The 72,089-nt window shown below is 38.5% G+C and overlaps 1 pseudogene; it reads right to left on the reverse strand.

Annotated features, from left to right (window-relative positions):
* LOC100350020 (glyceraldehyde-3-phosphate dehydrogenase pseudogene) lies at nt 30,185-31,429 on the reverse strand (annotated as a pseudogene).

Genomic DNA, 72,089 nt, shown 5'->3' on the forward strand with positions numbered 1-72,089 from the left:
TGATTTTTTAAAAATTCTGAGCATGGGCCACACAATAACATCTGAAACATGTCGAGTTAGCAAGCCACCTCCAGCCATCCTGCGTCTGGTGTTTTAGTCCCTACTGTAAGTAGATCTGTCAACTACCTGTTCTAGTTTATGTTATTATGCATCCTACTGGGGCTTCCATGTGAAAATTGATTAGACGTGATATATTTGAAATAAAATTTAGTCATGGGAAAAATGTCTATTTTAGTTAAAAAATTCAGAGCAAATAAATAGTTGCTAGGTGACTAGTGTGATTCATATTCTGCAAATGATATGGCTGTAAAAAATTATGGTTTAGATTATTTAAAATGTTCTCTCATTTTCTCCAGGAATGTTAAATTAGGAACTTCCAAAAATGTAGCATTGATTTAAATAAAAACACATTGATTGTTACATTCTGTAGTAGGGAGCTACTGATTTTGAATTTCCAAACATTGATGCCATTGTAGGATTTGATGCGCTGAGGCTTGAAGTTGGTATTTCCATCACTTCTATTGTTTAACTTGTACCAAGAAGTAATAAAAGTGATATACAATAAAATCACAGAGTTGCAAGCGCTGTATGGTTTCTCATTTTTTAAAAAGATTTATTTATTTATTTGAAAGTGTCGCTCCCCCTCTTCGTGGGGGAACGACACAGGACCCTGCGCTGTTCTTTCGTCTGCTCGGCCCTCCCCGGGTTTGCTGCTGGTTCTTCCCGGGTTGGCTACTATCCCTTCCACCTCCGTGGAAGGGCAGTTCCCCCTGGCCACATTCCCCACTTCCGCAGGGGAGCGGCACACCGCCGGCCGGCTTTCTCGGGGGCTGCACAGGCGTTCCCTCAGATGTTCCCCTTAGATGTTCCCGGTGCATGCCGTCTCTCTCCTCCTTTATAGTCCTCCTCCGCCAATCCTAACTCGGCTGCCCACACGCCGAGTACGCTGCTCTCCAATCAGGAGCCAGTCCTACAGTTTATTGGTTGAACTGGAGGCAGCTGTGCGGAAGCTGTTTACTTCTCTCCCAGCGCCATATTGTGGGAGAGCAGATGCATAGAATAAGTCTTAATTCCAGTAACTCAGTCCAGTCCGGATTGCTCCCCACAGAAAGAGTTGCAGAGAGGCAGAGGCAGAGAGATTGAGAGAGGTCTTCTATTCGCTGGCTCACTCGCCCGATGGCTGCAATGGTCAGAGCTGAGCCGATCTGAAGCCAGGAGCCGGGAGCTTCCTTTGGGCCTCCCATGTGGGTGCAGAGGCCGAAGGACTTGGGCCATCTTCCATTGCTTTTCCAGGCCACAGCAGAGAGCTGGATCAGAAGTGGAGCAGCCGGGACTCCAGCTGGTGCACACATGGGATGCCTGTAGTGCAGGTAGCAGCTTTACCTGGCCTCAGGAGCTGTATGGTTTCAAAGAGAGCAAGAGAAAAATAAACGTAATAAGAACATCTGCCAATTAAACTTACTTTCCCTCTTCTAATCAGATGGTGGGCCCCTACTTTTGGAGATTGTCATGCCTCTTTGTGCTGGTAACACTCAATTCACTATTTTGTACTTGGTAGAAAATATGAGTAACTATTATAATATTAGTAAATATTTGGCAATGGCTGTAAGAATAGTTAGAATGAAATTAATTTTAAGTCAACGTAAGGTCTGGGAGGATTTCATAATAAATGATTCTTCCCTGTTCTGTTCTTTGTTCTTTAGGACATTTCATAGGCATGCTTGCCTATTTAGGATGACAAAACACATTGTTCTCAAGAGGCATGAATTTTATAAGAGGCATGAATTTTTTAAACCTCCTAAGTCAATATGATCGAAATAAACATGTCCTTAAAATTCTAATTTAATGTTCTCTGAAAATCTTTCCATTATGGTAGTCACTTTCTTATGTTCCTGTGAGAGTCGGGGGAGAGATTTGAATTTCTACTTGATTTCTTGCTTCTATTCAATTTCCTACCAAAGATGTCAAATTCATCTGTTACTTTTGACTTTCATAGGAAGATATGTTGGCTCCATTGACAGAAGGGGAAGCATTGTATTTATAATTGTCAGTATATTTATAGCAAACAGCTGCTGGATCAACAAAAGATAATATATACTGAGCCTTTTGTATTTTTTCAGTTATAATTCAATTTTTTAGGAACAGTATATAATCGCTTTTATGCATATTTAGCTATCTATGACTTGCTGCTCTTTTGCTGCTTTTGAGTCGTGAGTTATCACAATACTGTGTTTTATTTTTATTCTGTGAAGGCAGAAAAATTTTATTTTACAAAAGCGCAATGTCAGAGCTAGCACTGTGGGGTAACCAGTTAAGCTGCTGCCTGCAGCACCAGCATCCCATATAGGTGCCTGTTCGAATTCTGGCTGCTCCACTTCTGATCTACCTCCCTGCTAATGTGTCTGGGAAAATAGTGGAAGATGGTCCAAGTGCTTGGCCCCTGAACCCACATGGTAGATCTCAAGAAACTCCTGGTTCCTGGCTTTCATCTGGCCCAGCACTGGTCATTGTGGCCACCTGGGGAGTGAACCTGTAGATGGAAGACTTCTCTCTCTTCCTTTGCTTCCCTCCCTAGCTGTAACTCTGCCTTTCCAATAAATATATAATTTCTTTTAAAAAGTACATTGTTTATAAGAGGCAGTGACACTGTATATAAGAGGCAGTGACACTGTATGAAAGATGTGTTCAGAAGATGTGTTACATGTCAAGCTTCTTAAAGCTGAGGAGAAAATTTACATTCATTTCTAATCATGCTTTAGCAGCAAATTAGACTACAGACAGTCTAAAATTAGTGTAAGTCTGCAAGTGAATCAAAATAGCTCTTAAAATGCATTCTCTTTGACAGATGATCAAAATACTTAATTTTTCTTTTGTATGAAGATGTCACCTATTCTGTGTAGCCTTCCTGATTGTCTGAAAATAACTGGAAAACTCCTCTCTGCTATATATTTTCTCATTCTATACATTTCATGTTTTGCAGTTGTAATATTCTCTCTTTTAACAATAAGTTCCAGGGCCGGTGCTGTGACGGTACTTGGTAAAGCCGCTGCCTTCAGTGCTGGCATCCCATATGGACGCTGGTTCAAGCCCCGGCTGCTCCACTTCTGATCCGACTCTCTTCTATGGCCTGGGAGAGCAGTGGACGACTGCGGCATCAACATTCCTTATGGGCACCGGTTCTAGTCCCAGTTGCTCCTCTTCCAAACTAGCTCTCTGCTGTGGCCTGGGAAAACAGTGGAAGATGGCCCAAGTCCTTGGGCCCCTGCACCCACGTGGGAGACCCAGAGGAAGCTACTGGCTCCTGGCTTCGAATCAGGCAGCTCCGGCCGTTGCGGCCATCTGGGGAGTGAACCAGCGGATGGAAGACCTCTCTCTCTCTCTTCCTCTCCTCTCTCTGTGTAACTCTGCCTTCCAAAGGAATAAATAAAGCTTTACAGAACCAATCAGTTCCTTATCAGTCTGGGTACCCTTCTGGCAGTCTTTGAAAAGTATATTTGTATTGTTGTATTAAATAAAAAATATTGTTATTGATCAGAAATCATCTAGTAACTCATTAATAGAAGATTAGTACAGAGAAATCTATAGTAATTTTTATTCATTACTATTTCAGAGCAAGTTTTGTACTAAGTGGATAGGCATATGAATGATAAAATCTGTATTATTTGATCTTACAAATAACCCCTGTGGAGCAGTGAGGATTTGGCCCAGGAGCTAAGACGCTACTTGACATGCCTGCTTCCATATTGGAGTAAGTGGGTTCAAGTCCTGGCTCTGCTCCTGATTTCAGTTTCTGGCCTTTGAGCACCCTGGGATGAAACAGATGCTGGATCAAGTGCTTGAGACCCTGCCAGCTACATGGGAGACACAGATGGAGTTCCTGGCCCATGCTTCAGGTTGGCCCAGCAATGACTGTTGAGAGCACTTGGGAAGTGAACCAAAAGGTGGAAGTTACTTATCTCTCTCTCTCCTTCTCTCTGATTTTCACACAAACAAACAAAAAATTCCCTGTGGAATTTAAATGGAAGACAATGGACGATAAATTAAATATTGAGCCCCATTCCTGGCTTTGTGTGGGAATGAGTGTAGGTCAATGCTCAGATATTGTCAGGTGGAATAAGAGAAAACAATAAGTCTTTAGAGATTCCTTAAGCTCAAAAGTAGCACTAGGATTTTATTAATGTTAAAACAATATAACATTGATACACAAGGTTGGCTATAATGTCTTATTGCAGGACACTGCATAGTTAGTGACGTTATTTAATTAACACTATGTTTAATTAGATTTTGATAGCTGTCATGAAGACAGACATCAGTTTCTTCATGTGAGACTACAGTCTCTCAGCCTCACTTAGCAGTTATCACAGGACAATAAAGAACAAAGAGCTTTCCTGTCTGTAGAATTATCAGGCAGAAAGGTCAATCAACACAGCAAAAAGCAGTGCGAAAAGTACCTTTGTATTGTCAGCATAACATAAAATGTTAAATGTTACAGGAACTGTAATGGTCATTATGTTCTCAAATTAAGCCACACAATGCCAGCTATGTCATTTCAGTTGCATGGTGTAGGAGTGAGGCTTTACATATGCTAGGTAATATGAAGTCATGTTCTTATATTGAAGCTAAAGTCATGGAAGAAACAAACATAAAACTTTTAAAACTCCAGCAATTTGTCTTTTTTATATTCTCTCATACTTCTCCATGTCTTTGAATAGTTTATATTGTAATGTGTGTTTCATGATTACTCATTTTGTAATGCCTGTCACTTTGAGATTTTACTGTATGTAATGCATTCTGCCCTCCCACTCACCCTGTCACTTTTCCTGGTATAGTATGCACATTACATTAGCAGGGACGATTTTTCTTTCTTTGCATAAACTCATCTTTACAAATGTGGATTTATTTTCTAAAGATGGGATAAACATAAGACAAGTCATTAGCTAAAATACAGATACAAATAATCTATTCATAGGTTAATTATATCAGCTTAAAGAAAAATAATATCCCTTTATATTTGGACTTCTTCAGTTCATCGGCAAATAAATGTAAGAGGCTGGCCCAAATATTGATTAGTTTCTTTCAGACTGGGGCTGGTATTGTGGCATAACAGGTAAAACCACGTCCCAAGATGCTGGCATCTTGCATGGGTACGGGTTCACATCTTGGGTGCTCTAATTCCAGTCCAGCTCCCTACTAAGAGTTGGGAAAAGCTGAGGATGATGGCCGAAGTACTTGTGCCCCTGCAACCATGTGGCAGGGCTGGAAGAAGCTCCTGGCTTCTGGCATTGGAATGGAGAATCCCTGGCCATTGTGATCATCTGAAGAGTGAACTAGCAGATGGAAGATATCTCTCTGTGTCTCCCTGTCTCTCTGTAATTCTGCCTTTCAAATAATAAATGAATCTTTAAAAAATTTCTTTGATAGTGCTATTTAAGGAAACAACCTAGAAGTGCACAAGGGTACACCATTAAAAAAATTACCCTGTTTCCAATAGCAATAAAATTGTGTCCGTGCTCAACTTCTCCTCTTTGATTAGAGATTAAACATATAGGCAGCATATGGTTTTCATATAAATTTGCCAATATTTAAACGATTTTACAAGAGACAATTTTTACTAATACTATTTACAAAATTTCAACTTGGTAAAATGCAGGTTACATAACAAAAAGTCAAAATTTACAGGGAAAACCAAAGATCAAAAAAGTCTTGGACTCTGACAAAATGGCTTATATCATACAAAACTTTCCCATCAAAAACTACTATAAAATCTTTGCTGCAAATTTTACCTTATTTAGGGATTGGAGAGTAATCAAGGTAGCCAGAGCTCATATAGGAGGGAAACAGACTCAAGTATGTTGTACTTTCTTAGCATCTTCTTCCCATTGAATATTTGTCATTTTTAGCCATGTTGTCACATGGGGCACAGAGTAGAAACTCAAAGTGGCTTTCCAGAATTTTGGTCAAGTCTTTGGCACAAGGCAATGAAAATATAATGGCTACCACAGCCCACTAGACTGAAGGGATGAAATTTCAGAGAAAATGGATAAACAGATAAAAGAAAAATGTGTTAATTTAGGCATTGTGTAGCATTGCATTTCCACAGTATAAGGAAACTAAGATAGGCAACATGAAAAGTTTCTAGGAGTCTCATAATATAGATGAAATGCAAACTTGAAATTAGAGACTGACTAGAAAGAGAGGCTGTGGTGACATGCTACATTTTCATGCACTAGGATAACATGAAAATATAGCCCCTACAATGCCTGAAACCTGTTCTCATCTGCTATCAATCCCCAGTAGGTCATGTGGATTAGGGGTCCTTCCTCTAACTCCCAGATAGAATAATTAAGTCTTCTTTGAGGAAGATAGTATCACTCAAAGCTTCTCATCATGGTAGTTTATTTACATACAGTGTTCAACATTCAATATAATACCTCATGGCTCTACAGGAGAATAGTATCAATTGACCAAAAAAACAAGAGAAATATGTAATAGAAACAGTCTCACAGATCATCAAAGTATTGGGATTGCACACTAGACTTCAAAATAATTACAGTTAAATGTACTCAATTAAGTAGATGACAAGATAGAGAATTTTAGAAAAGCAAAGCAAATATATACACAATAACTTAAATTCTAGGGCTGAAGAATAAAATAACTGAACTTCAGTACTCAGTGGATGAATGAAGCATTAGGTTGGATACAAGGAAGCAGAAGTGTAGAGAACTGGAAGTTCCATCTTTAGATAACAGCACATTGAAATACTTAAAGTAAAAAAGGATGGAAAATTAAAAAAAACAGATTAGAGACAAGAAATTTTGTAAAAATTACAACAATGTGTAGAAGAGATGAAAAGAAAGAGGAGAATAAAGCTGAAGTAATAGTTAAAGAGACATTGGCAAACCTTTTTCAAAGTTGAAAGATACTACATTTTTAAAAGACTATACAAAATTATAAATATATAAAAACCTTCTCTAGGCATATTGTATTAAAGCTAATGAAATAATTTTAAAACATGAGAAAAATCTTAGTATGCTGAGTTTGAAAAAGGACACATTATTTGAATTTTCAGGGCAGTATAGAACTTTTATTCTCTCATTTACTTACATCCTTATAGTGATATATTTCTGTAATTTAACTTAATTATTCCTCTCATCCCATCCTTCATCCTAGAAACTTATAAAAAATAACAACAAAAAATGCCTGGATCTGTGCAGTTTAAAAGACAGAGAATCATGACTCTTGAAATTAGCTTGAAGATACCTTCATTTCTCTTTTACCAAATGAACTCTTCTCCTTTAATTTATTTTCAAGAAATTAGGGTATTTATCCCTCATTAGAAATTTTAACACTTGGGCCACCTGTCGGCTCTGACTGAAGCTCTTCATGCCCTCTTGCACAGGAAATATTTTTGAGATTTTATTATGGCTTTGCCTCTGGAATGTGATCTAAAAAAATAGAAAAGGTTCCACTTTCAAGAATCATATATTTCAGTGGTGGTGTAGCAATTGAAAGTAGGTTTCCTTACATTTTAAAACAATTAAAGACAATTTTTTATAGCATTAAATAAAATCAGCTCAGTGCTGGTATAGTAATTCCTCAATCAACACATTCATTTTCCATCTACATTTTTTAAACTTTTATTTAATAAATATAAATTTACAAAGTACAGCATTTGGATTACAGTGGCTTTTTCACCCCCATAACTTCCTTCCCACCCACAACACTCCTATCTCCCGCTCCCTCTCCCATCCCATTCACATCAAGATTCATTTTCAATTATCTTTATATACAGAAGACCAATTTAGCATATATTAAGGAAAGATTTCAGCAGTTTGCACCCACATAGAAACACAAAGTATAAAGTACTGTTTGAGTACTAGTTATAGCATTAATTCACATTGGACAACACATTAAGGACAGAGATCCTACATGGGGAGTCAGTGCACAGTGACTCCTGTTGTTGATTTAACAATTGACCCTCTTGTTTATGGCGTCAGTAATCACCCGAGGCTCTTGTCATGAGTTGTCAAGGCTATGGAAGCCTTTTGTGCTCCCCAACTCTGATTTTATTTAGACAAGGTCATAGTCAAAGTGGAAGTTCTCTCCTCCCTTCAGAGAAAGGTACCTCCTTCTTTGATGGCTGTTCTTTCTACTGGGATCTTACTCACAGAGATCTTTCATTTAGGTGATTTTTTTTTGCCAGAGTGTTTAGGCTTTCCATGCCTGAAATACTCCCATGGGCTTTTTAGCCAGATCTGAATGCCTTAAGGGCTGATTCTGAGGCAAGAATGCTGTTTAGGACATCTGCCATTCTATGAGTTTGCTGTGTATCCCCATTCCCATGTTGGATCGTTCTCTCCTCTTTAATTCTATCAGTTAGTTTTAGCAGACACTAGTCTTGTTTATCTGATCCCTTTGACTTTTAATCCTATCATTTTGATCAGTTATGAACCAAAACCGATCACTATGTCTAGTGAGATGGCATTGGTACATACCACCTTGATCCCCTCTACTTTTTTCTTTACTGCCATATAGAAAATAACTCACATGCTTAAAGTAATTCACTTTTTTTAAAGATTTATTTATTTATTTGAAAGTCAGAGTTACACAGAGAGAGGAGAGGCATAGAGAGAGGTCTTATGTCTGATGGTTCACTCCCTAGATGGCCACAATGGCTGGAGCTGCGCTGATCTGAAGCCAGGAGCCAGGAGCTTCTTCCGGGTCTCCCACGTGGGTGCAGGGGCCCAAGGACTTGGGCCATCTTCTACTGCTTTCCCAGGCCATAGCAGAGAGCTGGATTGGAAGAGGAGCAGCCGGGACTAGAACCGGCGTCCATATAGGATACCAGCGTTTCAGGCCAGGGCGTTAACCCACTACACCACAGCACCCGCCCCAGCAATTCACTTTTTTTATTTTTTTGACATGCGGAGTGGACAGTGAGAGAGAGAAACAGAGAGAAAGGTCTTTCTTTTTCGTTGGTTCACCCCCTAGTGGCTGCTGCAGTTGGCATGCTGTGGCCAGCGCACTGTGCTGATCCGAAGCCAGGAGCCCGGTGCTTATCCTGGTCTCCCATGCGGGTGCAGGACCCAAGGACCTGGGCCATCCTCCACTGCACTCCCGGGCCACAGCAGAGAGCTGGACTGGAAGAGGAGCAACTGGGACAGAATCCGGCACCCCACCCGGGACTAGAACCCATGAGTGCTAGCACTACAGGCGGAGGATTAGCCTATTGAGCCATGGCGCTGTCCCCCAGCAATTCACTTTTAAAAACAGCTGCTTAGGGACCCATATGCACATCCCTTGTCAGATAACTAGTAGGGAAAGGAACAAAAAAGAATCAGGTTTTTGTCCCTTATGCAGCTTTTATGATAGTTCCTTCTTAAAATTTCTACTTACAACTTGTTTAAATAAAACATATATGGGATTATTGATTTGAATTTAGCACAACACTAGACCCAACAAACAATATCAAAATGGAGTTACTCGTGCTAAAATCTTGTATTACCACACTGAAACAAAGATGTTTATTGGAACTTTCAGTGACTCAGAAGAGTCCAAGAGATAATAGCCAAGTCTCCAAATTAACCAGTTTTAGTTGGCATAAATAAGGAAGTTCCTTCTCCTTTAACCTTTACAAGGAAAGTAACTTTGAAACAACTGCTCTGAATTTTGTTCCCTGTTTCTGATCTTCTCTGGCCCCTTCGCCCTATAAAGCAAAAAACACTTTCTGCTCAGCTCATTGGAACACTCATTCTATTTTGTTAAGAATAGAATGCCTAGGGCCAGCATGACAATAGCAGATTTTAAAGCTTAGAAAAAAAAAAAAGATTTGTAGATGAATGGAGCAGAATAGAAACTCTAGAAATAAATCCAAGCATCTACAACCAACTTATCTACGACAAAGGAGCTAAAATGAATCACTGGAGCAAGGACAGTCTTTTCAACAAACGGTGCTGAAAGAACTGGATCTGTGCATGTAGAGGTATGAAACAAGACCCCTTGTTTCATGAACAAGACCTGCACCTTACACAAAAAAGCACTCAAAATGGATCAAAGACCAAAATCTGTTAACCGACATCATCAAATTATTAGGGAACATTTGGAAAACTCTACAAGACATTGGCATAGACAAAGCCTTCTTGAAAAAAAAAAATACCCCAGAAGTACAGGATATCAAAGCCAAAATTGTCAAATGGGATTACATGAAGCTGATAAGCTTCTTCTCTGCAAAGGAAACACTCAGGGAAGTGAAGAGGTGATTGACAGAACGGGAGAAAATATTGCAAACTATGCAACTGATAAAGGATTAATATCTAGAATCTATAAAGCACTCAAGAAACTCAGCTACACCAAAACAAGTGATCCAGGTAAGAAGTGCACAAAGGACTTAAACGGGCATTTTTTTTAAGATAGAAAATTCAAATGGACAGCAGACAGGAAAAAATGCTCAGGATCCCTAGCCATCTTGGAAATGCAAATCAAAACCACAATGAGATTTCATCTCACCCCAGTTAGAATGGCTCTCATACAGAAATCAACAAACAACAAATGCTCGTGAGGATGTGGGGAAAAAGACACTCTAATCTGATTAAACATGACAATAGGTCTGATCTGATTTCATCATCATTTAAAAAATCATCTATTATTTTTCACTTTATGTTTGTGTGGGAGCAAACTGTTGAAATCTTTACTTAATGTATGCTAAACTGATCTTCTGTATATAAAGAGAATTGAAAATGAATCTTGATGTGATTGGAAGGGGAGAGGGAGTGGGAAAGGGGAGGGTTGCGGGTGAGAGGCACATTATGGGGGGGAAGCCATTATAATCCATAAGCCATACTTTGGAAAAGTTAAAAAAAAAAGATACCCTAATCTACTATTGGTGGGAACATAAGCTGATGCAGCCATTGCGGAATATAGAATGGAGATACATCAGAAAGCTGAAAACAGATATACCACATGACCCGGCAATCTCACTCCTGGGAATTTATCCAAGGGAAATGAAATCAGCATACTAAAGAGTTATCTGTACCCCATATTCAGTATAGCCAAATTCACAATAGTTAAGATATGAAATAAACCCAGATGTCCATCAACTGATGACTGGATAAAGAAAGTATGACACATACACACTATGGAATACTACTCAATGGTTAAAAAAATTGAAATCCTGTCTTTTGCAACAAAATGGATGCAACTGGAAACCATTATACTTGGTGAAATAAGCCAGTCTCAAAAGTACAAATACCATGTGCTTTCCCTGATCTGTGGTAGCTAAGAGAGTATCCAAAATGTGATGTATAGGAGTAAAATTGACATTTTGAGGTTCAATGATTGTTTACAGCCCTTGTCTCTACTGTTGAGGAGTATTTTTTCCCTCATAATATTTTTTGAACTCTTTACTTACTGTAGGGTTAATCTTATGAGTATGAAGTTAACTGGAAATAGATCTTTTTGAAAATTAAGAATGGGAATATGAGAGAAGAGGAGGAAGTAGGGTGGGAGTGCATGCATTATGGAAGGCAGGATGGGAAGAATCACTATGTTCCTAAAGTTGCATTTATGAAATGCATAAAATTTTTATACCTTAAATAAAATTTAAAAAGGCAGCAACTAAGTGACAAAAAAGTAATATCATTTTAAACCCTAATTTTTACTTTCTTGCATATCTATTTGAAGATGTTGCCTTTGAAAATGTAAGAATATGGCTGGTGCCGCGGCTCACTAGGCTAATCCTCCGCCTTGCGGCGCCGGCACACCAGGTTCTATTCCCGGTCGGGGCACTGGATTCTGTCCCGGTTGCCGTCCCGGTTGCCCCTCTTCCAGGCCAGCTCTCTGCTGTGGCCAGGGAGTGCAGTGGAGGATGGCCCAAGTGCTTGGGCCCTGCACCCCATGGGAGACCAGGATAAGTACCTGGCTTCTGCCTTAGGATCAGCGCAGTGCGCTGGCTGCAGCGTGCTACCCACGGCGGCCATCGGAGGGTGAACCAACGGCAAAGGAAGACCTTCCTCTCTCTTTCTCTCTGTCTCTCTCTCTCACTGTCCACTCTGCCTGTCAAAAAAAAAAAAAAAAAAAAAAAAAAAGAAAATGTAAGAATAATGAGAGCTGCACAATAATCTTATAAGATTATCTACCAATAAAAACATTACATTAATTTTCATGATACTATAAGATCCATAGAGTTAGAATAAGGATTTAGAAGTTCAAGCCGGTGCCGCGGCTCACTAGGCTAATCCTCCACCTTGTGGCGCCAGCACACCACGTTCTATTCCCGGTCAGGGCGCCAGATTCTGTCCTGGTTGCCCCTCTTCCAGGCCAGCTCTCTGCTGTGGCCAGGGAGTGCGGTGGAGGATGGCCCAGGTCCTTGGGCCCTGCACCCCATGGGAGACCAGGATAAGTACCTGGCTCCTGCCATCGGATCAGTGCAGTGCGCCAGCCCGCAGCGCGCTGGCTGCGGTGGCCATTGGAGGGTGAACGAACGGCAAAGAAGACCTTTCTCTCTGTCTCTCTGTCTCTCTCTCTCTCTTACTCTCTACTCTGCCTGTCAAAAAAATAAATAAATAAAAAAAATTTAAAAAAGGATTTAGAAGTTCAAATCTTTATTGTTTTAAAATTATATAGGCATTTTACAATACCATATTTTGTTATTTAAATGACCTCTGAGTTATTCATGTATAATAAATTTTTTTTTCTGAAATGCAAAAATATAAATATTGAGTTTCTTAAAGTTTTATACCCTATTATCGTTCTTGGGGTTAATTACTGCAAGTTGAAGGATGAGTTTCTTTTTTTACATACTTCTTTCCTTCTTTTTTCCACACCATTTGTTAATAAATTAATGGTTAATTCTTTCTCTGAATTAAGCATTCAATTTCCTGGTATCAACACTGTACAGTTTGCTACATGCTCCTCCTTGTAGTGTCTCACTTAATTCTCAAACTCATTCTACAGTGTAGACAATTTGCAATTGTTATTGACATTTGATAAGTAACTGAGACTCTGAGGAATGAAGTAAATCGCCTAAGGCACTTGACCGGCAAATAACAAAATTTGGACTATGACTAATTTTAAAAAGCGTTTTCACTATAAACTCCCATCATGCTGTTAGCAATATAAAGAACAAAGGAAATTCTGCAGTGCTTCAGATTTGCTCTCTTTTATTTATATCCTTACAGTCTCATATCCTACTTTTTTTCTTTTTTTTTCTTCTCTAGGGCAATTTGTATGGTAGCTATCCCTTAATTAATGCCTAGTCTTCATCCATTGGTATAAAGAACCAGAGTGAAATGTCCAAACTTGTTTTGTAATTATACATTCGCTCCTGCTGTGAGATTCAATGACAGGAATAAAATTTCAATTAAGCAATTATCTAAGAGGTCCCTGAAAGCCTTGAGTGCAACTATTCCTCTCTACAACTTTTTGCAGCCGTCATTGGCCATATGTTTAATTTCCATTTTTTATGGTTTTCTCTCAGATGGAAATCTCCATGTACTGACATGTGTGTAATGGAAGAGCACCACATGAAGCCGAGCTTTGCATTTATCCAAGCCCACTTGATTCAACATCTGTGACAAGGGTAGAATGGGGAACAGCAAGAGGCTCCACATTTTCAATGCCTCATCCAAGTCTGGCTATTCTTGGTTCTGTGATAATATGGAAATAACCCCTTTCAAGCCAAGCTCACATGTGGATTAGCCCTTTGAACATCAAGTCCATTTCTTTGCTCTTATTGTTAATGCTTTCAAACCAGTCCTTGCATAGAGCAGACACTCCTGTTTCCAGCGGAGAAGACTGACTGGAGAGCCTAAGAGGGAACAGACATCAAAGCTTGTGAAATTGAGTTCTCCTTCGTGATGCCAATCAAGCTGAGCTTGATCATGTGTTCCTGCTTTTTCACCAATGGACTCCAGTTTCCTGCAAGCTGCTGAGCACAAATTATCACTAAATTGACACTCAAGGTGCTTGGAATCAGTCACCACAGGTCTACCTACTGCAATTTATTTGGAGTAGCAAAATGTTCTCCAGACACTTCTCATATTTCTGTAGTTATTTTTCCCCAAGATTACAAAGTACATATTTTAAAACTTTAACAGTTTAAGTGTTAACTATAATGCTATAATCCTGATATAATTAACAATAATGTTACATTTGCATTGTGATTTACATATTACATATTACAACTATGGATCTAAATCCTAAGTAGATGACTTTTGATATTTTAGTAAAGATATTAAAAGATTTAGCAATTAGCTTTAATGTTTTCATATTTTTCTTCTATATTAATGACCTTGATGCTTAAAGAATAGAAACATGTGGAAGCAGTACTGCTCTTTTGTATCATTCTTTTATAAAAGAGGATCTGGAACTCCGAAGTGAAATACTCAGTAGTTTATTTTTAAATATTAGCACAAAAGTTAAAAGAATTTCAGAAAGGCCTTAATTTTAAAGAAATAGGACAAATGGAAAAATAAGTACTATTAATTGAATCTTTTTGAAGCTGTGTCTCCAATACCCAATGTGTGAGTCTTCAAAGTAAATATAGACCACACTATCCCTTGAAAACAGAGGATTTTAATAGCTTTCTTTATTGCCAATCACACATTTATTACTGCTGTCTTTTAAACTTGATGGTCTGACCCATGTCTTACTAAACCACTCTTTCACTTGAAATTTTAGTCAAGCCATTTTACGGATGTTTCCTGCGTAGTTTTAAGCATTTGCAACCCTTTTCATGAATTCTGTCATCCTACTCTATGGCAGGTTGTCTTGTTTTTCCCCAAACAGATATGTTGAAGTCATAACTCCTAGAACTTCAAAATATGACCTTATTTGAAAATAGGATTACTGAAGATATAATCAGTTAAGATCTGGTCATACTGGAACAGATTGGATCCTCAATCTAGTTGGACTGATGGGTTTATAAAAAGACCGATACATTGGAGAAGGCCGTTTGGAGATTGAGAGAGACTGGAGGGAGGCAGCAATAAGGATTGTCAACCATCACCAAAAACTGGAGAACGGATTTTCGATGTTTTCACCATAAATAAATGATAAATGTTTGAAGAAAATGGTGTATTTACCCTGATTAAAACATTGTACAATTCATACACATATTGAAACAAAACACAGTATTCCACAAGTGAATACACTTTTCATGTGTCAGTTAATAAAGAAGGAGCTTGGAGGGCAATCTAAGGGAAATTCTATGTCAGACACCTCAGAAGACAGTCACCCTGCCCATCCCTTGATTTTGGACCACTTGCATATAGAATGGTGAGAGGTGAATGTCTGCTGTTGGAAACCACCCAACTTGTGCTACATTGTTATGCAGCCCTTGGAAGTGAATATATCTTCTATTTCCTACTGTTGACAGCCACTTACTCTCTGGAGCAGAGTTTGGCTGTATTTGTTGTTTGCTCTCTTCCTGGAGAAAGCATTGCCTCTTCCATCAGGTACTGTTATATCCACTTCACATCTTCTCTGCCTGCCTTTTCACTCCCATCATTGCTGTGGCAGCCAGCTGCCCACAGAAGTAAACTGAGAGAGACTCCCATCAACTAAAATGCTTGTCTGTTGCTTTTTTTCCTTTTTCCTTCTCTGTCTCCACCAAATGGGACTTCTGAAAATTGCTAAATGTTTACAACCAGAATGAGTAAAAGAGTTAAAAAATAGTGTTAAGGTGTGAGTTAGTGGATAGTTTTCTTATGTTTCTTATATGGACAACTTAGAGACAAGTTCTACACAGTAAGGAGTGGGTATCCAGCCAGCAGACCAGCTCACCAAGACACCTTTAGATTGCCTTTCCCTCCTTCCCTGTTTTGTTTCTTTCTACTTCTCTACTTTCCAGGATTGTTTTCTAAAATCTGTTTTTGGAGGGAGGTGATAAGGAAGCTAAGACATTTTCCCACCTTATTCTTTCTTTGCACTATATTTAAATAGCCACCTGACAAACTCTGTTTTATACTGTGGTTGTTAAAGTATGCGTCAGACTTCTTAAAGTTTAAGATCTTGTCAAAGAAGCACTGTTGAGATCATTGTCATGGTTGCCCTAACTAGTTGTTCCTTAGTGCCCTAGCCTTACATATTTGTAGGGTCCAGGGGCAACAAAACAAAGAACAAACCCACTCAAAACAAATAACCAGGCAAATAAAAACAAAACTCAACCACCTATAGTTGGTGCTTTCAATCTGATAAGATGTTGAACAGAAACTCTCTAACTAGATAAATTCATTGCTATAATGACTTGGAAGCCTAAGTTGAACTTAGAGTTTTCCAATTTTTGGAGTTCCACACCAGAATATGGTGGCATGGGGAGATAGACCTGGTGTCTTGAAGCCTGTCTCCCTTTTCTCTGTATCACAGCATGAATTTTATCCCATTTTTGTCTTGTATTGTGCACACATGGGTAATTTCCAACTTTTGTTTTATCTTCTTAGCTCTAGAAATATACACATAATGATTCAGTCTGTCCTTGAGAGGAAGTTGAGCATGGTCCAAAAGTGGGTATGTGATCTCTAGGTGGGACTGTCACAATGAGAGTGGTCAAGGAGTTGCTTATTAGGGAAGATTTGTTTCACAAACAATCCACCTTGCCAAGCATAGAGGGACAATGACAAAAGGCCTGAGATTGTGGTGCATACGAGTGAAAACCCAGGGGCAAAACTTCATCCTTGTCAACATAAAATGATTGGAGAACTGGGAGCATGGTTTATTCTTAGTTATGTTGGGAAAAAATTATATAGGCTTTGGCAAAACTCAAAATGTCAGTCACTTCCAAGTGCCGTAATTCTACTGAGTCCGTTATTATCTCTGACCAGTCTAGATCAAGGAATTGAGAGTAAGGCAACACAAGAATCCCCGTAGAATAGAGATGGACCCAGCAAGAAGCCTAGAGGCTGGCCTCTTTCTCTGCCATCTCCTTGCCCACTCTGAACTTCAGTTATGTCACCCACTATAGTAAGATCATCTAGATCCTATTTTCTGAGTAATTTTGATGAACCTTTGGTTCCACCCACTTTTGGTTCCACCATTAGGAAAATATCATTATAATATTTTTGATATATATAAATTTAATTTATTCTCTTTAATAGTTCTATCAGGTAATTAGAAAATGGCACTGTGGAGACATTATTAACCAACCCATTCATTTGATCTATTGGTAAATGACTTGTAAAAATACAAAATTAAGAATAGTCTATTGTTTTGATTTCCAAATATATGCATTATAAAACTATAAGTGTAAAACTATATTATCATTATTCTGTAGCACTGAGAACATTTTTAAAAAACAGTAAATTGTTTTGTTCATGCTCTTTTCCATCAACTCTAGGCATAATATTTATTATTTATTGTATCAAATAGTGTTTGTTAAGTGTCTCAAGAGAGCAGGTTTACTATATTATTTTTTACTTATGCTATTTAAGGTGTTTACTCTTGGCCTGTTATAATGAGTGGAGAAATCAAGGGCTGTCTCAAGGTATGTTTAGCTCCATTTATCCCAATCCATCTCACCCCTGCCTGGGTGTCTTTATGGATAGTCTCTAAATATTATAGAGGTGTGAAAAAACTATTATAACTTCTATTTCTATTAATGCATAGTATATATCCTAAAGGAGAAAATGCAATCTGTGTGCTATGAAGTCAAGGGAACATCTATTCCCAGCTAGAATGTACTCATAAGCCTTTCTCATGCAGAGGCTCTTGAATTACTTGGCTTCAAAATTGAACAGACCTTCTACTCAAATAAAAATGTTAGACCGAAATTACATTTTCTCAACACATGGTGTTAATATACTGCCAAACTATGACCACACCCACTCACCAAATCTTAAACATATAGTTTGATACACATGGAAGACAGTGAGATTTTTGAATCCAATGTCTTGGCCTATATGTATGACCATAATGTGGTGAAGGGTTCTCATTTTCAGTACATTCTGAGAAGCAATTGTTACTTTTTAAAAAATCCTTAAATTAATAGAGCAGCTACTTGACTGTAATAGGATTTCATGAGTTAAATGCAGTTACCATCTTGTCTTTTTTCTTCTAGCCTAATTAATTTAAAAACATCAAAATCCAATGGGAAAAATATACAGAAGAAACAAAACAAAGAAAACATTTCCTGTAATTCATCAGAGTCATTTATAATGCAATCATGCACAAATGCAGTTTTTAAAAAGTGAAGCTAAAAAATGTTACTTCTGGAAAATTTGCTGAGAATGATGTCAAATACCCTATGAATGTAAACCTTGTGATGTGAGTTCTTGCATCATTTTTGTTTAGACAGTTTCATTCTATCTATAGCACCTCACATTTTCCCTAAGGAAAAACTAATTAAAAACTATTTAAGGAACTACTTGGGATAGCAATGTTTAATAGTGCTAGTGTTTTTCAGCTTAGAAGTCCTAAGTGGTACAAGCAAAGAATTAAAAAAAATTGACACACAATTTTTCTAATTTCAAATCCTGATGAAGGTAATTTTCACATAAATGTTCATATTTCATTTTTTTCAGTTATGAAGGTAAGGAAGTTAGAAATCAAATGTTATAGAAATGAATCCTATAGGAAGTAAAAGTCCTACATGATCCCAACCTTTTAGTTGCTGGCTATGTAATTCTATGTTTTTGTTCAACACATATGCTACCATTGTTACTGCACAACTTTTATAGAAAGGGTAATGCAATACATATTGTTCTGAAATTTGATTTCTTTCATTTAGCAATATATCTTGACCATTTCTTTCCATTCTAGTACATTTAGCTCTATCTCTTTATGCTTAATGGCTTCATGTTACTCATTGTTTTCCCTTATGAGAAAAATTGGATTTTTTATCTCTCAAATCAAAGCAGAAGTGACTATTTTTGTATATATATAAATCGTCATAGTTTGAAATTTAATTCTGGAGGATAAATAACTAGAATGTGCTCTTTCAAAAGATATGGCCAGGGTGGAGTTCAGTCTTGTGGTTAACACTTCTGCATTCCTATCTCAGAGTACCTGGGTTTGATATCTGCTTCCAGTGTCTGATTCCAGCTTCCTGCCAATGCAGGCAGGAAGGCAACAATGATTGCTCAAGTGATGGGATTCCTGCCACTTATATGGGAGACCCAAATTGAGTTCCCAGCTCCAAGCTGTTTCTCTACACCTAGGGCCATTGAGGGCATTTGGGGGAGTGAACCAGTGTATGGAAGAGTTCTCTGTCTCCATCTTTCTCTCCCCTGTATCTGCTTCTCAAAAAAGAAAACAATGATAATTTTATGTTTCTGATTCTGAGGCAAGAATGCTGTTTAGGACATCTGCCATTCTATGAGTCTGCTGTGTATCCCCATTCCCGTGTTGGCTCCTTCTCTCCTCTTTAATTCTATCAGTTAGTATTAGCAGACACTAGTCTTGTTTATGTGATCCCTTTGACTCTTAATCCTATCATGATCAGTTATGAACTGAAACTGATCACTATGTCTAGTGAGATGGCATTGGTACATGCCACTTTGATAGGATTGAATTGGAATCCCCTGGCACATTTCTAACTCTACCATTTGGGGCAAGTCTAATTAAGCATGTCCCAAACTGTACATCTCCTCCCTCTCTTATTCCCACTCTTATATTTAACAGGGATCACTTTTCAGTTAAATTTAAACACCTAAGAGTGATTGTGTGTTAATTAGAGTTCAACTAATATTATTTTTTTATTTTTTAAACTTTTATTTAATGAATATAAATTTCCAAAGTACAGAATATGGATTACAATGGCTTCCCCCCCATAATGTCCCTCCAACCCGCAACCCTCCCCTTTCCTACTCCCTCTCCCCTTCCGTTCACATCAAGATTCATTTTCTATTCTCTTTATATACAGAAGATCAGTTTAGCATACATTAAGTAAAGATTTCAACAGTTTGCTCCCACACAGAAACATAAAGTGAAAAAAACTGTCTGAGTACTAGTTATAGCATTAAATCTCAATGTACAGCACACTAAGGACAAAGATCCTACATGAGGAGTAAGTGCACAGTGACTCCTGTTGTTGACTTAACAAATTGACACTCTTGTTTATGGCATCAGTAATCACCCTAGGCTCTTGTCATGAGCTGCCAAGGCTACGGAAGCCCCCTGAGTTCACTGACTCTGATAATTTTTAGACAAGGCCATGGTCAAAGTCCTAAATGTGTTGTACTATGAGAATTAACAGTAAAACTAGTACTCAAACAGTACTTTATACTTTGTGTTTCTGTGTGGGTGCAAACTGCTGAAATCTTTCCTTAATATATATTAAATTGATCTTCTGTATATAAAGATAATTGAAAATGTATCTCGAATCTTGATGTGAATGGGATGGGAGAGGGAGCAGGAGATGGGAGTGTTGTGGGTGGGAGGGAAGTTATGGGGGGGAAAAACCACTGTAATCCAAAAGCTGTACTTTGTAAATTTATATTTATTAATTCAGGTTTTCTTTCAAGTGCTTTTGGCATATTTTATCCATAGATATCTTGCATATACATTTCCATATTATTATGCATTATAATTCACAGAATTTTTTTAACTTTTATTTAATGAATATAAATTTCCAAAGTACAGAATATGGATTACAATGGCTTCCCCCCTATAATGTCCCTCCAACCCGCAACCCTCCCCTTTCCCTCTCCCTCTCCCCTTCCATTCACATCAAGATTCATTTTCTATTCTCTTTATATACAGAAGATCAGTTTAGCATATATTAAGTAAAGATTTCAACAGTTTGCTCCCACATAGAAACACAAAGTGAAAAATATTGTTTGAGTACTAGTTATAGCATTAAATCACAATGTACAGCACATTAAGGACAGAGATCCTACATGAGGTGTAAGTGCACAGTGACTCCTGTTGTTGACTTAACAAATTGACACTCTTGTTTATGGCATCAGTAATCACCCTAGGCTCTTGTCATGAGTCACCAAGGCTATGGAAGCCTTTTGATTTCACCAACTCTGATCATATTTAGACAAGGTCGTAGTCAAAGTGGAAGTTCTCTCCTCCCTTCAGAGAAAGGTACCTCCTTCTTAATTCACAGAATATTGACACTAGTAGCTAAATTTTCTTGTTTTGATTTATATTTGAGTCTCAGAATTTGTTTCCACTATATTTTGCTTATCAAATGTATTCATTTTATGAATATCAATATATTAATATTGATGTAAATTCTCTGAGCACAATTGAGTCTTATGTGGTTTTCCATTTTAAACAATGTATTTGTAAGGCAGAGAGTTGATAATGAGAGAGAGAGAGAGAGAAAAAGAGAGACAGAGGGAGAAAGGGAGAGAGAGATTTTCCATCCCCTGATTCACTCCCCACATGGCCACAGCAGCCAGGGATAGGATAGGCTGAAACTAGGAGCCAGGAATCCATCTGGGTCCACGTAGGTGGTAGGAACTTGGCTACCTGAAGCATCATCTCCTGCCTCCCAGGGTGCGCATTATCAGGAAGCTGGAATAGGAAGCAGAGCTACGACTCAGACTCAGGGACGCTGATATATGATGTGGGTATGCCAAGTGAAGAGCTAACCACGGTACTATATGCCTGCACAAACATGACTTTAAGCACATGTCAAGTCCTCAGTAAGTCTGCATTGAATAAAGATTATTTATACTTATTTATGCATAAAGAAAGCAAGGAGACATTACATATCTTAAATACCAGGTAAATCCAGATCCCCCCTACTCTGTCACAATTACTCCCGTTTTCATCACACTGCACTTACTTCTGTGATAAACATCTCCAGGCAATCTGTTGGTAATGGATAGAGCAGCCTCCATTCAAGAGCTGTATCTTTGATGCCACCTTTCTCTTTTCCTCCTTAATCCCCTCTTTCACCTTAGGTATACAAACACCACTAAATAAACCAAATACGTGAAATTGTACAAATCTTTGTTCAAAAAGCAAAACATTTTGATGAAAGAGTTTCCTGAAATGAGAAACCAAGCACAATTTTCATGAACTATCACTACAGATCAGATTATACCCTTCATGCTGCAATTTTGAAGTGAAGTAGGAGGAAAATCAGATGACTCTGCCTCTGTATAAATCATCCCCTGGGAGTGAGGGAAGCACTCCGTGCACCGGAAATGAGAAATTCGTGACTCTTCTGGCTAACAGTTCAGTGTAGAGTGAACTGCAGTCATGATTTTACAATAACAACCTGTCATGAAACCAAGGCAATTTCATTTCAGAAATAATGCTTTTATAGTATTCAAGAAGTTTGTTTTGTGTAAGACCCAGTTAGTAAAACTGATGAAATTTATCATTGAAAACAGCATTTTTGTGTAGATAGTTAAGATTTGGTGAGTTGGATTTCAATGGAACTAGCATGGAACTATAATGTAGAGCCCATAACTGATTCTAATGGCAGAAAGAAAGTATTGTTAAGTCATCTGGCAATAAAATAGTACTTTTTAAATAAAGAGACAAGTACAAGGATGTTCTCAGAGGCTTCTCAGACCCTCCACCATTTCCTTTCCTGCACATGTATTTAAGTGTGGAAAAGGCTGGAAACATAAACTAAGGATCAATCAGCTTGGGCAATATCAATGACAGGGCTGCCCAGAATCGAGATGGCAGCTGCTGCTATACGTACACTGGGGAGCCCTGATGTTCTGCAAGAATAGTCTCCACCGAGAATGGTTCTCCCACTCCCAATAGACTCCTCATCTCAGTATATTTGGCAACATCTGGACAAATTTTTGTTTGTCACATCTGGTAATGGAATAGGGTTGGGGTGGTGATATTGGCATCCAGCAGGCTGTTAAACATCTAAGAATCACAGGACAGCCCCAATGCAACAGGTAATCAGCAAGTCCCAAATGCCAGCAGTGTGCTCTAGCAAAACCCTGTGGATGAATAAACAAGACACAAGTTTTCTTTGTAATTTGATTTATGATTCAGGATGAGATGATTAAAGGAACACTTAAAATAATTTGAAATAAATGTTAAATTGCACTTACAATTATTTCTTTAAGTTTCTTCAAATAACAAATTGAAATGATACAAATAAGGCCTTAAAACTTTTCATTTCCCTTGATATTCCCCTTCTGAGACACCTCTAAGATTGCCAATGGAAAGTTCTTCCTTGCTGTAGTAGGGTTAATAAACTTAACTTCATTACATAGTTTTTCTGTTAGTCTTTGGAAAGTGAGTAATGGCACAGTCAACATATCATAAAAATGGTCAAGAAGGAAGACTCAAAATAATAAAGAAATCTCATAAGTTGCTTGACTTTCTTAAAAAAAAAACACACCAAAATTGATCTCTTAGGAGAGAGAAGTTGTGAACAACCAATTATAAGTTATGACCACTTTAAAGTTGGAATAAAAGTCTATCAAAACTGTTCTAAAGCTCTGAGAAAGGTGAAAAGTTTCTAAATGCTTTCTTCAAACTGACATTTCGCAGATATAACAATCTCACAAAGGTAATATATCTAACTGGACACTGAAGAAGCACTCAGAGGATGCAATTCTAAAATCAAGTGTGTTTTTTATTTTAATTTTTTTATTGTTTCAACCAATTTTTTACAGGATATACATCTCCTCAAAAAAGCATTCATTCATTAACCAATGGTAAAAAGCCTTATTAAACAGAAACAAAGCCTAAACGTCATCACTTATATTTAAATAGAAGTACAGATCACTAAAAGTGTATGAATATAGAACACAAAATGTAGCTTTTACTTAAGCAGTTACCTAAATGAGGCTTTTTAAAGTTTCTTCACTGACAATCCCATTTTAACCATTGAACAAATTGAACTTAAATTGCAGTAGTAAAAATGGAAAAATTCAAATTTAAACATGAAAATATGAAACAACAAAAAAGAACAAGAAGTATCTTCCTTACCAGACAGATTGACAAATTCCCAGATACTCAGATACCTTCTGAGGCATAACAAAACACCTACATCAAAAATTGCATTCATTTGAGAGGTATCAATACATATTCAGTGCTGAGACTATTTGTCGTACTTATGGGATACACAAAGCAGTGTTAGACTACTATGGTTCACATCTGAGAAACACAGATTTTTTTTTTAATTTTATTTTTTGACAGGCAAGTTAGACAGTGAGAGAGACAGAGAGAAAGGTCTTCCTTTTCCGTTGGTTCACCCCCCAAGTGGCCGCTGCGGCCAGTGCATTGAGGCCGGCGCGCTGCGCTGATCCGAAGCCAGGAGCCAGGTGCTTCTCCTGGTCTCCCATGTGGGTGCAGGAGGCCAAGCACTTGGACCATCCTCCACTGCACTCCCTGGCCACAGCAGAGAGCTGGACTGGAAGAGGAGCAACCAGGACAGAATCCAGGGCCCTGACCGGGACTAGAACCCGGTGTGCCGGTGCTGCAGGCGGAGGATTAGCCTAGTGAACCGCAAGAAACACAGATTTAAGCTCTACGCTGCAACTTGTCAATTTAACATTATAGCTAAAACTCATTTCATATTTTTTTCATCTGAAACTTAATCAGCAGGTTATAATTTAAGCACATGGAATGATACCATGTCTTCTTCATTTTAATAGTAAATTTTAAAATCCAAATACTTTGTATCATAGAAACTTTACCTAGCTGTACAAAGGCTCCCAAATACAGTAGGGCATAAACTTTCTTCTTTGTAGATTCTACTAATTTATAGTTATTTCAGCATAGATAAATGCAGGACATTATTCCTGATTATTGGGCAACAAAAATGTCAGTGTGTCACTACCTGTATTAAATACGAGCACAGCAGAATCACAACCATGGCAAGTGAATGCCTTCACATGTCCTCCCACTGCTTCTGGGATTCCTTTCCACGTCACAGGAGCTAGTTTAATGGATACCATTGGGTCGCAATCTATTCTTAAGGTTCCTTTATTAAAAATTCTGAAATTTAACTAATGGAACATCTACAGTTTCAGTAAACAAGCTTTTTTCTTACTGTTCACTAACTAATTCAAAAACAATATGTAAAGTTTTAAATTTTAATAGATTATTAATATAATAAATTATACATATAAATATAATTTATAACATATCATATTGATATATTAATTATATAACCATCAATTAAATTAATGCAATTTATATTAAATTATAAATATTAATATAATAATGTTTAATAGATTATTAAAATGATTAACATTAGTGGGTAAATATTAACCAAAATAAATGCCACAAAGGTCATTTTTGAGACTTTTTTTTGCTAACTAGAAAAGCTATGGGATTCATAAGGAACATAGATATAATGACATTTTAACCATGCTGTTTTACAAAGTCAATAATATGAGTAAATGAAAGTAATGCAAACGCAAGTATTTTATTTTGTGGCAATAGTATGCTTATAGACTGAACTTCAAATACAGGGAAAAATTCATTTAAAATAAGTGATACACTCTTCTGTCCAAAGACATAAGAACTAAGACTTAACACTGTAATTACCCAAACAGTATGTAATAAAAGAAGGAGAAAAAAAAAAAGATGGTCCAATATAATCAATGTCTATGTGGTTAGATTTCCAGCAACAGGATATTCTGAAATCTAAGGAACTACAGAAGAAAAACCAGAGTAAGTTCAATTTCCCCGCAGTTTTTCCATAAATGTTCCTATTGTTTTCTTTGGATTTCCTTTGTACTTTTACTGGGAGATTATTTTGCCTTCACCATCTTTGATAGTGATGACTATGTTTCTGTGTAGCACATCTTTAAGCATCTTTTATAAGACTGGATGAGTGGCGACAGATTCTTTTTAATCAGAATGGAAGATTAATCTTCTCAGTTGGTGTAGTTTCACACTCACCTACTCTTCTCCAAGGAGACCAATGCTTGCTTTCTAGCCCCAGTGAGTATAATATTCTTTCGCACTGCCACAAGAACCACACAAAGGATCCGTGCAGTCCTCAATGTGAGAGCATGGATCCCACAGCAATGACCCTCCCAGGATATCTGGGGGCCCTGAGCATGTGGAGCTGTCCAGTGACTGCCCAAAGATTCACACACCCTGAGCCCTCACACACAGCCACAGTGTTTTCACAGTCCCAGCACGCAAGGCACACACAGTCATGAGCACCCAGCCTTCTGCCAATTCTCACAGCCAGACTCAGGCATCACCCCTCAGCTGGTTGCTGGGCTCATGGACATGAGCTGGCACAGCTGTTACATGTGTCCAAAATGGCACCCACCCTCTCTTGGCTAGTTACAGGACGCTGGTGCCAGGTGGTTGCGGAGAGAGAAATGTGCCCCCCCCCTTTTTTTTGACAGGCAGAGTGGACAGTGAGAGAGAGAGACAGAGAGAAAGGTCTTCCTTTGCTGTTGGTTCACCCTCCAATGGCCGCCGCAGCCGGCGCGCTGCGGCCGGTGCACCGCGCTGATCTGATGGCAGGAGCCAGGATCCAGGTGCTTTTCCTGGTCTCCCATGGGGTGCAGGGCCCAAGCACCTGGGCCATCCTCCACTGCACTCCCTGGCCACAGCAGAGAGCTGGACTGGAAGAGGGGCAACCAGGACAGAATCCGGCGTCCCAACCGGGACTAGAACCCGGTGTGCTGGCGCTGCTAGGCGGAGGATTAGCCTAGTGAGCCACGGCGCCGGCCACCCCCCCTTTTTTTTTTTTATTTCCTCTAGGTTGGTGGGTAAGCTGTCCCTCATAGAGCCCTAAGCTGTACTCATGACAGACTCTTCCCACAGCTTTATTGCCAGTGGCTTGGACTCCTGCAGTCTGGTCTCACCACACTCTCCAAAGCTGGTGCTGAGGCTCTCGGCTGCTGGGGTCTTGAGTTGTGTGTGTCCACACCCTCCACATAGATCCACAGTGTCCCTCTAATTTGCATGGAGTTTCCTTTGCTGTTTTCACCTTAACTCTTCCCTGAGCTTGGACTCTGCATTTTTTTAAACTATCTTTCTCTAGGCTAGAGCAGTAAGCTCCCTTCTTCTCCCACCATCTTGGTGCCCAGGCAAGTGTGTTTTTGATTCTCATGATTCCCTTTAACCTAAGTGGGACAAGCATCATCAATTTCCAGCTATTATTTTAAGTTGCATGTGCCCTTTGTAATGACCAATACTTTGACATTGGCTTAGTTAAATTCTCTTTTCCCTGCTAGCCAGAGTTTCCTTTGAGTTGACTGCTTGTAGTAAAGGATGCCTGAATTCTCCTTTTCTCTTTCACAGTCACTTCTTGTTTCACTTGATGTCTCTCAGTTTAACACCATCACAGTTGATGCTGGGGGAAGGTTGGGATGGGGTAAGAGTTAAAGATGATATAACAGGTAGAACAGCTCATGATTGACAGATATTTCATCATTTCTGGGCATTAAAAATATTTAACGCCAACTTTTTAGCTTTGGGGTACTTTGTGTGTTTTTTGAAATGTTTTCTGTGCAGTGCCTCTTTCTAAAACTTTTGAGGCAAGGACAGCATTTTTCCTGTGCCAAGCCCACTTAATATAATGCCACTGATATTTCTACTTGGAATCCATGGCCATGAATAACACACATTGGATGCCTTTTCAGAAAGAGAGGAAACGATTTCCCTGTTCCAGCCCCGTATTCTGATGCTAAAGATCACTTACACATTTTTAGGCATTACTACCAACTTTAGGTGACACAACAAAGCTAAGTAGGACCTTCAAAACCACTCTCATTGAGCTTGAGGTGAGAAACAGACACTACCTAAATCTCTCCTGTGGGATTTGAGATTCTTAGAATCCTAACTATGCTTTCAAAATGTCCTTTCACAAAACCTCTATAGTGGCAACTTTCAAACATTTAAAATTTTAAGACATTGTAAGGCTTTAAGAGTTATGTAGCCAGTTTAGGGATATTTTCCTTGAAAGCCGTATATGAGATATAGCATCTACTTCGGAATGAAGGGCTATTGAGCACATTACCTTAAAACTTTGTCAAACACCTTAATTGTAACATTGTCTTAGATATTGAAAAAAAGTTTTAATTAATTCTACTTGCATACAATAATGCAAATGTGAAAGAAATTAGTACCTGTGAAACAGCATACTGAGTTATACAGCACAGCCAATTGTATTTGACTCAGGAATACAAAAATAGTAATTTTCTCATTACACCTTATCAAAAATTGTAGCCAAAAAGGTACTTGATAGAATTCAACTTTCTTCATGGTTATCAAACAACACGAGTATTTTCTTAACATAGGAAACACTTATTTCCAACAAACTAGAATCATGTACTTAATTGTAAAATATACTAGAAACATGAATATTACCAATACATTTAATATTGCTCTGATTGAGTGTTAAATTAATTTGAAAAGAAGAATGGTATGAATATGGAAAGGAGATAATATATTTATTTATTTGTGGATAATAGAAATTTAAGAGCGATACCTAAGGAACTGTAAAATACAATAACACAGTTTAGAAAACTAGTTGATCTCCGGGGCTGGTGCTGTGGTGTAGTGGGTAAAGCCTCTGCGTGTAGTGCTGGCATCCCATATGGGTGCTAGTTTGAGTCTTGGCTGCTCCATTCCAATCTAGCTCTCTGCTATGGCCTGGGAAAGCAGTAGAAGATGGCCCAAGTCCTTGAGCTCTTGCATCCATGTGGGAGACCCAAAATAAATTCCTGGCTCCTGGCTTCAGATTGGTATAGCTCCAGCTGTCATAGCAGCTATCTGGGGAATGAACCAGTGGATGGAAGATTTTTCTCTCTCTCTGCCTCTCTGTAATTCTGCCTTTCAAATAAATGAATAAATCTTTTTTTAAAAAAAGAAAAAATAGCTGACCTCAAAATTCATTACTAGAAAGAAGTAGATTTTATATGTATATGAATAGGAAATAAGATTATATGGGATTTTCAGAAAGATTGTAGAAAATGTAGAAAATTATGATTATTCATAGATTTCAAAATTTGTTGCATCAAATTAAACTATCTTTTAAAATATTTTTTTGTTTAAAAGGCAGAAGAGAGAGAGAGAGAGATCCCTTCTGCTGGTTTACTCCCCAAATGCCTCCAACAACCCAGATTGTGCTAAGCTAAGCCAGGTACTGGAAATTCAAAGTCTCCCACATTGGTAGCATGAACTCAAGTAATTCAGCCTTACCTTGTATCTCACAGAGTAGGCATTAGCAGGACAATGGAGTCAGGAAGGGAGCCAGGACTTGACTCCAGGCTCTCTGATGTGGGATGTGGGTCTCCCAAGCAGTGTTCAGCCACTGTGCCAAATGCCTTGCTCTAAACTTCTTTTTAATTCCATTTTCCATGAACTTTTTGGAACTATTTCCAAATTATAGAAGAACCCTCTGTTTATAATAATAGCAAAAAATACTAAATACTTTCTATCAGGAACGTTAACTGAATACATAAAGAAAATATATAGATTTTATGAAGTATAAATGACAAAACCAAAATGAAAAATAATGCATACTTTCTTCCTGGATAGGGCATCAAATTATTTTTATGATGTTAATTGCCCCTATATTACAATATATTGCAATGGTATCCCTTAAAAAATCTCTTTGAAAGATTGACAATGTGATTCTAAAATTTATAAAAATATTAACATGAAAGAATTAGTGAAAACAAGAGTGATGAGGTAGGAAATATCCTTATCAAATGTTGTGAGTCCTATAAACATGGCAGATGCAGTAACTGGGTTTTTCCACATCCACTCTAGCTATGGATTCTTAATTTAAGACAATAATAGTATCTCCTTCACATTTTTCTGTGATTGCTGCAGGTAAAGACAAGCACGAGCTGATTAGGACCAATAACATGTGTGTAGATCCCTGCTTGTGGCTTTTTGGCATTAGGCTTCCTGCCTAATGAAGTAAACCACACATGCTTGAGAAGTAGAAAGAACTGAGTCCCCGATGACATCATTGAGATGCTATAGAAATCCAACTCAAGCTTCCTAATACTCTAGAATAACCATTATATGATGTGGTTGATTTCCTTTTTATTTCTATTTAAGCTAACTTGATTCTGGCTTTTGTTATTTTTGCAGCCAGAACATCCCTGTAAAATAAGTCTACCACTTAAATAATATGGAAATGGCACATGAGCTGCAGAAACAGGATAGCAAATACAGAAATATTACCAGATATATTAATGGCATTGAGACAAAGTGCCTAGATTTTTGAAATCATGTAATGCTAGATCTCTTTGTTTTATTTGTATCAATATAAATTCTATGTGTGTCAAATGCCTAAATGGAAAATAATATTTTGGGGGGTGCAGCGGACTTTATTGGTGGTAACATGACAAGGTAGTTCTCCCTAAGCCCCTCCCCTTCTCCAGGGGCTCTAGGATGGACACTGTGAAGAGGGGAGATTCTCAGTGTGTTGGGCACTGAGTAGGGGCAGGGACTCCCCAGCAGCTGAGGACAGCCTCTCTCCTCCTCTAGTGCCCTCCCTGGGGTCAGTGGTTCAACAGCTTTTACTTCTTGGAGGCCATGTGGACCATGAGGTCCACCACTCTGTTGCTGTAGCAAAATTTGTTGACAAAGTGGTCATTGAGGGCAATGCCAGCCCCAGCATCAAAGGTGGAGGAGTGGGTATGACTGTTGAAGTCGCAGGAGATGACCTGGTCCTCTGTGTAGCCAAGATGCCCTTCAAGGGGCCCTCCAATGCCTGCATTACCACCCTCCTGATGTCATCATACTTAGCAGCTTTCTCCAGGCAGCAGTTCAGGTCGACAACTGACACATTGGGGCTGGGCACACAGAAGGCCATGCCAGTGAGTTTCCCATTCAGCTTGGAGATGACCTTGCTCATGGCCTTGGCAGCGCCAGTGGAGGTGAGGATGATGTTCTGAGTGGCCCTATGGTCATCATGCCACAGCTTTCCCGGAAGGGCTGTTCAGAGTCTTCTGGGTGGCAGTGATGGCGTGCACTGTGGTCATGAGTCCCTCCATGATGCCAAAGTGGTTGTGGATGACCTTGGCCAGGGGGGCTAAGTAGGTGGTGGTGCAGGAAGCATTGCTGATGATCTTGAGGGAGTTGGCATACTTCTCATGGTTCACACCCCTCACAAACATGGAGGCATTGGCAGAGGGGGCAGAGATGATGATCCTATTGGCTCCACCCTTCAAATAAGCCCCAGCCTCTTCCTGGTGGTGAAGACACCAGTGGACTCCACAACATACTTGGCACCAGCATCACCTCGTTTGAAGTTGGCGGGAACGTGCTCCTGGAAGATGGTGACGGCTTTCCAGTTGATGAGCAGTTTCCCATTCTCAGCCTTGCCTGTGCTGTGGAACTTGCCAAGGGTGGAAGCATGGTGGAACATGTCGACTATGTCATTGAGATTGATGAATGGATCATTGATGGCCACAACATCCACTTTGCGGAGTTCAAAGCAGCCCCGGTGACCAGGCACTCAATGTGGCCCAATCCGTTCAGTCCGACCTTCACCATTGTGTGTTCTGGAGCTGCGCTGGCACTGCATGAGAATCGGCTATCTGTCAAACAGGATGGAGCAGAGAGCTGAAAATAATATTTTAGTATAAAAAGTCCTAGTAAAATTTTCATGCACAGCTGGTTGAAGTGTAAAATGGTACAATTAGTTTGGAGAAACTTAGAAGTCTATTAAAATTTTTTTTGTACTTTCTTTATATATTTTTTATTTAAAAATGTGAATTTACAAAGTACAACTTTTGTATTGTTGTGGCTCCCCCCCCAACCTCCCTCCCTCCCACGGCCCTCCCCTCTCCCACTCCCTCTCCCATCCTGCCCTTCATCGAGTTTCATTTTCAATTACCTTCATATACAGAAGATGAACTTAGTATATACTAAGCAAGGATTTCAACAGGCTGCACTCATACAACTGCACAAGGTATAGGGTATTGTTCGACTAGTAGTGTTGTTTTTGAGTTTCATAGTAAAACACATTAAGGACAGAGATCCTACGTGGGGAGCATGTACCCAGTGACTCCTGTTGTTGATTTAACAATTGGCACTCTTATTTATGATGTCAGCAATCACCCAAGGCTCTTGCCATGAGCTGCCTAGGCTATGGAAGCCCCTTGAGTTCACCAACTCTGAACTTGTTTAGTCAAGGCCATATCACAGTGGAGGTTCCTCCTTCCCTTCAGAGAAAGGCGCCTCCCTCCTTGATGGCCTGATCCTTCTGCTGGGGTCTTGTTCACCAGGATCTTTCATTTAGGTTGTTTTTGCCACCTTGTCATGGCTTTCCATGCCTATGAGACTCTCATGGACCTTTTAGCCAGACCCGAATGCCCCAAGGGTTGATTCTGAGGCTGGAGTGCTGTTTGGGGAGTTTGCCATTCTATGAGCCTGCTGTGTGTCCTGCTTCCCCTGCAGGATCATTCTCTCCCTTTTATTTCTATCCTTCATTATTTGCTTACACTGGTCTTATTTGTGAAATCTCTTCAACACTTACCCTATCTTTTTGATCAGTTATGTACTTATACTTATCACTTTACCAAGTGTGCTGGCATTGATACCTGCCTCCTTGATAAGATTGAGTTGAAATCCCCTGGTACATTTCTAGCTCTACCATTGGAGGTAAGTCCAAGTGAGCATGTGCCGTCCTATATATCTCTTCCCTCTCTTATTCCCACTCCTATATTTAACAGAGATCACTTTTCTGTTAATTTTAAATGCCTAAGAATGATTGTGTATTGATTACAGAGTTCAACCAGTGGTATTAAGTAGAACAAACAGAGCAACAACAACAACAACAACAAAAATACTAAAAGGAATAAAATAGTAAGTTGTTCCTCAACAGTCTAGACAAGAGCTGATCATGTCATTGTCTCTCATAGTGTCCATTTCAAGAAGTCTATTAAAAATTTAACTTACCAGTTTTCGATCTATTTCTCTCATAGACATTTACCCAAGAGAAATGAAAGCATATATCTACACAAAGACTTGCACATGCAGGCTTAGAGCAGCTTTACTCAAAATAACTCTAATGTGGAACCAACCCAAACATCAATCAGTAGGTGAATGGATAAACAAATATGGTTACATACAGCAATTTGGATGAATCTTAAGATCAGTTTGCTGATGGAAAGAAGTCCAAGGAAAAAGAACTTGCATTTTATGATTACATTTATCTGAATTTATACAAAGCACAAACCAAGCTGCAGAGAAATGCAAAGAAAATGCAGAGAAGTAGTTTCCTGGTATGGGGTCAGAAGAAGGAATTGACTAAAAAGGGCACAAAGAAGCTTTAGAGAGTGGTGTTAATGCATTGTATCTTGATTTTGGTAGTGTTTTCATGGGTGTTCAAAACTTGTAAAGTTACATGAATAATGGGTTTAGTTTTTTTGTATGCAAAATATACCTCAATAGAGTTAATAAAAATATCATCGGAGGATCTCTAAAGCATATTAGAAGAGTTTACAAAAAGTATTTTAATAATCTTTAGGTGAGGACAGTCCAGAATCCATGATGGAAAAAAGTTAACAATTATAGTACATGCATAAAAATTTTTACAACAAAAACTTAAATAAAGGGAATACTCAATAGTAACAGTGGCAAACATTGACAACACTCTAAACACATAAAGAGCCAATTTCTTTAATATATGAATCACTTTAAGCATAAGAAAAATGTCGCCAAAGGACAGAAGAACAGTTAAAAGCAACAAAATCACAAATCACTCACAAACATGAAGTTACACATTTGTTTTCCATCTCTCAGAACTAAATAAAAACTAAAATAATAATAGTGGCTTGTTTTCATCTTTCATAAAGATGAACAATTTTCAAAGAACTTAGAGTTGACAAACACTTGAGGTATCAGATTCTTGGTTCCAGTTTAATGTGGCACAAGTACTTTGGAGAGCAATTGGCAATATACTTAAAAACACACTCATTCTTTGCCACTACAATTATACTTCTTGGAATTATTCTTAAACTTAAAATTGAATACACACAAAAAGTATACATTTCATTATATATACTTTTTTTTGTAATAGAAAGCAAATGAATCTAGACAAAACAAAAATCAAGACTGAACTATTTATAAAAATTGTGGAATATACAGTATTGCATTCCATTCTAAAATAGAATCCTCTGAACATTTAAAAAGAAAATTAGCAGGAGCTGGGAAATAATAAGAATCAGAGCAGAAATAAATTGAAACTAAAAATAAAAAAGATTGACAAAATAAAAGCTGGTTTTCTTTGAGAACATAAACAAAATAGATCTTTAATCAGACTAACAAAAATTCAATAAAATTAAAGAGGAAAATGAACACATTACGATTGATAGTGATACAAAGGAGCATAATAAACTACATTGGACAACTATATGCTGATAAATTAGAAAACCTCAAAGAGATGGAAAAATTCCTGGATACATGTAACCTACCAAAAGATTAAATCAAGAAGATAAAGAACATTTAAAAGACCCATAATGAATAATAAGATTGAAGCAGTAATTAAAAGTCTGCCATAAAAGAAAAGTCCAGGATCTGATGGTTTTACTATTGAAAAGCAAAAAAAAAAAAAAAAAAGCTGATATAAACTCTCCATGATTAAGCATAAAAGTGATATAAAACCATAGATTATATAAAAAACACATATATTTGTAAATTCATACATTCATGGATTGTTTCTGAAAGGAGATAAGAGAACTAGATCGGAAGCCAGGCCCTTAGTTCTATTTCGAATCTTACCAGATGATGGATCAACAAAAATCCACAGGTAGAGAAGGTTCTTGCTACTGTCACAAAACCAGTGGGCAGTGACAAGAATGGTGCTCCAAGGTGGGTAAGTTTTGCAAAATGCCTGGATATTACTCCACTGAAGATGTGCCTCGAAAGGCATTGAGCCGAGGCACAAAGCCCTTCCGTCAGCATGGGAGAAAACTGCCGGCCGCAGGGACCATTCTGAGCACCCTCACTGGGCATAACGGAGGGAAAGGTTGGTGTTCCTGATGCAGCTGAGCAGTGGCTCGCTGCCTGCCCCTGGGCTGCTTTCCCTCGAAAGAGCTCCCGTGCAGAGATCACACCAGAATCATCACCACCTTCATGAAAACTGATACCAGCAGTATGAAAATCCCAAATCATTTACTAATGCTTAGTTCAAGAAGAAGAAATTACAGAAGACAAGACACCAGGAAGCTGAGCTCTTCCATATGGGGAAAGAGAAATACAGGATTACAGAGCAACAGTAGATGGATCAGAACGCTCCAGACTTGCAAACTGTACCAAAACTCACAGCTACTCCTCAGCTCCAGGGCTCTCAGAGATCTATTTTGCTCCACCAAATGGAATTTATTCTCACAAATTGGTGTTTTAAGTATCATACCCAGAACCTAATTACATACCAGATAACAAGAACTTGGGTTACTTGGAGTTGGAATGAAACTTGCTTTCTTGTCTGTGTTTTGGTATTACTTCAACATTTTAGCACATATACAAGCTTTCCAATAAGCAAACTGAAATTGAATATCTGCAAGGGAGCTTCAAAAAGCTAGTGAAGAAATAAAATTAAAAGACATTGCACATTTTCCATAAACTTTTTGTGTACTCTGTATCTACGTATTTTCATGTCATATATCTAAATATTGAATATATTTAATGCAGCTGAGTAGAACTGGGTTTTCTATAAATGCCACTTTTTAAATAATCTGTTTAATAATCTAATGTTGTAAACAGTGGAACCTTTAGACACAAAAAACATTGATTAATTCCATAGTCAAGAGCAATGCTGCAAAGAAAATGAGATTTTCCTGTGCTAGATGCCCCTTTGCTATTAAAAATTGCAATTTCTTTCATGTTTAAATAATTCTTTAGTTAGTTGTTCTTTCAGAGGTGCATTTTTTTTCTACTGATCTCTTCTTGAGTACCTTGCCCTCTTGCCTATTAGGTCTATCTCCATGCTGAAAAAAATGGTTACATTATATTCAGCTCCTTTTACTTTTGCCTTTTTGGCGCTTTACCTGTGTTATGCGGTGTAATGATATTCTTGGAAATAAGAATTATGTGCTTTTCCATCTGTTGCAGTGAAAACAGATCTTTTAGGAAAAATAATTTGAAGAGTATTATATCATAGCCTCTTAGTGAATTACAAGGACAAAATAAACACATTTGTATTAATTTGTCACAAGATATTCATTGTGCTCCTTTTAAAATATAATTTTAGAAATATTTAGATATACCATTTTAAAAAAAAGTTTTTAAGGATTTTATGCAGTGAGAGAAATCTGCAGGAGAGCAAGGGCCTTATTTAAACGAGAAGGAGAAGTCTAGAAGCTAAGTTGGATCCATACCAAGCAGAGAGCAGGCCAGGAGATGCGTGGAGCAAGCGTGCAGGCAGGAAAGCAGGGAGCTGTTGGCCCGAAGGCCACGCGGCCCGGAGGCGTGGGGCAACAAGGGCAACAAGTGAAGCAAGGGCCGTAAGGGAGGGGTCCACCATGTCCCAGGCCTTTTATCCACTTCCAAAGGGGGGTGGTTACATTACCTGATTGGCAGGTGGGGTACAGGTGGGATCAGATAGGGGCCTGAGATCACACAGGGGCGTGGTGAAGGTGTGGTCTTCCAGCTCACAAACCTAATCAATGTTATCTGCCTGCCTGTGTCATTCCCCTCTCAGAGACATTCCAGCCCTTAATCCTAAGGGCTGTTTAAGAGCATAGAGCCATCATATCTTCTATAGCTGCTTCCTATTTATCAGGGGCATAGCGCAGGCCCTGCCTGGCCTAGGTCTGGAAGTCTCTGCCTATCTCACCTAATGAATTAGTTTTGTGAGCTGGAGCATTTTCAGTCACTGCCAATGTCTGTGTCCCCTGCATGGTCATTATTATTCTCAGATGTTGTTGAGTTCTGAAACATATAAGCTTGTCAATCAGCATGAGCAAAACTAGAATAAAACCAACTGTGAATGTTGTGCCCCTTAATATGGAAAGAGTATGTCTCACCATCTCCAAGCCAGTGGGTGGTGATAGGCTACCCTCATGTAGATTCTAAACCCATTTAGCTTGAGCATAGAGAATTGTAATAGAAGAGCCCATTAGAAGTTTTATTGTTAGTAACAGCTCTCAGAGAGAATCAAAAGAGGAGGCAGCACAGCATGTCTGCCTTAAGGTGTAGCAGTCTTGAAGTGATGAAAGCAGAAGCTTTGCTTACCTTTTTGCCTTTTGAAGAGATAATTAAGGTCTCTGGTTGGCTTACAGGAATAATCATATTTGTTTTTCGTGTTCACCTGTGAAGATTTACAATGTCGAATTTAATCCTAATTTCACTGAGGTAGTCAGTAGCACCTGGTATAGTCCCTTCCATTTAAGCTGCAACTGATCTGAAAAGGATCTTTCTATGAATGCCTCGCTCCCCCAAAATTCCATACAAAAGAAAACCCTGCTTCTTGCTATCCAAGCGAAATGGATTAAAAGTTAAGTGGTACATGAATTCATGTGGTCAGGTGTTCTCTGGTCTTATTCTCAGTTCAATACTAACAAGACAAATCTGGGAATCCAACTACTTGCCCAAAGCCAGGACCTAGTAGCTTTGCATCGTACCATAGGAAATATTTCTAGTCTCATTTATTGGAAGGGGAGATAGTTTGTCTCCCAGATAACATAGAAATATAAAATTCCATTAGAAAAGCAAAGATTAAAAAGCTCAGCTGTTAAAAATTATCCACTTTCCCTCAATTTAAACTGTTTCTCCAGTAATTCCTTTCTGCCCTCACACTTTGCTCTTTCAATCAATCTCTCTACTTAGGGCTGTATGATTTTTATACCAATATTTCTAAAAGACCTCTCTTTTTATTTAATTTATTTTATTTATCTTTTAAAGATTTATTTAATTATTTCATAGGCAGCTTGACAGAGATGAAAGGAAGAAGGCAGGGGGAAGAGAGGAAGAGGGAGAGGAAGAGCAAGAGGGAGAGAAGAGAAACCTTCTATCCACTGGTTCACTCCCCAGATGCCTCCAACAGCTAGGCTGAAGGCAGGGGCTGGAAACTCTATCTGGGTTTCCCGTGGGTAGCAGGAACCCAAGTACTTGGTACCTGCTGCCTTCCAGGTACATGAGCAGGAAGACGAATGGGAAGGATGGTGCAACCAGTACTCAGGTCAGCCACTTGGATGTGGCATAAAGGCATCCCAAGCAGCAGCTTACGCCATTGTGCCACAATGCCCACTCCCCAAGGGTCATTTTAGAAATCAGACACAAAGATGAAAAAGTTGTAGACTAAATGGATTTCTTTAAAGGAAGAGCTTTCTTGTGTCCCACCTCAAAGAAGGAAGGAAAGAGTTTGGTGTCTAAAAGGACCTACAAATCCAGGAGCTATGGAGTAGCAAGCAGAGTGGGAGAGGGCCTGGTGGAGAGTCTGCAGGGAAACAGGGTAAGAATTTTACATTGTAACTTGGGATCAACAGGATGTCATGGATTGGCTGCAAGTTTGAGGAAAATGATTAGAATCACTTTAAACAATCAGTTTGAAATTGGTATAAAAATTGCATTAGATTGAGTAGAAGGAGAACTGGAGAATCCAAATTAGAGGTTTGTTCTGACAGTATGGATGAGTCCAAATTGATAGTATTTTTAAATGGGCAGGACTCTGTAATCCCTGTGCCTGTCACATAGCAGATGTTCAATAAAAGACATTGAAATCATTAATGATTCAATAAAGGGATGCTTTACTGGCCTGAAATTCTATTGAGCCATTTCCATGAATTCAATATGAATACCAAAGTCTCAAAAAATGCAATTTTAGTATAGATTTAGCAGACTAATCCACCAGCATATTAGCCTGTGGAATTTGTCTGGATCTCTATAGAAACTCCTTACCATAAATTGTAACCAGTGAGCTCAACAAATTGTTCTTTGTTATAATGCTTTTATGGTGTGAAAACCTTTCCCCCTGTTTTTCTTTATTTTATAGCATCTAATTCAGCACTAAGTTATATCTTGGGTTAAAAGTAACAAGAGTAGAGCAGGTTAAACTGACATCTGAAGCGCTCTGATGCGCTGGCATCCCATACTGATGTTAGTTCGAGTCCTGAATGTTCCACTCCTTTGGGGAGTGAGCCAGTAGGTGGATAATCTCTATCTGTCTCTCACTCTCTCTCTGTAATTCTGACTTTCAAATAAGGAAATAAATCAATAAAAAGTAACAATAAAAATAATCATCTAATACTCAGAGAAGTCATTTTAAAAACTTCCTGTTTTATTCTCTATTCATTATTTGGTCAAATATGCTAAACTGTATTTTAAAAGACACATTTATAAATAATTAATAGAGTTGCAACATTTTATTATCTTGATTATTTGTGATAAATTAAAAGGTATATAAATTAATTTTTTGATGATAGAATAATTTTATTGCTCTATCTTTAAAGCACTAATTAATGTAATTCCTTTAGCATTTTAAAATAGTATTAGAGAAAAAGTCCATTACTAGCACCCTGACCAAGGAATCAATCCTTAAAGCATTCCGGTCTGGCTGAAAAGTGCATGAGAGCATTTCAGAAATGGAAAGCCAAGACACTGTGGCAAAAAAAATTGTCCTCCATGAAGGATCTCTGTGAGATCCCAATGGAAAGAAGTGGCCATCAAAGAAGGAAGTACCTTTCTCTGAAGAGAGGAGAGAACTTCCACTTTGCTTAATGGCCCTGTATAAATACTGATGGAGTTTGTGGATTCAAAAGGTTTCCATAGCCTGGGCAGCTCATGTCAAAAGCCTCAGGTGAACACTGACCTCATACATAAGAGTGTTAATTGTTGGCTGTCTCCACAGCTCACTAGGCTAATCCTCCGCCTGCAGCACCGGCACACTGAGTTCTAGTCCTGGTCGGGGTGCCAGATTCTGTCCTGGTCGCTCCTCTTCCTTTCCAGCTCTCTGCTGTGGCCCAGGAGTGCAGTGGAGGATGGCCCAAGTGCTTGGGCCCTGCACCCCATGGGAGACCAGGAGAAGCACCTGGCTCCTGCCATCGGATCAGCATGGTGTGCTGGCTGCAGTGCGCTGGCTGCAGCAGCCATTGGGGGGTGAACCAATGGAAAAGGAAGACCTTTCTCCCTGTCTCTCTCTCTCACTGTCCACTCTGCCTGTCCAAAAAAAAAAAAAAAAAAAAAAGAGTGTTAATTGTTAAATTAACAACAGGAGTCATTGTGCACTAACTTCCCATGCAGGACCTCTGTCCTTAGTGAGTTGTATTATCAGAATTAACTGTAAAACGTGTTCTCAGTTTGTGTGTGTGTGTGTGTGTGTGTATGTGCGCGCACGCCCCTGCAAATTATTAAAATCTTTACTTAGTATGGAGCTGGTCGTTTGTGTATAAAGTTGATTGAAAATGAATCTTAATGAAGAATGGGACTGGGAATGGGAGACAGAGGAATAGGTGCGGTGGGAGGGCAGGTATGGCGGAAGAATCACTATATTCTTAAAGTCGTACTTAGGGAATTTGTACTCATTAAACAAAAGGTTACTTTGGGGGCTGGCTCCATGGCGCAGTAGGTTAATCCTCCACCTGCAGCACCGGCATCCCATATGGGCAACGTTCTAGTCCCGGCTGCAACTTTTCCAATCCAGCTCTCTGCTATGGCCTGAGAAAGCAGTAGAAGATGGTACAAGTCCTTGGGCTCCTGCACCCACATGGGAAACCGGGAAGAAGCACCTGGCTCCTGGCTTCAGACTGGAGCAGCTCCAGCCCTTGAGGCCATCTGGGGAGTGAACCAATGGAAGGAAGACCTTTCTCTCTGTCTTTCCCTCTCACTGTCTGTAACTCTACCTTTCAAATAAATAAATAAAATCTTTAAAAACAAACAAACAAAAAAGGTTTATTTGGGGAAAAATGTAAAAAAAAGAAAGTACATTATTGTTTATTATTATTACCATCATTATTGTATATTTATTATTGTTGGAGAATAGCTGTATTACTTGCTAAAGTAATAATAGCTTGCTGCTTTTAAAGGTATAGATTTTTCTGAAAATTATTTTTATATCATTGCACTTTATAGATTATATGAGAGAGAAGAAGCACAAGTTGTTAGCCCTTGGTAAGTAGAGTCATCAGGGAGGATACAGAAGAACCGCAAACTTGTGGGGTTAAAAAACATGTTGTGGGGCCAGCACTGTGGCAAAGCAGGTAAAACCACCACCTGCAGTGCCAGTATCCCTTATGGGTGCAGGTTTGAGTCCCAGCTGCTCCACTTCTGATCCAGCTCTCTGCTATGACCTGGGAAAGCAGTAGAAGATGGCCCAAGTCCTTGGGGCACTGCTCCCACGTGGGAGACCCAAGGAAACTCCTGGTTCCTGGCTTCAGATCGCAGCAGCTCCGGCCATTGCGGCCAACTGGGGAATGAACCAGCGGATGGAAGACCTCTCTCTTTCTCTGCCTCTCTTTCTCTCTCTGCATAACTCTGACTTTCAAATAAATAAATGAATAAATAATTTTTTTAAAAAATGTTGTTTTAAAAATACAGCTTTTAAACCCCTGGAAGGTAAAAGTCAGCTACAAACAGTTGTTAAGACAGTCAGGCAGATGGCTTGAGGAGTGAGGGACAATGGTTTTAGGGAAATGAGCTGTGATTCTCCCACAGGTCATCTAAATCCCGTGGTGGAAGACCAGAGCCCTGTAATAGTACGTGCTCATGGTCACCCTTTGCTTTGGCATTGCTTCTGTATGACCCAGGAGCTAAATGTTTTGAAGCAAGCAGCAGACACGATTTCCCTTGCAGTTAGGCAATGCACACCAATAAATTATTAGGTGCAGTTTTGAATTATTTGTTCCTTTGGGATGTCATTAATTGTCCCTTCTATTATGTTTATATGAGAACAAATGGAATAAGGTTCATTATAATGTTTTGAGCAATAATAAATGTTTGTTGAGACCAGTTCCTCTTCTATTTGTTATTCCAACATGAAGTACTAAATTTTCTGGCAAAAGGATACTGAGCCATTGATAATAAAACAAAGTAAATACTATAAAGAAAGCAAATAGAGAACCAGTGTTCATTGTGAAATAGACATCACTGAGTTTCAAAATACTAGTTTTGAAAAAAATAGAGTATTTGGCACAAGTCATTTTACTTTTTATCACTTAAAGTAAAAATGATTAAGGTTGATATATTTTGGGAATAGGATACAGAATTTTTACTTAGCCAGCTTTCATTTCAGCTTGTCTTTGGTAAGTCATGACACAGGATATATATTGCTTATTTCTATAGATAAGTATCATGATGATGGAGTACACATAGGAAGTAAATAGAATTCCCCTAAAATTAGAGCTCAGTGGCCATGCAATCAAGGAATGGAATAAATAAAAACAAATCAATGAAAATTTATGTTCATAATGAAAAGAGTATCAGCATTAGTGTAGTCATTTAATTATCAATGGCTTAATGAATATGAACCAAGACACCCCAAACTGACCTTTTGGATATTAATTTTGAGCTCAACTTGTTGTCTTTGGTGGGATCAAGACAAGAATTCAGGTCTGCTGCTGGTAGTGGGGTGACTCTATGAAGGTCTCTAGGTTCCTGAGTAACTTTATCTTTAAGATAGAGATGGCAGTAATATTTTTGCTGTGGTAATTCATATCCTGGTGTTTTTTATTAATAAACTGTAGGATAGTATTTGTTTAAGTAAGAGTCAACATCATAAAAAAATATTGCCCTGAAAAATAAAACAATAGTCTACTGTCATACTTGGCTATCCACAAATAAATATAAACAAAAAAGGAAAAAAAATGTTGTGTTAAACTTAAAAAAATCATGATGGCAGCAATATATTCAACATTTTCTGGTTTCACAAAATGGGCTGATATGAGATCCTATTCGAGTACAAGAACTGGCTCAATAACACAACATTGTACTATAACCCAACTGATAGGTCCCAGTCTGTTATTTCGAAGTTCCTTCACACTTCTAGTAGTTCCTAGCTTAGAGCACGGGCTCAATACATGTTGATTGAAATAAGTAACAAAACATAACACCTTCTGCAGAGTTTATTGACACTTGTGTCTTCTCCAAAGGTGGCAAAGTATAGTTTTTAAAATGTTATGAAATGTAATAAACTACATTGGGATTTTTAACATATTACGTAAAAAGCAAAATGATATGTGAAGTCTTTCTTAGAACTGATAAAGGGAGAGCACATAATATCAGGATGAGAGGATGGGAGAGATAGAGCAGAAAGTGAAGGCCTCGGGTGTCCATGGTAAGATAAATATGATACCCAAATTTTCCTTGAAAATAAGTTTATTTTAAAAAATGAAAAGCTCAATTAAACATAGATTGAATAACTCTCATATATGTGTATAAATCCAGATAGTATGACTTGTCATCAGGGCCCTGGCCAATGAAAACACATGCCGGAATATACTGCTGAATTATTAAATCATGTATCTGGGATGATCCTTGATAGCATCTTGATCAATAGATTATTCATATGAAATGCTTTTCAGTCTTCTACTAGCTGTTTCTGAAAAGGTCATCTTGTTCCCTAGAGCACTTTAGCTTGCCAGATTAATAAGAAATACATGCCATGAATAATCAAGAATGAAAACATTTAGGAAAATATCTATATATCATTATTCACTCATTCATTATGTATGAACTAAAAATACATTTTCAAATAATACAGTTGAAAATAATAGAGCCCAACAATGAGGAATTTGAATAAGAAATTGAAGTGTTGTTTACCAAATGTTTCTTGGCAAAATCAATATAATGGAATAATATATTTTGGTAGCTAATTGTAACAGCCTGAAAAGATGCATTTTTCTCTTCTTTAAATCAAGATTTAAAAATTCTCTGGCTCTGATCAACTAACTTGACTTTTGTAGGACAAACATGAAGATGTCATTCTCTCTTCTCTGAAGCATTGTCTACTTGGTGAACTAAATAAATAACAAAACATTCCACTTCCCTAAAGCTTGTTGACCTGAAGATCTTTGACACTGACTCACTCAGAAATTTGATTTTCACAGTTCTGGAGTCTGGGAAATTCACTATCAAGGTGCCTGTGTGTTCGGTGTCTAATGAGAGCCTGACATTGGTTCATTCATGCTGTTTGTTGTGGTGTCCTCATATGTTAGTAGGGGCAAATGAACTCTTTTAGAAGGGAACTAATCCCACTTATGAAGGTGGATCCACTTATCTCCAAAAGGGCTCCATTTAACAGCACCACCACCTGAGGCTAAAACTTCAACACATGTCGTTTAAAAGGGAATTTGTGAAGTCCCATTGGACTATCCTTAGAATCAAAGAGATTGATTGTTCAGGCAGGCACTGCCAAACCCAAGTAGGCTGTAAGACAAGTGCTTCCACAGCAAGTCCAAATCCCCTGCGCATTTCTGATCAAATCCCACAGAGCATTTAATGCCAATTTTTAACGAGAAGGACGGGGAAGAAAGCAATGAAATGAGGAAAACAAGACATCATCACACATTGGGCTTTGTTCTGTTGAATTCTCTGGCCACTTACTGTAGTTTTGTTCATAGTAATTAGTTTGCTTAATTAGGAATGATTTTCTTGCCAACATTATGCTGTATTCTCTAAAGGCTTGCTTTTAAGCTTGCTCCTAAATACTTGGGTTGGAAGCCCAAGTGGAGAACAAACACTTTAGTCTTGGCTTGGTATTTGACTTACTGCTTTATATGGGCAATCTGATACCCACATTTAAGCCTTAGCAAACCCTCCCTTTAACTCATTAATCTTTGCTTTTAACTCAAATGTAGAGCTGTAGGCACAGCTAATGATATTACCACTGTTGGCAGTTGTGTTTGTGTGAGTGTTTGTGTGTTTGAGAATGTTTGTCTTAGACTGGCTTTTATAGGCATTATAAATCATGACTGCAGTTGTAAATTAACAAAAATAATTTAGTAGAGGAGAGGATCTGTACACTTTGTACCATGTTTATGCAGAATTTTTTTTAAAAAAACACAGAGTTCATGTAGTTGACCTTTTTGAGCACCATTTGAAATTACATCCCTCTTTGATTTATGTGGTTTGATTTGTAATGCTAGTTACCAACCTGAATTAACCTTTCCTTTCTCTCTTACCCCATAATCATTTTCTGGTACTGTTAGCATTTGAAATCTGAAATTTGTTTATATGTCATTCTCAGTCCTACAGCGTAAACTACTAGGTAGCTTTGATATTCTGATAGTGCCATAGGCCACATAGAGAATTCCATCATTAAGCTGAACAATTTTGTATAACATAATACTGGAAGTATATTTCACACTATTTAATGATTTATATAACAAAAAGGAGCTCATTTAAAAACCCATGGTTAGGGCTGGCCTTAAGGCCCAGCAGGTTGAGCTGCTGCTTAGGATGCCTGCATCCTATGTCCAGATGTCGAGGGTCAAGTTCCAGCTACTCTACTTCTGATCCAGCCTCCAGCTAATGGGAATGGGCAGATAAAGTCCCAAGTGTTAAGGTCACTCCTACCCATGTTAGGGCCAAGATGGAGTTTTGGGTTCCTGGTTTCTTCCTGGTCCAGTCCTGGTTGTTGCAGGAATTTGGAGAGTGAACTAGCAGATGGAAGATCTCTGTCTCCGTCTCTGTCTCTTTTAGTTGTTCTGTCTTTCAGGTATATGAAAATAAATACACATTTTAAAAATCTATGGTTGATAAAAATACTCAATTTTATTCACAAATATTCATATAATGTTTCTCTGTATCAGACCTGTGTGAGGTTATAAAACAGAAGAGAAACTTAAAATCCTTTAGATTGCCCAGATGATAGCACACAAGACAATCTGAGAAGTGATTAAAGTATTAACTAGAATGAGGTGAGCTGGGTAGGATTAACTCCCCCTGCCAATGTGAAGTGTCAAGACAGGCTTCTCAGAGTAGATACTATTTGAATGAGTTGAGGTAATTCCAGAGATTAACAAAGATTTTGCTAAATGAACAAACTAATAAAACTGTTTCAGAAGTAGAAATTGACCCATACAAAAACCCATGGCATTAAATAATACTGTTCATGAACTTGAACAAGGGATGCCTATGGCTATTGATGGGATTCTCAAGAAGGGCAAGACATCAAGCAGAGCCATTTGTATAGATATTAAACAATGACATGGTGTAATTTGCTGGTACAGTTTAGATGAAAATTGGAAAACAAATGATGTGGCTGAAGAGACAACTCAAGGGGTTACTGTAAGAGAGGAAGACAATGGCAGTGGAATTGGAAAGTTGGAGCCATGAGGCAAGTCATTGTTAAAACTGGCAGTCTGGGGGCCGGCGCCGCGGCTCAACAGGCTAATCCTCCGCCTAGCGGCGCCGGCACACCAGTTTCTAGTCCTGGTCGGGGCGCCGGTTCTGTCCCGGTTGCCCCTCTTCTAGGCCAGCTCTCTGCTGTGGCCAGGGAGTGCAGTGGAGGATGGCCCAAGTGCTTGGGCCCTGCACCCCATGAGAGACCAGGAGAAGCAACTGGCTCCTGCCATCGGATCAGTGCGGTGCGCCAGCCGCGGCGGCCATTGGAGGGTGAACCAACGGCAAAGGAAGACCTTTCTCTCTGTCTCTGTCTCTCTCTCTCTCTCACTGTCCACTCTGCCTGTCAAAAAAAAAAAAAAACAAAAAAAACAAAAAAAAAAACTGGCAGTCTGGAAGATGTTTAGATGTTGATGGTTAACTTGGAGTCAAGGACAATAATTTCTTGGAGTCTAAGTCAGTAAGTTCCACCCAGAGAACCTCAACAGGGCTATCACTTTGCAGAAGGGATCTGTATTTCTTTCTCTTCTCTTTTTCAGGAGGTGAGGTTGGTGGACAGCAACAACTTTAGCACATTAGTTTCATGTGCTTATTGGACATGGTAATGGTAACCTATTATTTAATATAGCCAAGTAACCTATTCTCTTTATCTCTTCTTGTTCTTTTTAAAATTTGAATTTTTTACTAATATAAACGAGAACAGGGTCGGCGCTGCAGCTCACTTCGTTAATCCTCTGCATGTGGTGCCGGCACCCTGGATTCTAGTCCCAGTCGGGGCGCCGGGTTCTGTCCCGGTTGTTCCTCTTTCAGTCCAGCTCTCCGCTGTGGCCCAGGAAGGCAGTAGAGGATGGCCCAAGTGCTTGGGCCCTGCACCCGCATGGGAGACCAGGAGAAGCACCTGGCTCATGGCTTCGGATTGGCGCAATGCACCAGCTGTAGCGGCCACTTGGGGGGTGAACCAATGGAAAAGGAAGACCTTTCTCCCTGTCTCTCTCTCTCACTGTGTAACTCTGCCTGTCAAAAAATAAACATAAAAAAAGAGAACAGATTTCATATATTTAAAAGATACAGTTCTAAGATTATTGACTTCCCTCTTTCCCTCCCTTCATCTCTCCTATCTCCTGCCTTCCTTCCTTTTTTTTCTTTAATTATTGCAATAACATAGCTTTAATTTACTTTATAATAACAGATTTGGTGCACCACCAGACATAAGTTCAACAAATAAAAAGTAGAAAAGCCACTTCTCCTCAGGAATATAGACTAGGGCTATAAACAATATCAAATAATAAGATGTCAGTATTATTCTTATACATTCCATATAAACTACCACATATCAGAGAAAATATATATTTTTCTTTTGGGGACTAGCTTATTTCACTAAGTATAATGATCTCTACTGGCTTCTGTTTTGTTCTGAAAGACAGGGTTTCATTTTTTTTTATGGCTGAATACTATTACATTTTGTGTATATACCACATTTTCTTTATCCAGTCATCAGTTAATGGACAGCTGGGTTAATTCCATATCTTAGTTACTGTGAGTTGAGTTGCTATAAACATGGGGGCACAAATAACTCTTTCATATCCCGATTTTATTTCATTCAGCTAAATTCCCAGGAGTGGATGACTGGGTCATATGGTAGATCTATTTTCAGATTTCTGAGGAACCTCCACATTGTCTTCTGTAATTGTTGCACTAGTTTGCATTCATACCAACAGTGTATTAGGCTAGCTTTTTCTTCACATCATCACCAGCATTTATTATTTTTTAGTTTTTGAGTGAAAGCCATTCTACTCATATGAGGTGACACCGCATTGTGGTTTTTATTTGCATTTTCCTGGTGGTTATTCATTCTGAGCATATTTTCATGTATATGTTGGCCATTTGAATTTTCTCTTTTGAAAAATGCCTGTCCATGTCCTTTGCCCATTTCTTGACTGGATTGTTTTGTTTTATTGTTGTTGAGTTTCTTGACCTCTTTATAGATTCTTATTATTAATCCTTTATCAGTTACATAGTTTGCAAATATTTTCTCCAGTCTGTCAGTTGACTCTTCACTTTGTGGAGTGTTTCCTTTGTGATGCAGAAGCTTCTTAACTTGATATGATCTCCTTTGTCTAATTTGACTTTGATTGCCTGTGCCTCTGGGTTTTTCTCCCAAGAAATCTTTGCTATGCCAATGCCTTGCAGAGTTTCTCTGATGTTCTCCTCTAGTAATTTGAAAGTATCAGGTCATATAGTTAAACCATTGGTCCATTGTGAATTGACATTTTGTATAAGGTGTAAGTTAGGGATCTTGTTTCATACTTCTGCACAGGTAGATCTGATTTTCTCAGTACAATTTGTTGAAGAGACTGTTCTTTCCCCAGGGATTGATTTTACCTTTTTTGTCAAAGATTACTTGGTTGTTGATGTGTGGATTAATTTCAGGGATGTTTATTCTTTTCCATTGATCTACATCTATATTTGGTGCCATTACTGGGTTGTTTTTATTTTAACTGCCCCATAGTATGTCTTGAAATCTGATATTGTGATGTGATGCCTCCAGCTTTGTTTTTTTTTGTTTAGGATTGCTTTAGCTATTTTGGTTCTCTTGTGTTTCCATATGAATTTTAAGATTTTTTTTTTTTTTTAGATCTAAGAAGAATGTCCTTGGTATTTTGATTGGGATGGCATTGAATGTGTAAATTGTTTGGGGGTAGTATGGGCATTTTGATGATAAGAATTCTCCAATCTATCAATATGGAAGATTTTTTCATTTTTTTCCATTTTCTATTTCTTTCTCTAATTTTTTTAAACTTTCATTGTAGAGATCTTCTACATTCTTGGTTAAATTTATTCCAAGGTTTTTAAATATTTTGTAGCTATTGTGAATGGGAATGATTTTAGAAGTGGTTTTTTTTTTTTTTTTCAACTATGGCATTGTTTGGGTATACAAATGCTATTGATTTTTGCGTGTTGATTTTATAATTTGCAGCTTTACCATACTCTCTTATGAATTCCAGTAATCTTGGGCCATCCTCCACTACCTTCCTGGGCCACAGCAGAGAGCTTGACTGGAAGAGAAGCAACTGGGACTAGAACCCGTTGCCCATATGGGATGCCAGCACTGCAGGTGGAGGATTAGCCAAATGAGCCATGGTGCTGGCCCCATATTTCCATTTTTACTTATGGTTTTTATAATGAAAAAATATTATATTTTATTAAAAGCTTTCTTTTTGTATATTGGGGTAAACATGTATTTTTTAATTTGTCAGTTTGTTAATGTGATGCATCATACTTATTAATTTGTGTATGTTGAATAATTCCTGCATCCCTATGATAAATCCCATTTGGTTCAAGTGGATGATCTTTTTCATGTGTTGTTTGATTCAATTAACTAATATCTTATTGAGGATTTTTGCATCTGAACATTGGTCTATAGTTCTCTTTCTTTGTGTATCTTTTTCTGGTTTTGTAATTAAGATGATGCTGCTCTCATAAAAGGAGTTTGGGAGATTTCTTCCCTTTTCAATTGTTTTGAGTATTTAAGAAGAATTGAAATTATTTCTTTTTTAAAAATGGTAGAACTCAACAGTGAAGCCATCCAGTTCTGGGCTTTTCTCTGTTAGGAAGGTCTTTATTTCTGATTCAGTATCAGTCTTCGTTATTCATATATTTAGGCTTTCTATTTCTTTTTGCCTCAATTTTGGTTAATTTCATGTGTCCACAAATCTATCCTTTTCTTTTAGGCTTTACAATTTGTTGGCATTTAGCTCTTTGCAATAATTACTGATGTTTCTTTTTATTTCAGTGGCAAGAGTTCTAACATCTCTTTTCCATATCTGATTTATTAAATTTGGGTCTTCTCTCTCTTTTTGGTTACTAGGGCCAATGGTTTACTAGTTTCATATTTTTTTTCAAAATAAAACATTTCATTGATCTTTCATAGAGATTTTAATTTCAATTTTTTAAATTTCTTCTGAAATATTTATTACTTCTTTCCTTTTACTAATTTTGAGGTTTTTTTCTTGTTTTTCTAGCTCCCTGAGATGCACTGTTAGTAATGTATTTGATAGCTTTCTAATTTCTTAATGTAGGCTCTAATTGCTATAAACTTTCCTCTTTGCACTGCTTCTGCTATATTTTATGTTTTGATATGTTATTTTGTCATCTTCATTTGTTTCTAGGATTTTTTTTTTATTTCCCTTTTGATTTGTTCTATGACCCACTGTTTATTTAGGAGCATGTTGTTCAGTTTCCATGTGTTTGTATATTATCTCTGGTTTTTATGTTGTTAATTTCCAGCTTCATTCCATTGTGGTCAGAGAAGATACACGGTATGTTTTTAATGTTTTGAATTTGTTGAGACTTGTTTTATGATCTGCCATATGGTCTTCTTTGAGAATGTTCCTTGCACTGTTGAAAGGAATGTGTATTGTGGGTCTGTTTTATGAAATGTTCTGTAGATATCAATTAGATCAATTAGGTCAGTAGTATGAATTAACTCTGTTGTTTCTTTGTTGATTTTTTTTTACCTAGTTTATCTGTCCATTGACAAAAGTGGAGTGTTGAAGTCTCCCATTATTATTAAATTGGAGTGTATGTCTCTCTTTAGATTCAATCTTATAGTCACATTTTTCATGTTGAATTGATCCCTTAATCATTATACAATGGCTTTCTTTGTCTAACAGTTTTTGTCTTAAAGTTTATTTTGTCTTAAAGTCTATTAATATAGCTACTCCTGTAGGTTGTTAATTTACATTTGAATGGAATATCTTTTTCCATCCTTTCAGTTTCAGTCAGTGTGTATATTTGTTGGTGAGGTACATTTCTCATGGGCAGCATATAGGCAAGTCTTGCTTTTTAATCCATTCAGTCAGTCTCTATCTTTTAATTGGAGAGCTTAGTTCATTTACATACAAGATTCTTATTGATAAGTAATGACTTGCTCTTGCCATTTTTCCATAAATACTCGTGCTGTTTGTTCTGGATCTCCTTTGTACTATTACAAGAAGGTATTTTTCCTTCACATTCTTTCATGATGCTGGTTATTTTTCTATTTCTGTGTGTAGCAAATCCTTAGGCATCATTTGTAAGGCCAGCCAGATGGTGACAAAGTCTTTCAATTTTTGTTTTGAGAGGCCTTTAGTTCACCTTCATCTATAAATGAAAGCTTTGCTGGGTACAGTATTCTGGCCTGCTGGGTTTTTTCTTTAGGTACTTGGATATATATCTTTCCATTCTATCCTAGTCTATAGGGTTTCTGATGAGAATTCTGCTGTCAATCTATTTGATCTATTTGGAGATACTTTAAATGTAATCTGGTGTTTCCCTTTTGCACATTTTAGGATATATTCTTTATGTTTTACTTTTGAAAGTGAATACAATGTGTCAAGGTGAAGATCTTCTTGATCATGTCTATTTTGGGTTCTATATATTTGCTGTATTTGGATGTCCATATCCTTGTTCAAATTAGGGAAATTTTCACTGAGTATATTTTCTAAGCAACTATGTTTTTGCATTCCTTTGGGAACTCCCCTATGACATGATATTTTGTCATTTGATGGGATTGCATATATAAACACTATTCAGTTCCTTCCTTCTTCCTCTTTCTCCTTCTCTCCCTCCTCCTCCTCTTCTTCTTCTACTTCTTCCTCTTCTTCATCTCTTCCTTCTCTTCCTCCTTCTCCTCCTCCTTTTTCTTCTTCCCCTCATTGTCTTCTTCCTCTCCCCTTCTTTTTCCTCATATATCCTTCTTCGTCACCTGGCTGAGATATTTCAAAATATTTGACAGCTTATGTATTCTTTCTTCTGCCTCACAAAGTCTGTTGTTTTGTTTTTTACTGTGTTTTAATTTTACATATTATATTCTTTATTTCTAATATTTCAATTTAATATTTCTGCTTCCCAGTAGAAATCCACATACATGCCATTCACTGATTTTTTAACTGATATAATTGCTTCTCTGTGTTTTGAGTAATCTTACAATCAGTTTTTTTTAATTAGTTTTTAGGCATTTCATCAATCTCCTTATCCTCACAATCTAATGTTGAAGTACTATTATGCTCCTTTGAGGGAGTAATGCACTCTTCCTTCTTCATGTTTCTTATAATTTTTTGCTTGTCTTTATGCATCTGTAGAAATACTTGTTGCTATCACCTCTGAAATCTGTATTCTTGGAAGTACAGCTCTAGGCATAATAGAATATTGCACCTTTAGCAGATATCCAGAGGTGTGTACTGGATGGGCCAGGGAGCTCTGGTCAGTATTTTTTGGTAGGGCAAAAGTCTAGGGTGATTCCCAAGTTATGTGTGGTAGGTCTCTGTAGTCAGTAGGGGAGAGAGGGTGATTGCTCTGTCTGATGTGATCACTGCCTTCACCCTTCTCCGTGTCAAAGTGAACCAACTTCCTAGGGTGAGCTCATGGTTGCTTGCATTCCCCTACTCATACAGGTTCATGAACTGCACAATCTATGTGCTCTGCAGTGTGAACATGGGACTCTTTGTGTTGTCTTTTCCCAGAATCAAGGAATTCTGAGCTTCTAGAGTCAGACTTAGCAATTGCTCCAAGACCCAGACACACTCCCCACCCTTCTTGGTTTCACAGTCTATTGCACAACACAGGATTCCCACAGCCATAGGATACAAGGGACCTACTCCGTGTTGCAAGTTCCCCACCCAGTGAGAGACTCTCTCCTTCCATGGAGCCAGCTAACTGGCCAAGAAAGGTCAGTCAGTGCTCCTCTATGGCAATCTGAATCTGTCATTTTGGTAAGAAGAGGAGAAGGGAGCAACATGACCAGTTGGTATCCTGCTCTCCTGCCAACTCTCCAGGCTGGACTTAATGTCAGTGTAGACCGTCAGTTTTTCCCTCTGACAAACTCCACCAGTAATACGTGGTCCACTGTAGCCTCCACTTGCCTTATTCTGGGAAGATTACTCTTCCCTTGCTGGTCACCATGGTGGGGGGTAGGGAGGGAAACAATGTGCCTTTTATGCAGAGTGAAGTGGGTATCCTGCCATCTACCAACTCGTCCACATAGACTCAAGGTCAGAGGGAACTAGAGGTTCTCCTCCACACAAGATCAGCAGTTGAGTATGGACTGCTACAGACTCCTTTCACTTCACTCTGGGAAGATGGCTTCCCCACCAGCTGTCAGCTGTGTGGATCGCTAGTGGCATCCTGTGAGCTGCTGCACATTTGAATAATCTTTGTTGTTATGTAAAGTCTTTCTTATTTATGCAGACTTTTCATTAAAAAGTTCTCTTCAACTATCTCCTAGGAATGCAGATCCTCTCCTGTTTTTCTGGTATCTTCCCATGATCAAAATCAGTGCATCTTCTCCCTATTCAGCCATTTGGAATGCCCCTCTTATTGTTCTTGAAACAAGTCTCTTCCTACTTCTCATGGTTTTAAAGCAGCTGTCATTGTTCAGTGAATGACAAAATAGGAAGGATGGAATAGGATTTTCCTAAGATAGGCACAAGGAGTCACCCTAGATTACTAAAGTGAAGGAGAGTAAACACAATGGATTTCTGTCTAGATGTCTGAAGTGCAGAAAATGTAAACTGAGAGTGTTGGTTGTCACATTCTAGTGTGCTGGGAGCAAGAGTACAAAAAAGTTAGTTTTCTGTGTGAGAGAAGGCATAAACAGATTCTAAGAGAGAGGGACAGTGGAGAGATGAGAAAGAGCATTTCCTGAGCTCCCCTCAGGACTTTGGACTCTTGTGATAATCACACTGCCCAGCCCTTAGGCGCTCTGGTGTTCTTTAGTAATCACTCTTGTAAGCCTTGCTTTCTTCATTTTGCCCAAGCTGGCCAGAGTCCACTTCTGTCCTGGATGTTTTTTGGTTTCTAAATTAAAATGGTCTTAATCTCATCTGAATGGGGATATTCACTATGCAAATAAAAGTATTCATAAAATAATAACAATACTTGAGCATGAATTTAGGCATCAACAATGTATAAGGATATTTGAAAGTTTCATGGAAAAACTACAAAAACAAAACTATGCATGGAATTCAATTTTTTGCACCAAAATTAACCCGTCTTTAATTCCATTTTTTCATGAGCTTTTTGAAGCTGAAGACCTAGGAGTGGTTGAAAATGTCCAGAAAGAGAAAATAGAGTGAAAAGGCAATAATAGGGCTGAAGGCAAGGCCTCGGTGACTATCAAATTTAGTGGCAAATACCAAGAATGGAGATGTTTTTATATAGGGGAGGGAAAGGGTGGAATAGTGAGACTAAGGCCAAAAATGAAAAAGGAATTTCAAATATGAGGTGTGGATAATTCTGCTAAATATTGCAAAGAGTTCAAACAGGGAGAGAGCAAATAAGATGCTATTGAATTAGGCAAACAAATGATTATTGTTCAGTTGTTAGATATAAATTGTTTCAGCAGAATAAGAGGATTGCTGCTTAAAAATAGAGACAAATAAAGAGAGAACATTGTTCTTAAAAATAAGTGAAGGGATGAAAAGTAGACAGGCACCATTTAAAAGCAGTTGTGTTTAATTTGACAAATGTTTAGCTCCTAGCATGTGCTAGGTACTAAACAAAACTCACTCCTGGGGTATACAGAAGTCTGCCTGTTAAATGTTTGTAGTTTAGTGGGAGAAACTCACACACAAATGTGGTGAGGAAGAAGAGCTAGAGAAACATACCTTTAGCTTCTCAACAATTATGTAGCCATATGTAGTACTTGATATTTAAAAACCACACCAATTTTATATACCTTCCCATTTGCCTGCACACATACATGAGCATACAAACATGCATAAAGCAGGTTTAGTCTAAGTTGAAACATTTTGTCTAAAAGCAATTAATACAATATGAATACTATATTCACTTGTTTGAATGTATAAGTCAACTTCCTAGACAGTTCTGATCGATGGTATGATGATCTATCTGTGGACATTGTTTATATCTCTATAGTTTAAGAGAATAATTATTTTTGTTTGTTTTTGATATTTTATTTCAGAGTAGTTTTAACTTTACAAAACATACAAAGAGTTCCTATATATCCTTTACCACACTTGCTCTGTTATTAACAGTTCATATTAGCGAACTACACTCAACTTCTCCTATTTTTTTCAATTCAAACAGTTTATATCACAACTGAACAATGTAAGGAAAAGGTAGCCTTAAACATTCTCCTCTCAGATAAAGTATGATGATTGTGTTTCCAGAAAGAGAAATCAGCAATAAGTTGAATCACATCAATGTCATGAACTTTGTTTTGTTTATTATTAAAGAGCAATCAAAGCAAATATGCCATGTATATAATTCTAATTATTATTAAAATTATATATAATTACCTCCTCCACTGAATACTCATCAGTTTTATTTATTCATTTTTTATTTTTTAAATATTTATTTTAATTTATTTGAAAGAGTTAGAGAGAGAGGTAGAGACACAGAGAGAGGTCTTCTATCCACTGATTCACTCCCTAGATGGCTCCAAGAAGCAGAGCTGCGCCGATCCAAAGCCAGGAGCCAGGAGCTTCCTCTGGGTCTCCCACGTGGGTGTAGGGGCCCAAGGACTTGGGCCATCTTCCACTGCTTTCCCAGGCCACAGCAGAAAGCTGGATCATAAGAAGAGCAGCCAGGACTAGAACCAGTGCCCACATGGCATGCTGGCATTGCAGGCGGCAGCTTTACCTGCTACGCCACAGCGCTAGCCCCGACTCATCAGTTTTAAACAGTACTATTAAACTATTTGCAAACGGAAGATTTTAGTATTTTTAAGGCCATACCTCTAAGTGTATACTGTTTCCATCAAAGGGATGCCAAGAATAGAATTTTTAGAGAGGAGGTTCCTAATTAAGAGTTACCCATATATTGGAAATAACTCCTTACTGTCTACAATTTTATAGTCCGCCAGTTTCTTATTTTAACTTCAAACTCTCCCTCTCACCAATGTTTAGAATCTGCTGAATAGCTTGTATCAGTCTTGATACATTCTTATTTGTAATTGCTTTCTAAGATTATTGTGTACTACAATGCAAAAGATGCATTTTATATTCTACTTAAAACTATTGGTTGAGCTCTGTAATTAATACACAATTACTCTTAGGTGTTTAATTAATGCTATAACTAGTACTCAAATAGTATTTTACACTTTATGTTTCTGTGTGGGAGCAAAATGTGGTAATCTTTACTTAACATACGCTAAATTGATCTTCTGTATATAAAGATAATTGAAAATTAATTGTGATGTGAAGGGGAAGGGGAGAGGGAGTGGGAGAGGGGAGCGTTGTGGACGGGAGGGAAGACACGGGGGGGGGGAGGCTATTATGGTCCATAAGCTGTACTTTGGAAATTTATGCTCATTAAATAAATTTAAAAAAAAAATAAGATTATTGTGTACTGTAGACATTTTGTTTTAATTCCATCACTGTGTGATACAGAGAAAATCCAATTGATGAAAACTGAGGTATGCAACAGATAAAAATACTGAAATACCAATATCACATTGAATTCATGACTCTATCCTTTTTCAATATTGTAATTTAAAGTATAATTTGTCATATTACTTGCCAGGTAATATTTTGATAGTTTATGATAAATAAACAAAAAACTGTAAACCACAATATAATAGACCAAGAGATGGAAAATAGGAAGCTCTTTTACAACTTGGTGGTACTTTGGCTGGCACCGTGGCTCACTAGGCTAATCCTCTGCCTAGCGGCGCCAGCACACCGGGTTCTAGTCCCAGTCGGGGCTCCGGATTCTGTCCCAGTTGCCCCTCTTCCAGGCCAGCTCTCTGCTGTGGTCCGGGAGTGCAGTGGAGGATGGCCTAAGTGCTTGGGCCCTGCACCCCATGGGAGACCAGGAGAAGCACCTGGCTCCTGCATCAGATCAGCGCGGTGTGCTGGCCGCGGTGGCCACTGGAGGGTGAACCAACGGCAAAGGAAAACCTTTCTCTCTGTCTCTCTCACTGTCTACTCTGTCAAAATAAACAAAAACAAAAACAAAAAAAAACTTGGTGGTACTTCAATTCTCTTAGCTATACTATTGTTTAATTTTTTTAAATCACTGTGAGACAAAAAATTTAGGACATCCAAGCACAAAGGCCAGCCAAAGAATTTTTCATACACATTCCCAATCAAATACAATGTCCAGACTGCTCAGAGGTGTTTTATTCCATTGTTTTCAAAGTTCTGCCTAAATATGAAGAACCTCAGTCATTTATGTCTTCAAACAGATATATTCTAACTGTCCTCGATGTGTAGAAACTGAAAATACAAATAAATGATTTATAGGTGAGGAATTACATCACTAAATATGCATATATTTGCTTTGGACTTATAAAATTAGTTGATTGGTTAAATGCTAATTCAAAATAGTATGAGATACATAAAATTTGGGGGGAAATTGAAGGTTAAATTTGTTGATCAACATGCACAAACTGCACGGATGCATGTGTACATGCTATATGGACAAATTGTCAAAGGGTATACCAAGAATTATTTTATTAACACAAGATTGAGTTGAAAGACATGGACCCCTGTCGGCATTGATAATTTTTGAGGTGAGAAATTCAGATTTGTATTTGTATAATGTTTCTTTTGAACATATATTCCTTAACTGTTAGTTGAATACTTACAATTCAATCTTGAAAATGTTGATAGTTTGGCTCTTGTTCAAAATTTAAAACTCAACTTGATGCATGGAATTACAGAATTTCTGCCTTTGCAATAGATTTCGCTATGAAGGATTATATTTATTTTATTAGCTACATTGCAAAAGCCTATTCATTCCTCAAGATCTAACTCAAATATTTTTCCTTGTGTGTTTCCATAACACTAGGCTCTGTTACAACACTCCTCATATTTCACTCTATTTACTGTGTAACTTGAGTTTCCTCATGCCTCTCTAGTTATGGGTACAAATGGGGCCACATAAATGATAATGAACACAATTGCTTTAGTCTTGCCTCAGCCTGCTCAAGTAGTAACTCTTTACCTGTCAAATGTTTCTGGTAGTATGCAGAGTGGTCCACACACATTCACAAGCTGGCTCTCAGCAGGTTGACACTGGGTGTTGCTGTGTCACACACCATTTCCTGTGGAGCCGTCCCATCTCTGCTCTTGCTCCATTGCAGTTACTCCAGACAATACTGAGGTGTAGCAGAGCGCCTTTTCACAGTATTGAAGAGAGGGGTGTGCTGTGCACAGCAGAGTTCTCACCTGCTCCATCCTGTTTCACACTTGTCATTGGGGACATGAACTGCTCTGCCTAAGCTCTTACAGTCAGTGTTTTTTCATAAAATAACTCTTGTAATCCCTCTCCTCACTGGGATCAGATTCCATTCCATCAGGATTATACTCATTCTCTCATCTGCCCTATCATGGCCAGTTAACAAAGTGTGTTATGCCCTTGTACACAAATATGTGTACAGCCACATTCCTACTCATTCAGTTCTCCAACCAGCTCACAGACATAGTCAGACATAATTGACTCCCACTGGGCTGAAGGTACCCTGCCTACGACACTTTATGCATTTTCAGCCTCAAAACTTTAAGTCCTTGAGGACATGAACTAAGATTCTCTTCTCTGCATTGAGTTGGAACTGAAAAATAAATTTCAACAAACTTATATAACAATCTCTTAATTCTAAAGATAAGTAAACTTTGTATCTGTTAAGAACTTTGAGAATTTTACAAAATACTGTGAAAGGAGGCAGAAGTCACAAGATTCCTGGATTAGAAACAAAACACCTCACTACTCCCAACAGTGGCAGAAACATGAGTTCCATGTTTACATGAAATCCCTTTGTCTCACTGGGACTACACGTTTCATCCCCAGCTTCAGGAACCTGAATATTTTATAATTGTTCACAAAATATCAGGCCAGGTTTTGTCCAGAGGAAAATATCTTCTTTATGATGCTGGAGAATAAATCCACCTTCTGCCGTGGGGGGACTCTGCCTTTAACTTCCATAGGCGTTTGCCATACAAAGTACTTGAAAATGTAAGCTTTAAAGGCTCAGCAAAAACAGTGTCTGCCTCTTGTAGCAAGACATGCAGAAAATTTAATTTAAGGACACTTCAATTAAGGAAGCAGGAAGCTAGTGGCCGGAGGCTTTCTTGCACTTTCAGTTCCAATGTAACAAACTGAAACTTTACTAGGAGTATATATATTTTTAATATATAATAAGTTTCAGCCAATTACAAACAGCTAATCCCTTATATTATGCCAAAAGAAGGTAAATACTTCATCCCACAGATCCCACACATGAGACACATCACTATAATTAATCAGGTGATTTTTCTACTTTGCTTCCATATTTCATTTTTTCAAGCTCTCTGCTGGGGGAAGCTCTGAACCTCAGTTGGTTCTGAATATTGCTCAACCCATGAATTGTTCTTTACTCAAAAAACTCTGTTAAGTTTGATTTGTCCAAAGCACTTCTTTTAAACAGACTCATGGGAATTCTCTCCCATGCGAGCATGTTTTTCTGCAGCTATATTTTGGAAAGAAACCATCAGAACAAAACAAAACCCCATTAATTACAGAGGTTGTATTTTATGAAATAATGTCTGGAAAAAATATACCAAATATAAATAGCCAAAAATGATTAAGAACAACACTCTTTTCAGAGAAATTATACAGACTGACATTTGGTGTGGCATCAGAATTTTACTAAATGATGAAAAAACATTGACCTGGCCACCAATGGTTCCTCACTGTTAGCTTGTTATATTATGTTCACTGTTAGAAATCCTTTTTTGATGATTCAGCTTACAATTCTATCCTCTCCATTGCACTGTAGGAGAGTTCTTGCAGATACCTTCAAAAGTCACTCCCAGTAAGAAATCCAAATAATGAAAAGTAAGTACAAGTTACTGGGTGCTCATAGGTATATGGCGAAGACTGCATGGAGAATAAGGAATTTGAGGATCAAGTCCAAGTTCCCAGTGCATTTTTTCATAAACAGTAAAGCAACAAAAACAGTCACTTTTCCCACAGGAATTTTCACCTAATTTTATGAAAGTTAAAACTAGATAAAAATGTTGCAATCTACAAATCCAGGCTGTAGGGTGCTCTAAAGGATGTGATACTTTGCTTTTTATCAACAAATGTATTACACATACACACACACACACACACAGAAAGACAGAGACAGAGAGAAGGAGGGTGGGTGGGTGGGAGAGAGAGAGAGAAACAAAGGACAAATATATTTGTTAACTGCAATGCATATACTTATTTTGATCCAAAATAAAAACTAAAATCTTAAAAAAAATTAGTCAATCAGGTAATTCGATAAACTTAAAACTTAGTGTCATTTTAAAGTAAACAATGACATTTTGTTTGGGCTTAAAAGAGTCTTAATGTTTCTAAAAACTACAAAGGGAAATATTTTTAGATAAAGTATTATCTGGGATACAACACACTATTATTAACTACCCAATCAACTATTAATGTTTCAGGAATCCTCATTTTTGTATCCATCCAGTTTGGAAGCAGTGAAGAAAGGAACACACATCTTTCGTAACCATGGAAAACTGCCCAGGGCTTCCCTCCTGGATTCATGGTTATCTTCTGAATTCAGTGGTAATGAACCTGGAAAATTTTCCAGAGTGTCTTTGCTCATTTTGTGCTGCTTTGAAAGAATACAACAGATTGGCTAATTTATGAAAAACAGAAATTTACTGGCTCCCAGTTCTGGAGCCTCAGAAGTCCAACCCTGTGACTGGTGTGTGGGGAGAGCCTTTCTGCTGTGTCATGCCATAGTGGAGGGGCAGATAATGGGAAGGAAGACACAGCCCTTTTATGAGGAACTCAGAAATCAGTGTGTTCCTAAGGATGGAGTCCTAATGATCTAATGACACTGCTTCCCAGAACCATCACAATGCCAACTAAGTTTCAGCATCAGTTTTCAAAAGGGACAACATGGAAAAGATAGCAGTGTAGGGCAAACAGAGCTTAGTACTAATAATAGTGTATCAAATTCTGAGTCAGTGAAATGAACCTCCCTGTGTTGTCCATAAAGTTATCAGCAACGTGTAGATGTCTAAATTAACCAAACAGGTGATTTTGCTATTGAAATATATGTAGAATTTACTAGATGATAGCTGATACTCCCTCCTAGAGTTTTATGTAATTAATATTACTCAAAGGTATACTCAAGACATCACTGTCTTTTCTGACATTATATTAGACTCATGTTAACACAATCTACCTACGTACCCAAGACACAGCAACCAGCAGTCTGTGGAGGTGGGAAGCAGAGGGTTAAGTTGCCACTTGTGATGTTCACATTCCATATCAGAGTGCCAGTTTGAGTCCTAGCTACTCTGCCTCTGGTCCTTCTTCCTGCTAATGTGCCCATGAAGCAGCAAATGATGGTTCAAATACTTGAGTTTCTGCTACCCATGTGGAGACCTAGATGGATTTCCAAGCTCCTGGCTTTGGGCAGGGCAGCCCAGCCCTGGCTGTTGTGGCCATCTAGGGAGAGAATTAGCGTATGAAAGATCTCTCTCTCCTTCTCTCTGTCATGCTGCCTATCAAATAAATAAATAAATAATAAATATTTATTTTAAAAAGTCTGTGAAGGAGAAGTAACATAGTCCTATCTCACTAGAATCTAACACAAGGGCATGCAAACTTTGATTTTGGTAACACTAGTATGGTATAATTTTTAAGTTGCTATTACCAATTTTTGGTGGTTCAGACTTAATTGTAGTTCCTTGAAGAATGTAGGAATTAGATGCATATAAGATAATTAGCTTCACATAAAAATAGTTCATAGTTAAGAAATATGAAAAATGCATTAGATTTTGAACTTTAAAAGGAGATGATTATGCTTCTGAAGAAAACTTATTCTTTTTATATCAGTTATAAAGAAGGTTGTTTGGAGAATGTTTGTTAGACTCTAAATTGAAGGTAGTGAAATTATTTGTGTTTTTCACTTTGAGTTAGAAAAGAGTTATTCTAGGGAATATATGAGCTCCTCCATGAGAGAAGACCAAGAATCTGAGACTGTACCTCTCAGTGCTCTGTGTATCAAACGCTGTGTGCAGAGTGAAGCTGAAATGCAACATAGGAAATGCTTGTTTTTACTATGTTCTCTTTACCTTGGAGAAATCAGGAATGATTTGTTCTCCTCAAATAGAGGATTTCCTCTTATAAATGTCCCAGGACAAAGCAATCAGTCAATTTGATTACTATAGCTATTGATGTGAACATGAAAGTGAAAATCTTTTATCTCAAGTGGACGATGAGAAGATAAACTGATATTTTATATGAATTCTAAATGTCTACAGTATTATATTTAAATTAATTTGGGGACTCACTATTAACAGTAGCAAATAAGAGCCATGCGTTGAATATTCACCAAATGATAGGTGAAAATCATGTGGCACATAAACAGGGGGCCATATAGCAACTGTCCAAAGTGGTATACTGCTGAGAATGACATGGAGTACTATTGATAATTATGCTTTGAATTAGAAAAACCCTGGTGTCTGATGACCTTTAGATATGTAATTATTCTGAATGCACCTACCAGATGTTGAAAGAAATCCATTGTATTAAATTTTACTCAGTGTAATTTTTTTGAAAGTAAAATGAAAAAAAAAAAGCCTTGAAAGACAGTATATTATCCTATTTTATTTTATGGTAGAGTGTTCTTTATACGGAGTGTTATATTTTAAAGAATAACATAATTAGATTTGATATATTTTCCCTAATAAAATCTCCTTAACAGAAGTGGTCATCGGAGGAAGTAGCTGATTGAGCAGATAGACTAAAAAATGAGGTTACCTACCAAAAATAATTTACTTCCTGAATTGATTTCTGTCTTCATTAATTGCTTTTGCAACTATTGCCCGTGTTGTACAATTTAACATTTGAGTTATCGGATTCATCATACACTTTATGGATGGATAGATCAGTCACTTACCTTTCTCAGAGTCTTAGACTGTAGCATGATGAGAAGGTATACCCCTGGAAGTTGTTTGCTACCAAACTGCTGCCTCTGTTACAAGTACTCAGTCATTGAATTCTCAAGTCTTCTGCTCACTATTTTCTTTCTCTGGTCTCTACAGAATGGGAAACAGCCCCACTAATCTGAAGATTTCATCACCTTTTCAAGTTCCTGAAAAGATCAGTATCAAAGGGCAGACCAATGAGAAGTATGATATTGAACATCCTTGGCTAACAAGTCGGGACTCCTCCAATAGACATGTCATGCATGTAGTTTCGAAACTCACCACTATATGTTTTCCTCTTCTTCTGGATATACAGAAACCTTTATTTTTCAGTTCCTTTGGGTTGGTTAGGATCCTGTGAATTGTTTGTCAATGGGCTGTGACAGAACTGAAGTTTGTTACTGTAGGCAGAAGCATTTTATTTTAGGCATAGTACATATGAAACCCTATACTCTTTCTTGTCTACCTTCATCAATCATACAAAGGTCTGAGATTTTGTGAGTAGAGACAAAAGTAGAAGTATCCAGGATTGCTGAGCTGTCACTTACCAGGCACTCACCCTGGAGAGCCACTCAGATCAAATGGTGATTTGTGGAAAAAGAAACTTTCAGGGGGCAGGTGTTTGGTAGAGTGGTTAAGATGCCACTTGTGATGCCCACTTCCCATATCTGAGTCCTGGGTTCCAGTTCCTGCTCTGCCTCTGATTAGCTTCCTTCTATTAAGGAGGTATCAGATGATGAACTAAATACTTGGATCCTTGCCACTCATGTGGGAGATCCAGATGGAGTTTCCAGCTCCAGGCTTCAGCCCAGCCCCATCTGTTGTGAGCATTTGTTTTGAGTATTTAGGATGTGAACCAGTAGATGAATGATGTCTCTCTTCCTTGAACTGCCTTTCAAATACATAAAAAGTTAAAAAGAAAATAATAAGCTTTCATTCTGTTAAGACAGCCAAGGTCCTGAGCTGTAAGTGTTGTGTGCTGCCCAGACTAACTTTGTTTATCCTGCCTGTATCATGTCTCTGCCACAGATCTCTTTTGCCTCAATCTTACTCTAACAAAGTCATCTGCTTGCACACACAAAACCATCACTATGTTTATTTTTAAAAAGGATATCCAGTTTACTTCATTAGGCATAAGTATCCTTAGAATGGAATCTGTCTTTCTCTGTCTCTGTCTCTCTCCTTTTTTCTCTGTGCATTTGTATAATACCTGTATATACGCAAAATAGCATTCCATAATTATGCAGTTGATAGCTCTGAAAATGTCTTTTCCTGAATCAGATTGCAAATCTCTTGAGGAGAAGAGGTTCTTAAGTGGGGTCCACGGATAAACTCCAAATTCCATGAATTCCCTGAATCACCCCATTTTTTGGTGCCCATTCATATGCACATCTGTCTCTCATTTTTATTAGATTTTCAAAGGGATCCTTGAATTAAAAAAAAAAAAGAAACAACTAAACAGTTTAGTATCCTCTGGTGTAGGAGTAGTGCATGCCATTCTTTTGAAAAGAATGGCAATCCAGGTTCCAGCTTTGATTCTTATGGATTGTGACATAGATACTAAATACAGTCGTCAAAGACAAGAGATATTGCTGTAAGATGCTAATTATGATTTGATCATTACACATTGCGTACATGTATTAAATTATCACAATACCCTATAAGCATATACAGTATTATAAGTGAAAATTTTTTGAAAAATGACAAACAGTATTATATAATACATATATAAAAACAGTACTAGAATTATCACAAGGAGAAAAAGATACCTGCTATACATACATGCTACAGTTATCCAGAACAATACCTCCCACACTGATAAACCTTTGAATTACTAGGAGATCTTGACAACGTGCAGATTATCATGTAGTAGCTTGAGGTTAGTGCCTGAGATTCTGTAGTTCTAACAAATTCACAATTAGTGCTGGAATTGATGGTTATATTTTGAATAGCAAGCAGTTGTGCATTTTGGTAAGTAACATCTCTGCACACAACAAATCAATTTTTTTTTCATTTTGGGATATATCACATAACTGCATATCTATTTGGCATATGCTCACTCTAAGAATATAAGAATTGAATAACTTGCAATGCTGGCAACTCATAATGAAACACGGGTTCAAGTACCTACTGTTCACTGTCAACACAGCTCCCTGCTAATGTGCCTAGGACAGCAGCAGATAACAGAGATGAAGCGAAGTAATACGTCCATGATATGCATCTTGCCTAAGTCTCAATGTTTGGTGAATTGTGTCACTCATGTATTTTCCAGGAACATGTTGCACCTGGGCAAGGGAGCATTTACTCAGGTATTTATAAGGTTACATGTTATAGAACGAAATGAGAAATACAGGAAGGAGAAATGATCACCCCTGAGAAGACTGCCACACCTCTTGGCACTAAAGAAATCTGCTTCATTTCATTTGTGGAGCTTATCCAATTTGGCTTCATCTCATTTTAATTTGGAACCCATCTTCTCTGGCATTGGTTGTTGACAGCATGTGACCTTGAATACACGTGAGTAGTTGGATCTACAGCTACTTTGAAGCAATTGTTACTTAATTTTGGTTAATGTTCTAAAAATTCATTTCCTTTATAAAAATTGAGTTTGAATGAATACCATGGACACTTATAATATGAACCAATGTCCAGGTGCTTTCAATTATTGTCATAATTCAAAACAGTCTGTCTTTCATAAAATCTTGAGCAAGAATAATGATTCTCAAAGCTTCACACTTCTCACCTATAAAATGGGTATAATAATCATCATCATCATCTCTAAAGTTGATGGTGATAGTGTCTAGTTGACTCTAGAACATCCTCCCTTTCCAAATCCTTAGAAAACAGAGCATGTAAAGTATTGGTGTGGTCTCTTGAATTTAATTACTAAAATTCTTTTTTTTTTAATTTTTAAAAGATTTATTTATTTTACTTGAAAGTCAGAGTTACACAGAGAAAGGAGAGGCAGAGAGAGAGAGAGAGAGAGAGAGAGAGAGAGAGAGAGAGAGATCTTTTATTCGATAGTTCACTACCCAATTGCCCACAACGGCCGGAGCTTTGCTGATCTGAAACCAGGAGCCAGGAGCTTCCTTTGGGTCTCCCACGTGGGTGCAGAGGCCCAAGGCTTGGGCCATCTTCTACTGCTTTCCCAGGCCACAGCAGAGAGCTGGACAGGAAGTGAAGCAGCCGGGTCTTGAACTGTCACCCATATGGGATACCGGTGCTTCAGGCTAGGGCATTAACCCACTGTGCCACAGCGTCGGCCCCTACTAAAATTTTTAATTTGCTGACCAAAGTATTTTGCATTGAAATTGAAGAGGGCATAAGAAGCCATTTCTCTTTTTCTCATTGAATACAGTTAATGGGGATAATGGCTTTGTTTCTTTTTTTTATAAACTTTTATTTAATAAATTTAAATTTCAAAAGTACAGCTTTTGGATTATAGCTGTTTTTCTCCCCATAACCTCCCTCCCACCTGCAAGCATCCCATCTCTTACTCCCTCTCCCATCTCATCCCTCATTAAGATTCATTTTTAACTATCTTTATATATAGAAGATCAACTTAGTATATACTAAGTAAAGATTTCAACAGATTGCACCCACACAGAAACACAAAGTATAAAGTACTGTTTGAATACTGGTTTTACTGTTAATTCTCATAGTACAACACATTAAGGTCAGAGATCCTACATGGGGAGTAAGTGCACAGTAACTCCTATTGTTGACTTAACAATTGACATTCTTGTTTATGGCGTCAGTAATCACCCAAGGCTCTTGGTCATGAGTTGCCAAGGCTATAGAAGCCTCTTAAGTTCCCAAACTCTGATCTTATTTAGACAAGGCCATAATCAAAGTGGAAGTTCTCTCCTCCCTTCAGAGAAAGGTACCTCCTTTTTTGATGGCCCGTTCTCTCTGCTGGGATCTCACTCATAGAGATCATTCATTTAGGTCATTTTTTTGAATGGTTTTGTTTCTATGTTTCCTGCACACTTGTGATGTAGGAGTTGTTCCACCACTATGTATGAAACAAATGATTCTTGTCACAAAGCCCTTTAGCCTTAAAATAGAAGTTAGTGCTGCTGTTAACTGGGACGCAGGGTATGGAGAAGGCAGCAACATCCCCTAGAATCAGTCTGCTCATCCACAGAGTAAAGTGGCAAGGAGCCAGGGAGTCCTGTAAATGGAGAGTGCCCCGGACAGCTGGGACTTCAGGTATCTTTGCTGACAGCCCAAGATAGCACTGATAAGAACAATGAGAAAACCCGATGTGGTGGACTGTCCACTGGGAGCTGAGGGGGAGGACAAGAATTGTAGTACAAAACACGGTCAAACAAAGTCCATCAAAATCCCAAAAGACCAGAGAATAAGTAGAGTCCAACAGGAATGAGCCCTGGCCACACTGTGGCACCCAAGAGCAGTGGTGCTAGTCTAAAGAGGAGAGCTGGAAACTCTATTGACAGAGATGTGCTGAACATAAATTTCTCTTTTCTTATTGCATCCCCTCATTACCAGCACAAGCGGAGGTACAGTGAATAATAAGATTTAATATAAACAACTAATTACAAAAAAGGAGACAGATTTAATTATCTGGAGCATATACTTAGCACAACATTTAAGATGTTACCAGGGATGCCTTCATCCCATATCAGTTCTTTAAAGATCCTTCATATGTATGGATTTCAAAATTTTATGCACCAACCAAACATATTTTGTGAAAAGGCTATGTGACCTAACATAAAATCTAACAAATAAGTTGTACTTATAATGCTAAACTATTCTTAAATTTCATAATTATTTAATCATTTCTCTTTTATTTAGAGTCAGTGTAGTTAAGAGGAGGAGAAGTTGTGTTGAACTTCACCATCCAAGACACTAGCTCCTACACACAGGAGGATACTGAACATTTGGTATGTGACTTGTCCCACTGAGATGAGCTGCAAATGTCAAGGACCACTGGAATTTGAAAATGGTATGTCAAAAAAGAATATACAATATTTCATTCATAAATTTTAAAAATTTCTTTCTTTATTTTGAAAGAATGGAAGTGAGAGAAAAACAACCTTCTGTCCATTGGTTCACTTTCCAAATGGCTGTAATGGCCAGATATGGGCAAGGCCAAAGCTAGTAACCAGGAACTCCATCTGGGTGTCCCACATAAGTGCTAGGGGCCTGAGAATTTGGACCATCTTCTGCTGCTTTCCAAGGTGCATTAGCAGGGAGATGGATCAGAAGTAGAGTAGCTGGGATTCAAACTGGTGCTCTGATACGAGATGCAGCTGTGGAAAAAAAGTGGCAGCTTACTCCACTTCACCACAAGGCTGGGCCCTCATTCAAATTTTTGATTTTATGTTGAAGTAAATGTAATAGTATTTTGGATGTATTGGGCTACATAAAGTATACATGAAGACATATTTTCACTTGTTTCCCTTTTCTTTTTTAAAATGAAACTATTAGGAATTTGAAATTTGATTTGTGACTCCCATATTGTTTCTACTGGGAAGTGCTGTGTAGAGCTGCCAACACAGGGAGTTGAACACAACATTTCTCCACAATGTTAACTTGTCTGAATCACAGCCCCCCTTTCATCATGAAGCGAGATATGTAACGCTTGGGGAATGTGGCTGGGCATGGCTACTGGGCTGGCTAACTGTGCCTCCCCTGATCTGAATATTCATCCTTGTGACAGTGCTTACAGGGACCATTTTAAATTCTTTATTACTGAACAAATGACTAAGAGTTAGTGTATCAGATTTTTTTTTTTATTTTTATTTTTTGACAGGCAGAGTGGACAGTGAGAGAGAGAGACAGAGAGAAAGGTCTTCCTTTTGCCGTTGGTTCACCCTCCAATGGCCGCCGCGGCCGGCGTGCTGCAGCCGGCGCACCGCGCTGATCCGATGGCAGGAGCCAGGAGCCAGGTGCTTTTCCTGGTCTCCCATGGGGTGCAGGGCCCAAGCACTTGGGCCATCCTCCACTGCACTCCCTGGCCACAGCAGAGAGCTGGCCTGGAAGAGGGGCAACCGGGACAGAATCCGGCGCCCCGACTGGGACTAGAACCTGGTGTGCCCACGCCGCAAGGCGGAGGATTAGCCTAGTGAGCCGCGGCGCCGGCCATATCAGATTTTAGTACGAAAGAGTCTTGATTCAGAGCACAGAATGAAATGGTGTGCTCTTCCCAGGGCATTCGTTTCTATCCACAGATTGAGGGAGGATACCAGATTACCTTTCAGGTTTCTTCAAGATTTAAAATTGAAGAATTGCTTGCTAACTGATAATTGAAAAAAGATTTCAAAACCTAGAACAGGTGATATGCTGCAGATTTCATGGAGATAGGGCAGAAGGAAAGCCATTTAATTCCAGACATATGGACAAATTTAACAAAGCAAACATTTTGTATTATTCTCAAGCTGCAACACTTTTGTGGCCAGATATTTAGCTATCTTTGTTTTCCACTATTGAGAGCTCAGAGAGCCTCAATAGTACAGCATGTCCCCCTACTTACTGCTAAAGCTATCAAACTAAGTTAAAACATAACATAAGGCTTTGTTGTGCTTTTAAGTGAGTCAGCAAAAAACCAAACAAGAGGTCATAAAATCAAGGATTCTGAGTTAGCTGCACTGTTTTTGATATTCTGAACCACACCTGGATGTGCAGAATAGCTGAATTTGAGCATATTTCCCTATTTTAAGCTCAAAATTAATCCTCTTTATTTAAAAAATATTCATATCTCAGAATTAGGTATGTTTGTTTTTCAAGAATGTAATCATATGACCATGAAATTTTAAAAATTTCCCTAACAACATAAAGTAGCTCTAAATAATGGTTCTAGATACAATTGAAGCAGGCAGGCATACAGGGAGGATAAGCAACCAGTAGATATAATTGATGACCCATTACCAGTGAGCCCACAGTCTCAATCTGTAACAGCATCAGGTTCACTCCAGAAGGATGCTGGGTCCCCTTCTAAGCCTAACCTGATGCCTACTGCCCCAAGACCCCCTCCCTTTAACCCTTTGTACTCTGCCAAACCAGTGAGTAGCCCGGTTGGGATCACCCAGAGTGGAGCCCCCTTCCAGCTGACAGGAGAATCACTCTATCCCCTGAGAGAGGTTGTCAGTAGAACAGGGACGATTAGAGTTCATGTATCCTTTACCCTATCTGATTTTGCTGTTTGTAAGGAAAAAATGGGAAAGTTTTCAGAAGATCCCTCTAGGTTCACTGATGAGTTCCAGGCCATAACCTTAGCTTATGATCTTAACTGGAACGATATTCACCTCATCTTAACTACCTGTTGCATGGCTGAAGTGAAACTGTGTATCTGGATAGAAGCTCAAAGACATGCAGATGAGATGTCAGTCCAGTATTCGGACAACTTTGTTGTGGCGGCCTTAGCAGTCCCACATGATGCACCAGAGTGGTGTCATCAAAAAGGGGAATTAAGCTCACAGCTCCGAGACTACATGGTTGCATGCTTGCTAGCAGGGATGAGAAGATGTGGTGTAAAATCAGTAGATTACGAAAAGATCAAAGAGGTCGTGCAAGGTCCAAATGAGAATCCAGCTATGTTCCAGGGACAACTGGTAGAAGCAGTAAGGAGATATACAAATATAGACCCTGAATCTCTAGAGGGATGGGTATACCTCAGCACCTATTTTGTGTCACAGTCAACCTCAGATATTAGGAAAAAACTTCAAGAATTGGCCATGGGGTCTCAAACCCCTATAAGCCAATTGTTGGAAGTGGCATTTCAAGTGTTTAACAATAGGATTAAGGTGGAGGAGAGAGTTCCCCAGCATGGGGAGCAGGCTGGACCACAGGCTCATCAGATGGCAATGGCTGAACCGTACTCACCACAACCTCGGGGTCAGCCCAGGGGAAGCCCTGTACAGACAGGGAGGTGCTATAGATGTGGCCGGCAAGGACACCTGAGGAAGGACTGTCTTCTTCCCAGGCCCCCTCCCAGGGCATGCCCCCAGTGCAATGAGATCGGCCATTGGAGAAAGAACTGTCCTCTTCTCCGAAGGGAGAGGGGGTCTACCGCTCCATTTATGGCTTCCTCTGAACAGTGAAGGGGCCTGGGGACCTTGAAGGCTCCTGAGGAGATTAACATCTCGCACCAAGAGCCCCGGGTGACCATTGAGGTTGCAGGTAAGCGCGTTAATTTTTTAATTGACACAGCAGCCATTTACTCTGTGCTCACTTCCCATGCTGGACCACTTTCCATTAAGAGCTGTATTGTTGTGGGGGTCAATGGGAAGCCTTGATCCCAGAGATTCACCTTACCCCTGGTGTGTCAGATAGAAGATGTGCTGGTTGCACACCAGTTCCTAGTTATGCCAGAGTGCCCAACCCCCTTACTCGGAAGGGACTTACTGTTATCCCTCGGAGCCTCTTTAAGGTTAACTTCTCAGACACCCAAGACATTCATCATGATGCTGGCAACCACCGAAGCAAGTCCTAGTCTAGATAATAGCCCTACTAAAATAAAGGAAAGAATAGATCCCCAGGTTTGGGATCAAGGAATTCCTGGGTGAGCCATAAAGGCCACACCCATCAAGGTTCTCTTAAAGGATAAGAATGTGTTTCCTCATCAATGCCATACCCAATGAAACCAGAAGCTAGAAAGGGACTCCAGCCCTGAATTAAAAAGTTTCTCAAACATGGACTTCTGGTGCCTTGTCAGTCCCCTTGTAACACCCCCATCCTGCCAGTCTTGAAGGATGGTTCAAGACCTCAGAGCCATTATTGAGGCAGTGATTCCAATCTATCCCATTGTGCCAAATCCTTATACAATATTGACACAAATACCTGAGGGAACCTCTTGGTATACAGTACTGGACCTAAAGGATGCTTTCTTTTGTATTCCACTAAGCTCAGAATCCCAGTTTTTATTTGCCTTTGAATGGACTGACCCAGCCTCCGGGGTAACTCAGCAGTATACGTGGACTGTCCTCCCCCAGGGATACCGGGATAGCCCTCATCTGTTTGGTAATGCACTTACAAAAGAACTCAGGGAAGTGCAACTAAAGAATGGGGCGATTTTACAGTACGTGGATGATATTCTCATTTGTAGTCCCTCTAAAGAGG

Source organism: Oryctolagus cuniculus, chromosome 4, assembly GCF_964237555.1.
Source record: "Oryctolagus cuniculus chromosome 4, mOryCun1.1, whole genome shotgun sequence".
NCBI classification, from domain to species: domain Eukaryota; kingdom Metazoa; phylum Chordata; class Mammalia; order Lagomorpha; family Leporidae; genus Oryctolagus; species Oryctolagus cuniculus.